Source organism: Gossypium hirsutum, chromosome A13, assembly GCF_007990345.1.
Source record: "Gossypium hirsutum isolate 1008001.06 chromosome A13, Gossypium_hirsutum_v2.1, whole genome shotgun sequence".
Classification (NCBI taxonomy): Eukaryota; Viridiplantae; Streptophyta; class Magnoliopsida; order Malvales; family Malvaceae; genus Gossypium; species Gossypium hirsutum.
Genome location: NC_053436.1, coordinates 109,481,686 through 109,542,633, shown reverse-complemented (window position 1 = coordinate 109,542,633; position 60,948 = coordinate 109,481,686). Strand labels below are relative to the sequence as shown.

The following is a 60,948-nucleotide window of genomic DNA, read 5'->3' as shown; positions in this document are numbered from 1 at the left end:
ATTTAACACTTTAATATATAGAATAATAAATTATTATTTTGTATCTGATATTGTGAGGTCCATAGTTAGAAAGAATTGGAGTATGATGGGATTGCAGGGAAGAAAATAAAGAGAGAAAGTAAGTACAAAGGGGAGAGTCATGTGAGGGCATTTATAGTGGGGATTTAGTGTTGGTTTTGTAGGATAGTGGCACATGGGATGAGAGAAGAGTCCCTTCTTTAGGTATAAGGTGCACAAAAGGCAAATTTGTAACATGTGAGACCATGTGCTCATTATCAAGTGTCAACAGACCCCCTCCCCCACACTCTCCTCCCCCTTTCAAATTATTTTATTTCACATGAATCTTTGGTGTTTTTATGTGTTTATTAGTGTAAACATCGTGTGCAGCATTTTAAAAAGAGAGTTTGAGTTTGAATATTAGAGCGGTATTGTTGAGAAAGTCGGACAGTAAGATTTTTAAAATTAAATTAATTGTTGAGCCGATTGGGCCATTGGTTTATTAGTCTAATTAATCCGATCGATATGTCAGCTTCTTAAATAAATCATTAAATTTTTTTAAAAATACTAAAAAGATAAAAAAAAATCAATCCAACCAGTTTTTGTCTAGTTCAACCAATTCATATTGATTCTTGAATCAATTGATCTAATGACTTTCTTCGAATTGATACCCCGATAAATTCTCAATTTAATCCAATTCAAACATCATTATCGAGGTGACAATTAAGCCAAAATCTTCCCAAAATTTTGTTTTGGAAATTCTCATTAGACCATTATTTTTTTTTAAACTTTAATTTTGGTCTAAAGTAGATTCTCAAGCCTTTCAAAATTTTAATTACACTTCACAATTTTTCTAAATTCACATTAAATCCTGCAAATATTTTAAAATTTTTAGTTAGACTTTTAAAAAAAGAAGAAAAAAAAAACTTTCTATCCTTCTCTTCTTATTACTACAATAGTAAATGAATTTGGCCACAAATAAATTTATTAATGTTTTAAGAACTGGATCGGTAATTGAACCAAAACGAAAATTAATTTTTGGTTCAAATTGTTAGTTAAAAGAGGTTCAAATTTTAAAAATTATAAATATAAAAATATAAAATTTTCAAAAAAATAATTAAGAAAAATCAGAAAAATAAAGGGAAAAAAATAAATACAAGTAAATGATAATAGAAACACAAACATTCATTTTACAAATTATAAAGTTAAAATTAAACATTTTAAACTAATTTAAATCCAATTCAATCGGTTTTTTACCGGTTGGACTGAATTGAACCACCAAACTATTTTATCTAATTCCGACAATCATATTATTAATATTTGATATGCCGATAAATTATAATATTAATGCAATAGAATCCTCATTAATTATACCTTCAGCTTCCGCAATCAACTCCTTAGTTTTGGCCCCTCTATTTTACGACCACTCAAATTATTAGTGGGGCTGATGAGTCCTTTTGTCAAAGTAGGTTTGGTAAGAGCATTCAACCTTTTTTTGGTTAATATACTTGAAAGATCCCTGTATTATAAAAAACGGACTAAATTATTAACTCTATTAAACAGTAAATGATAACTTTATTCCGATTTAATCTTATTTTATTTTTTTAATAATGAAGAGACTAAATTGATGAGGTCCCTATAATAGAGGGACCTCTCAGATACATTCACCTTTTATTTTTCTTTTATATGTATGTGTAGTGTGGACTCACTTCAACTCAAGTAAGAGAATCTAGTCATGGATTTCGATTTTCCATTATATTGATATAATTGATAATATTTATTACGTTCACAATCACGATAAATGAAATATCCACCTTTTGTTTATATATATATATATATAAACCCTATACCTACATGCTTAAGCTGTACATGCTAGTTTTCTGCAAACAGGTAAACAAAAAACAAAAAAACTATACAAATTAAATTCCTTGATAGATTTGATTCTCATAAGAAGCATTATTTAACTTATTTTTAATTTAATGTTTATAGGTTGGGATGGAAAGCTACGAACGGAAACGTACTTATCCTATGAAATCCAGTAAAGTAATCCATTCAACCACTTTTACAACGAAATACGTAAGCTACTTGGTTCCAGCTCTAACAAACATCGGCAGTTTACTAGCATCGTACGACGTCGATGAAGAAACGAAGAAGATGGTTAGGTATGAAGTGGACATGGCATTGGCTTTATCGGCCAAAGGGTTCGCTTGGAGCCGTGCCTTGAAGCACAAGCTTCGACTGAACTACAATGATGATGATCGTGTAGGAGATGGTCACGGTGAGCCCGTAACGAAGAAACCGAAAACCGAACACGAAGAGGAAGAGAGGATGATGTGTTTGAGGAAGCTTATACCAGGAGGGAAAGAGATGATGGCTGATGATGAAATGTTGTTGAGTGAATTGGGAAGCTATGTTTCTTGTCTTGAATTACAGGTGAATATTCTTAGATCCATGCTTCAAAATAATTAATTTTTTTTTTAATTTTGGAAGTTAATTTCTATTGAGGCATGCAATATTCAATGTGTGGAAATGGCCGGCCACATATATTGGCTCATTTTGTTTCCTACGTTAAATTTTGTTATTAGTACCTATACTATGTCTATAGGTTGTTAATTTAGTACTTGTGCTCTAGTTTGGTCAAATTTTAGTCCGTGTATTTTTTGAATTTTGAAGTTTAAGTCTTCCCCCAAACAATATCAGTTAAAATCATTTAGTTAAATTTTGTTTTTAGTCTCTATACTATGTGCAAATTGCAAATTTAGTCCATGTACTTTAAGTTAGCCAGTGTACTTTTTGAATTTGAGTTTAAATCTTGACCTAAAAGGTAATAGTTAAATTTGCTCTGTCAAATTCTATTATTAATCTTGTACTATTCGTAAGTTGTGGATTTAATTTTTATTCTCTAATATTTTTTGTTAGTAGTCCCTATACTATGGCTAGGTTGTTATTTTAGTCTTTATGCTCTAATTTGGTCAATTTTAGTCTATGTAATTTTTTTAAATATTGAAGTTTAAGTCTTGACCCAAACGGCAATAATTAAATTCGGCTGGTTAAATTTTGTTATTAGACTATATACTATATGTAGGTTGTGAATTTAATCATTGTATTCTAATTTGATTTATTTTAGTTTGTGTATTTTTTGAATTCTGGAGTTTAAGTCTTAACCCAAACGGTAATAGTTTAATTTATTCAGTCAAATTTTGTTATTAGACTCGTGTTGTGCATATATTGTGGAGCTAGTCTCGATCCTCTAATTCTAGTCTCTATAATTCTTGAAATTTGAAATTCCAGTTCTAACTCAAATAGTAATAATTAAATCCAATAACAAAATTAAGTGACTTTTTTTGTGAGTATGTAGAAATAGTAAAGCTAGCATGACATTATAAAATTTCGGAAATAGTAAATTTTAACAACTATTATTTGAATTATTAAATGAAATTTTGAAATTCAAAAAGTTTAGTCTAAAAATAACTCAATTAGAATCATAGATTAAAGAATGGTACAATAACTAATTGCACTTATATTACCACCAAACTATTAATAAGGTCATTTAATTACTAACAGAATAACGACCGGAATAATCCATATTAGAATTGATTAACTGAATTAAAACCACATATGGTGAGACTCGAAAATTCACACATATAATTGAATATGATAGATCTCGAACCTAAATATTCTAGACTTAAGATCTTCACCTTTACCAATAGTAATAAAGCCTTATTTGCGGGAAGCCGATATTCTCTTATTTATTAAGTTCTATTTATATATATATAAATTATGAAGATACTAAGAAACAAATGTTTGGTTGAATGAACACTTAAAGGAAGCATCATATCCGACAAGTCTATTGCTGGAAAAGTACTTGTTAGCTCTTAGTGACCAAACAAAATACCAATGAAATTTATATATATATATATAAAAGCCAGAGATATTAGACCTTGATCGAGTCTAATCTGTCCTTTTCTATGCAGCCAATTCTTTCAATGGTCTTTTCTTGTCTTTTAGCAACTATTGAAACTCGTTGATCGAATTTTTAAATTTTTTTTTAACAATATAGTAATTTAAATAAAAATTTGATAACTTAAATAAAAATTTTTGAATAATTAATAACTAATTTATAACTTCTAAGTTAATTAAAGTTTTGAATCAAATTTGCCTTGCAACCAATATGTTATATTCAAGAGCGAAGTCAGATCAATTTGGTAAGAAGGCCGGATAAAATTTTAATTTTGGATAATCTATATCTTTATAAGTTTTAAATAATTAAATTAAATTTTTATAATTTTAGGGAGTAAAATACAATTTTATCTTTACTATAAAATTTTTAAAAAATTTCAAGAGCTTAAATAGTAATTTTATATTTTAAGAAGGCCGGCCCTGCCAACCCCCTAAATTCCCCCTAGTTATATTGAAGATAACAAGGTTCACGACGGGAAAGTACACCACACCAAGAAATTGAGCTTTTATGTCTTCTATTCATATTTCCAATAGTCTATTAAAAATGTAAATCCCCCTACATTTACTTCATCCCATTGTCAAACCATACCGAGTACTCACTTATAGGCGTCGCACGGTATGATCAAATCTACAACCCGATATCGTTATTTATACAGTTCTGGGTCTTGTATTCCGATGGCATCTGTCTATCTTTACTTTCGGATGTAACCATTTGTATGAAATGCTTCACACTACTCACCTTATAAGTGGTATAAGGAAGTACTCAGCATAAAAGAGCTGCAAGAAAGCAAGCAAATTTATAGTTATTTAAGATGAAGAACAAAATTTTCAAGCATGGGTATGTTTAGTTCACGTATCGTATTTAAACAGCTAATATGAGAATAAAGAATCGTATCCATATTTAAACAGCTAATACAAGGAAAAAGAATACGAGACACAATATGCACACACAAATAATCCTCCCAAGGAGCAATATTTCCTAAAGCACAAGCATGGGGAAAGATACCCAAATTGTTCTATTAAAAAGAGTTAACATTTACTTTATAAAAAATGTCTTGAATCTTTTTTTCAGTTGCAATTCAATTCCAAACGAAAGATTTCATTTACAGAATTATAAAAACTTTAAAGATATTAACTCTGTTAAACAATAAATGATCTTTTTAACAATAAATGTTGAATCTATTTCAATTTGGTCTTATGATTCTTTTTAATAGTACAAGAATTAAATTGATCAATTTAATAGTAGAGGGACCTCTCAAGTACATTCACTGATAAACTACATCAACTCAATCAATGAAATTACACAAAAACCAAGATAATTTTTTAAAAAAATAACATGAAGATTATAATTTTCACTTGGAAAAACCAAACCTTGGATTCCATTATATGAAATCCAATACCTTGTATTTAATAAGGTTAGTCCATATATGCCACACAAATATAATATTTAAGCACAAAATTCTTGTTTGAAGTGAAGTTAGAAATTGTGAAGATATTAGCATAATATTTTAGAAACAAAATAATAATTTCATAAGGCCAAGATAGAAGATTACCTTCCAAATAAACATATAACATGATGTTATTGCAGCTTTGCTCTTCAAGTCGACGGATTTGGCACGGATCCATAAAATCGAAGCTAAGACGGAATGACCCAAAACCTAACCCCGGTTGAAGGAGAAGCGATCATATATCAGTCATTGCTCAAATACTACTTATTCAATTAATTAGACACAAGTAATCATCTATCAAACGGCTTATCCAACATCGTTTGCCATGAATAACATATATACCGACAATAAAACAATCAAAGATTCTCGATAAAATAATGATCTTTTCCGACATCTTTTTTTGGTTTTCTTCTGGCATGACGCAATTGTGTATGTCATTCTTTAATATTCACCAAGGTGAAGGAATGGTAAACACAGGGCCTACTTTGGTAAAAAAGTACCATGGAGGCCCTTGTACTAGGAGCCCGATTGCATTTTACTCCCTCTACTAAAAATATACGCAAATTAGTCTCTGTACATTAGATTCAAGAGCAAACTGGTTTTTCTGTTAAAAATTTCATTGTAGTTAACAAAATAACCAAACAGTTATACATGATGTGTTGTGTGTACCTTATGCTGATGTACAAAGACTAGTTTTTAATAGTAGAAATGGATGAAATTTTTAACAAAAAAGACTAATTTGCTCTTTACTCTAATATAAAATTATTTTTTTAATTAAAAAGGCAAAATGCAATTTGACTCCTAGTACAAGGGCCTCCATGGTACTTTTACCGGCCTACTTTCTAGTAAGGGACTCGAAACTGTAAGTGACTCGTAACATTATATGAAACACCCAATTTTTCAAGCTCGGGTAAACATTTACTGCCATATATTTCTTTAAAGAAGAAAAAGGAAGAAAGCAATCTAGAAACATTCGAGTAAAAATATCTTGATTACATACAGTGATAACTTTGCTCCAGGTGTAGGGTGATGTTGCTCCGACCAAAATAGAAATACCGTACGCCATTTCAAGAAGCGAAATACAAGTCCAAAACACCTGTTGAAGTTAAATTAATACGGTTAAAGAATAATAAAAGCGTCAAATGGGAGAGCTCTCGTGTATGAAACGTTTATGCGCTTAAACCAACCTTTTCTTGACCCAGACGTACTGTGTAAGATTTGATTCCAAATATTTTATCTCCTTCAATATCAGGAATGTCCTGCACCATATCCATCACAAACATAGAATGGAAATTACTGCTTTTACCATGAAATATTAAATGAGTTAATGGACTAAAATCAAATGCAAAAAAGAAGATACAGCAGTTCATTAATATACAGAGGGCAACATTTACCTTAAATAGTGCTATAACTACTGAGAAGAAGCTCATGAATGCAGTAGCAAAAATTAGAGGCTTTGAAATGACAGCTGGTCTGCTGAATACATGGGTCTGAAACATCACATGAAAGATTAAATCACTTTAATTGATCAGACCATTAAGAAGAAGCATTGACCTTTAAAATAAGATTTCCGTAGGTGAATCGTGAATAGAGGCAAACATGCTCGTCGTAAACATTTTTGGACGATGAAATGTATGTATAAGTTTTGTACATTTGTTATTGCATTATGCCCCATTGGGCTTCGATTACACGAGGGAATAGAGACAACTTCAATGTTCGACAGTCAAGTCTCAAACTGTAACTGCTGCTATGCCCTTTAGAGACCAATTTCAAGCATATTGAGGACCCTCTTGGAGTTCTCAAACATCAAAATTGGGTAAAAGTACCATGGAGGCGCTTGTACTAAAAGCTGAATTACATATTGTCCACTTCTAAAAAAATGAGCAAATTAATCCTTATACATTAGATCAAAGAGTAAATTGGTCCTTCTGCTAAAAATTGGTTCATGTACGTCAGCATGAGGTACATATAGCACGCCACATGTCATTGATTATTCAGTCAGCCATACTAGTTTTTAAAAGTAAAAGATGAATTATTTTTTTAACAGAAAAAACCAGTTTTCTCTTTGATCTAATGTATAGGGGCGAATTTGCCCATTTTATGAGTAGAGATGACAAAAAGCAATCTGAGACCTAGTGCAGTGGCCTTTCATAGTATTTTTACCTCAAAATCGGGAACTATGCTTTTCACCCATTTTACAATATTGATCAGTTGGACGTTAAATATTGTTTTTGTCACTAATTTGGTGGAACCAATACGAGCTAAGATATGCTTTGGCTATATCAATTTCAATGTACCTATGTATATAATCATGGCATACCTCAATCTAGAGGCCATGACAATAGAGAAGCAGAGATGGTTTTATTGAACTCTAGGGAAAAGTGAGAAAAGAAAGAAACAAAAAAAAGAGAAAAAGAGCAACCTGTATGTGAAGATAAAAAGCAAGTTGAACAATCACTGCTCTGACAGCTAGGATGCACATTGCTGCAACCAATGCAAACCGTTTCCATCGTAATAGTGGCAACTGAAATTACAGAAAGTTTTACTGTATCATTAAAAAAACTGTTAAATATCATAAAGTCAGACCGTTGTGATAATTTTTGTATATTACTACAGCATTTTTATAGGGTTTAGCCAAGAAGTTAGGAACTATGCTTGTATTATGTTTATTGATGCAATGTATTTCTTATTCCCCTAGTTCAAGGAAACTAAGAATAGGCATCAACATGGATCAATTCTTTACAAAGAAGGGAATCTGGCACAGAGGAATAGTGACCTATGTAGAGCAAGAACTTCTCACCTATTCCTTCTCCATCCCTATTATGAATCTAAAATTGTTTGACAAAGCATTGTACTCATAACAGAAGTACGCCTTATCTAGCAATCATGAGAAGAACGTTGTGCGGCTCCTTGCAAAAGAATTTGAACCAAAGAGGTGCAAGAAGAAACTATACACTTGCTGCCATAATGTATGATAGTATTTTTGCTTAATGTACATATGTGATGGAAAACCCAAAGTCCAACTCACATTGATTGAATATGCAGTCCCAAGCACAAAACTGACAAAAAGTGCCCAAAACAATGGCCACGAACCAATAATCCATCCAAGCCAAAAGCTCTGAAAGTAAAAAATATAACGAGCTCGTAGTTATGAATCCAGATTGGTCAGCTTAAACATTAAAAAGAAATAGCTCAGGATGATCTGACAAAATATATATTCGCCACAATACAAGAAGAAAGTTTTGCATAGAATAGATTACGAATACCATGATGGAAAATGATGTGACAATCATGATGCCGGTAAGTGCTGAATACTCTCCCGATGCCAATGGAAGATAAGGCTTGTTAACCTGCAAAGAAACATATCCGAGGTTAGAAAATTCATGTGCTCATCCACTCTAACATGATCCAAGTAAACTGAGTGCATAAATCTCTTGTTAACAAACCAGGATGCACGAAAGAGCAAGGAATAAGAAGGGCATCGAGACTATTTGATTAGTCAAATATTGTCACAAGCACATTCAAATAAAGCAAGACATAGACCAGATTATTTCATTTTTATTTAAATACAAGAACTTGTACCGACCATATTTTCATATCAAGCTACCTTGTCAATCTCAACGTCTGACAACTGATTTAGACCAACGATATAAATATTCATGAAAAGAGCAGCAACTACAGCCTGAAAAGATATAATAGACATGTAAGCATTGTAACTACTGATAAGTTCATAAAAATTATACAGATGTTCAGCATGATCACCTCTAATACCCCAGTAAAGAACAGGGGAGAAATATCCGATAACTTCTCGACAGCAAGGAGAGAAACAGAAATGATGCTGAGTGCCTACCGGGACAAATGCAAATGAGTTTACTTTTTAGACAAATCCACATAAAATTTCTACGTAACTACAACCAAACCAAAAAACTTAACTGTGCCTATAACGGTATGGGCCGTGAAAACCTGTAAAAAGCATCCAATGCATTTTTAGCAGAATTCCATGGGGTATTGGGGTAAGCTTTGGGTTCTGATTCAAGCGGATGACCAGAAGTGGCATTCACTAGAAACTTTGTATTACTTTTCTGGAAGACTGTAGATGTTTCCAGAATACCTCTCGCACAATGCTGAATCCTTTGAGTATAAAAGTTTCCAATGAGGTTATATGACTTGTTTGTTGGCACTTGCACTCGTATAGCAGAACCTATAGTTGAGGGATCGTAATAATATTAAATAACATACATTTACATCAGTTGTAAGGCATACAGAAGTATGAAGAAAAAATTTTAAACACAATAAACAGAAATGAAGTTCAAATTGAACCTTATCTAACACAAACTAAAATAACAAATACATATGAAATATTACCAACAGGTTATACATATTCTCTAATAGACCAATAACATGAAAATAATGGACAAAAAGCTTGTACTGAGGAACAAATTTTATGCAATAATTAATGAATTATATACCAAACTCCAGCTAAAATATTCAACTTCCTTGTTATCAACTGATGGTGTTTGACTTCAATTGTATTTATTTTTTAATAAATCTAAGTAAAACCTTCCCCAAATTCACCATATACACAATCTAAAATCCATAATCATTTGGGGTTCAGATTTTTATTTTTTTTAAAAAGGGAAAAAGAAAAAGAAATACCTTTGACTCTTTGCTTTTGATTCTGCCTTTTAGCAACATCTAAAAGAAACAAATACTAGTACTTAACAAATAGCCAAAATAATAAGTACCCAAAATAGAAAAAAAATGCAAAATGCAAGTAATAACAATAAAAATAAAAAAGGATAAACCCAAATTATGAAATCAATCAAAACTGTTAAAAACTATCACAAATATACCTCTCAATTGAAGCACAGCACTCAAGTGGATATGAGTTGAACCAGCAAAATTCATTACTTTCAAGAAAATAGTTGAAGAAGTAGTTCATTTAAACATTAATTAACAATTCGTACATTAGCAATTCAAAGCCTTTAATTTCTCATTTTTATGTCAAAATAAAAATGTACTGAAACATGTGAATGATTATAAAAAGACAAAAACAAAGCAGGGAGGAAAAAAGCAAATAATACTTGGAAAATGCACAGCCTTCAAGTCTTTACTCCTCCAGCTACTCTTTCCTAGTTTATGTTCATTCCATGAATCAAATAAAAAAGGTCAGCCAAGAAAGAACATGAAATGAAAAAAAATTGATATGAAAGATTAATTAGCTAAAAAAGAGAGAGAAACCAGAGATGAACAAAGAAAGTCCTCCAGTAGAGGACCCAAGAAGTAAAGCATCCATTGGAAATGTTGAGAACCCTCCCTAAAAGGCTAAAACCGCTTTCTAAAAACCAAATAAGTATATATTTTTTTAAAATGGGTGTTTTAGAAACGAAAAGATTGAGCAAAAAAAAATGCAAAAAAGGTGGGAAATAGGGGAAAAAATGGGGTTTTTTATTTTGGGAGAGATTTTCAGCTGCAATGAAATAAATGGAGAGAAAGAGACAGATAAAATGGTAGCGTGGCTACTCCCAACTCTTCTTTATATTCACAAACAGAAAGCTACAGTTTATGTTGAACCCTCCTTGCATGTATTTGACAGTATCTCTCATATATCTGACACCAATTACACGCGTGTTCTAAATAAAAAATAGGGTAAATTACTATCAAGGTCATTAGAGTATTTGTAAGTTTATATTTTAGTCACTTAATTTCAAAAAGTTACAAAATAGTCATTGAATTATTCGAAAATTTTCATTTAAGTCGTTGAACTATTCAAAAATCTTTATTTAAGTCTTTGGGTTGTGGAGTTTTGTTTCAAAAAAGTCTAGTTAGCAAACTCCAAGTGACGATTAGATAATTAATATGGCGGATCAATACCCATCAACTAGTAGAATAACATACATTAGATCCAAGTTAATCTAACAGTCAATATTTATGATTGAAGAATAAAGTTGTTTAGATTTTTGTTCATATATTCGGGACGTTCAAAATTTTTTTACAAAAAAAAAACTGAACTATAAAAAAGGAGGAGAATGATGATTGTTGCGGGTAGTGCGAACATATAAGGTAATACAAGAGTGATTTTCATAACACAGTGACTTAAATAAAAACTTTCGAATAATTTAATGATCATTTTGTAACTTTTTGAAATTAATTAACTAAAAATAAACTTAGTAATAGTTTTCTGACCTAAGATGTAAGTTTACCCATAAAATATTTGTCCAAAAAAACTAAAAATATAACATGTTATAAATAATAATACAAAACAATATAAATAAACTAATATTTTTAAGACACAGGCTTTGTTTTTTAAGGTAGTAATGTTTTTGGAACAAGGTCAGTGGTTGAATTAGTAACGGTTAATTTTGGGCTCGGTTTTAATTAAATAAAATATTATAAATTTGTAAAAATTTTAAAAATTATAAAATTTGATTCAATTGTCAGTTTAACTTAGTTTGTGTTATAGTATGAGATTATATATGTGATTAATGTGATTAGTTAGGTAGTTAGGCAATTATCAAGATGGTAAAATTGTTAACAATAGTGAGGAGTTCTCAAGTGTATATAATCGTGTATATGGGCACAGTTCAAGATAAGCAAAGATTAATATCATTCTTTGAACAAATCTTTCTATTCTCTGTGACCTCTCTTCAAGTGTTATTAGTTTACTAGGTTTCTATCATGGTATCAATCGCAAGGTGAGTCTTGGGCATGGCCACCATGCATTCCGCTGAGTCTGGTTCTGTTGAGCCGAATGGATCGGTGTTTCTTGGTGATCGTGTGGTCACGTCGTTTCCTCGGCACGAGGTGGTGAAGCTTGATGCTGACTCGTTCCTTCAGTGGCAGCAGCAGATTCGTCTCATTCTTCGTGGTTACGGATTCCTCAGTTTTCTTGATGGTACGTTGACGGCTCCTCCGAGGTTCGTTCAATCCTCCGATGGTACTCTGGTCACCAATCCATCTGCATCAATCTTTGATCAACAGGATAGTCTTCTTACCTCGTGGTTGTTGTCCACAATAAGTTTCTCTTTTTTGTATTCTTTCACGGAAGTTTAGACTACCGGTGATGTCTGGCTCATGGTGAATAGCCTGTTCGCGGCCGATACTACTGCGAAGCATAAGTAGTTAGGCAGTTATCAAGATGGTAAAATTGTTAACAATAGTGAGGAGTTCTCAAGTGTATATAATCGTGTATATCGGCACGGTTCAAGATAAGCAAAGATTAATATCATTCTTTGAACAAATCTTTCTATTCTTTGTGATCTCTCTTCAAGTGTTATTAGTTTATTAGGTTTCTATCAGTTTGTGAAACAAACAGTTTTTTCTATTGCTCCAAATTTGTGTACCGACTGATTCTCAATCTAATCGGCCAATCATGTCCTATTTCAAATATCTTGAAAAAAAAACTCAGGTAGATATTTTATAGGAGTGGAAAGTTCTATAAAAACAAAACACATTGTACAAGCTTATGCACAAATGCCAGGTCTACGAAATACTCTCAAAAAGAGGAGAAGGACAAACTAACAATAACCGCAACAATGGAAGAATTCAAAAACAAATTAAAGATACATCTCATCGATCAAATGGCTAAAAATTACATCATAGCCCCCTCATCATCAAACCAACTTGAAGATGAATTCCGATCAATAAAGAATCACCTCCAAGAGCCTAAAAAAATCACTGCATTAGTGATGCACAAAGGGTCTAGCCTCATATGGTGTATCCCTCTCCATATCAAACACCATTACTGTGGTTGATTATGATAAGACCCTTTGAAATTTGTTGCCAATAAATTTATCAAATCCCTTAACTTCGTAAATCCCATATGTGTGTATATATACATATATATATATATATAGAGAGAGAGAGAGAGTAGATCATGACTAGGAAGTAAGAAATAAAATCACTATTGCTAAAGAAATTATTGTTGAAAAAGCTACAATCAACAACTAGCCCGAAGGTCGGTACAAACAAACCTAAGATTTGGTTTGAGAAAGTTGAGCGTCTAGGACTTTTTTCCTAGAAAAAAAAGTTATATTAAAATAATTTTAACAAATATAAATTCAGTTTAAAAATTATTAACACACGTTTTTTAATGAAATAATATTATGATAGTATTTGAATTTGCGACACATAATACTTAAATCTTCAACTTAATCATTTCAACTAAACTTTTATTTAATTTTAATATAATTTTTTTATAAATTCGAGTGTGATAAAATCTAGTATATTATTATTTAAGTAATTTATTTTATGAAATGAGAAAATTGTTAAATATAATAATAAATAAAATATACAAAGTGAATAATACAAATATGCGGGCCATACATCTACCTGGATTGATTGTTCACCCTCAAAAGAGAAAAAAATATAATATCTGGCTATCTACCTCTCACTCTGTTTTTTAGGTAAACTCCAAATATATATATATAAATTTACATTTTAATCACTCAATTTTAATAGTCATTGAACTATTCGAAAAGTTTTTATTTAAACCATTAAACTATTCAGAAATTTTTATTTAAGTTATTGTGTTGTTACATTTTATATATATATATAAAGCTCGACTAGCAAGCACCAAATAGAATAACATACTTTAGATCAAAATTGGTTTGATGATTCATGTCGGAGATCAAAGAAAAAAGTTGTTTAGATTTGGTTCGCAGATCGTGATCTTCAAATCTATTTCACGAATAAAAAAATTGAATTGTAGAAGAGGAAGGAGAAAGAGAAGTTCTGATTGCCGCAAACAATGTGAACAGAAAAAGGCCATAAAATAACAATTTTAACAACTTAATGACTTAAATGAAAATTAGAATAATTCAGTGGCTATTTTATAACCTTTTGAAGTTAAGTGACTAAAACATAAATTTATTAATGATTTAGTGACCTTGGTGCAGTATAATCTTTAAAAGTTTTTTCCCACTAAATTTTCCTTTCTGTTTTGGTGGGTAAATCTATATATTCCTTTTTCGCTTCTCCTTCATCACTGAAAGTAAGTTAGCACGTGAGTGGTTTTTTTATATTATTTTACTCTACATTACCATATTATATATTTTATACTATGCTTTCCAACTCAAATTATTAAAATATTTTTATATACAAAGCAAAGCAAGTTATATTATTAGAATATTTTTATCTTTTTATATAATTTTTTTATATAAAATCAATAAATTTCACACTGTGAAATTTAAATTTATACAATATTTTCAAGTTTTATTTGAGATTTATAGGAATAAATTTTAAAAATATACATAAATTTTTGTCTAATTGTAATTTTATACGTGAATTTTGATTTTGTGTAATTTTATACATGAACTTTTGATTTGATCAAATTCTCACATATTATTGATATAGTATCATTTTATGTTTATGTAATGCATACACATATAATTATATTTATCTAATATGAAATAAATTGATATATTTATTTATTTAAATATGCATGATTGAATCAAAATTAAAGTTTCATGTATACAATTGAACCATAATTAAAATATCATGTGTATAATTACACCAAATCAAAATTCATGTATAATTTTAAGATTTATCTCGAGATTTATATACACTTTTATTTATTAGTTATATATTTTTTTCACTCATCGTGGATATGATATAATCTAATATAAAATAATTTTTCATGCTGATAAATTATTATTATTATTACTATGTGTTGCAACTATTAATAAAAAATGTTATTAATGTTGAAACTGTGTAAAATGTTTAAATAGATTAGTTACATAATTTATACTTAAACTTAATTAACAAGAAATAAAATAATATGGTATATTTATAGACTTCAATTTCAGACTTCTGTAAGGGTCATAAATCATGAGGACTTATACTATAATTAAAAAAAAAAACTAGAAAACCATCTAAGAAAATTACAAAAACACAGGGACTTATAAAACAAATTAACCCAGTTGTTTACTGTATTAGCTTGCAAAGCAGCTTTCCTTACATTCAAATTGTAGTTTAATTTTATTAATTATTACCATTTTCAGGTTTTGTTTTAATTCTGATTTTAAGTTTTTTTTGGCAAAATAAATAAAGTTGTAGTGATAAGAAATATCAACTCAATGATGGGTATTGCCAATAATGGAGGGTTGCCAACACCACCTAGTTTTCTTTAAGCATAAAGGGTCAACTAGCCATCTCTATTGTACTTGACTATTGTTTTGTTTTAATATTTATAGATGTGAGATGTAATTATTTTCTAATCTTATATATTATTTAAATTTTAATTTGATTGGTATCGATATTATTGTCAGTATAGGAGAATATGAGTTCGAGTGCCCTGAAGCACTATGCTCCTATTTAAAGGTTAGGGGGGGCTATAGGTAGCTCTAGACATTATATTAATATATATATGATAAAAACTTATAATAAGATTAGTGTTTCAAAAAAGAAGAAGTAATATATTATTTGGTTCTTGAGTTTGATTTCAATACTCAATTTGATACTTTAATTTGTGTAATTATACACATGAAACTTTAATTTTGATTCAATTATACACGTTTTAAAAAATAAATACATCAATTTATTTTTATATTGAATAAATATAATTATTTATGTATGCGAATATATAAACATAAAATAATGTTACATCAATAATTGTGTACTTAATAATTTGTGAGAATTGAATCAAATAAAAATTTTATGTATAAAATTATGCAAAATCAAAGTTTATACATATAATTGCGTATTGAATTAAAATTCTTATATAGTTTTAAAATATATATCTAAAATTTTAAAAATTTATTTTTTAAAAAAATTATTAAAAAACTCCAATAAATTACATTTTGATTATGATATTATTATTTGTGTAAAAATAATAATAATTAAGTGTAAATGAAGTTAAAAAAGGGTTGGGAAGAAAGATGCTGATGCGGATGTTGACTTTGATTTTTGATTTTTGATTTTTGATTTTTGATTTTTGATTTTGATTTTGATTTTGAATAAAACCCATGTTTATCCTTTCAAAGTTGTAATTTTCAAAACTTTGCTACCAATCACAATTAAAAATGTCCTTTGTAGAAACATAGATTGGCTAATCAAATAATACAAATCTTTGAATAATCTCTCATCAAAGAGGATTTCTTTTCTTTCTTTCTTTCTTTTTTGGAAAACGACAATGCAAAATTATTAGATAGTGTGGAGTTATGTTTCACATTTTCAAATTAAATAGTGTGTGACGTTGTAATAAAAAAGTACTTTTTTATCTCGACGACATATTTTTCAAGTTTATCGATTTTCTTCTCTTATTTAAACTTTGTTTTTAATTTCTCACTTGTACTTTGATTTACTTAGGGATATTCTAGTTATACATGCTACGAATTTAAGCTTACAAATAAGCCTTAGTTGCTCTAGGTTTTATGTAACAGAAATATTGAGATTGAGAAAATTTTGTTCTTTGTTTTGAAGGGTTTTTTATTTCAGGTTTTCCTTTGATTATCTTCATCTTTTGTACTCTCATTTTATTATAGTGAAATCTTCTTTTACCCGTGATTTTTTTATCATCTTTTGAGGAGTTTTTCCATATAAATTTTGCATGTTCGATCTTGTTGATTTTACTTTATTTACTTGTTCGTTGCATACAAGGTTATTTCCCTACAAATATATTATTGGTTGTAGAGTTTTTTAACTCCATAAACGGGATTAGAAATGGCAAAATTTTAATCACTTGATGGATTTTGAATCGGTTCATTTTTGTGTTTGAGATGTGGATGCAATATGGGACAGTTTTAATAGTACAAATGGATGAATTTTTTAACACAAAAGATAAATTTGCTCTTTGATTAACGTAAAATAATTAATTTATTTATTTTTTAAATATAAAAAGATAAAATGTAACCGTACTCCTATTAAATAAATCTCTATAGTACTTTTACCATTGTCATGCCTTTGCAATAAACACAGACAGCTGTAAACATCTAATTTTTTACTAAGGCCTTTCAATCTAGTTCTGGAGTGATTGTTTTAACGAAGTTAAAAGGCCCAATTTGAGTCCAAATCTAGTGTTGAACCATTTGGGTCACTATGTGTGGCTAAATACTCAAATTCTGTTGGGTTTGGGCTTAAATCATAAAAAACCCAAAATTGCTTCTTCATCTACATTTATTTCGTTAAGTTAGTTTGTTTAATTTTTTAATTATTTAATTTAATGTTTGTATACAAGTTTTAATTCAAATTTTTAGTTAAAATAAAATAAATGTAAATTCCTCACAACAAATTCGCTTCTTAATATTCAAAATTTTTTTATCGAGCTGCAATTAGACTTTTTACGGGTTGAATCATTCATTTAAGCGTAAAAGTTCATTCAAAATTTAAGAGGGTGTCAACAAAAATATTAAACTCAAAAATTAGATTTGGGCAAAAAAGTTAAACCCATTTACAATATGGGTTGAGCTCAACTCAAACATTCAAAGCCTGAGTTAACTCGACTCAGCTAATTTTCTATGTTTATAATATATAAAAATTAAATCTATTGTAATATAATATTATGATGTAAAAAAATTTAAAAATGCTTAAAATACCTATATATAAAATTATTAAATATTAAACCAAAACTAATATAAATATTTTCAAAAAAAATAAAAAGAAAATAATATAGATAGGCCTAAAATAGTCTTGGGTTAGCCATTTACAAATGTGAACAAACTTGGACAAAATTTCAGGCCAATATTTTCGGCCGGGTTGCAATTGACCAAGCATAAAGCTTATCAATATCATATGTAAGCATGATCTGACACGTAAATATCTCTAGTTGCAACCATATCAACCAACTGTTTTGGAGCTGGTTGCTCCTCCCAAATTATTAAATCGACTATTTAAATCATTTAAAACTTTATGAAATTACTAGTAAAATGATAAAATTACACTTTAACCCTTCAAAAATTTATCATTCTATCTCTAATTCCCCTAAACCAATTTTTTGGACTTCACTATGCTACTGTGGGTATGATTCAATTTTTTTTATTATGTATTTGTAACTTTTTGCAAAATTATTATCCATAATTTATATCAATAAAACACGAAATATAATAATTGTATTAAGCAAAACTAAATTAGTTTTGTAAGTATACATTTTCATACATTATATTTTAAACTATTTATAGATTTTGTTAAAATACAACTTCAGATAATAAAAAAAAACATAAATTTTCAGTTTTTATAAAACAACATACGCATATGATAACATCGTCACCTAGACCTCGAAACACGAACAAGGAACGACGCAAAATTCAATGGACCACAACCGTAATGTCGGTTAAACGATGAGTCCCTTGACAGAGTATTTGATGATCCGAAAGAGAACGAAGAAGAAGACGAGCTCGATACACACGGTGAACCCACGAATTCCCCGTCGTCATCCGAACTACACGTCTCGTAATTTGAGTACTTATCTGATTGATGATCATCAATCTTCTTCTTGTTGTCATTCTTTTTGCCGTGTTTCCAAAACTTGAACACTTTCAGTTTCGAACCCTTATTTTCTTCTACGACATCAATACGCGGTTTAGGTAAACCAAGGCTAAGTAATGCCGGAGGTGGACTAATAGGAGGGAGAACATCTTCCTTCTGCGGTTCTTTCGGTGTCCCAGGTTGCATTTCCCAATTAAAAGGTATACCTTCGGAACTTCGATAATAATAAATCCGAGAAGAACAACCAACCGAAGAATCTCTTGAGATGATTCGATGGAAGAACATTTGGTCATCTTGAATCAAAGATACCCCTCTATTATGAGCATAATCCATTTTTTCTTCTTCTTCTTCAATGTAAGTTGATGATTGTTGAACAAGTTGATGAGCTAGAAATGATAGATTATGGACGAATATATATAGAAGGCATTAAGATCCTAAATTAACGGTATATGTGGAAAATGATAGAGAAGAGAGGCACATGGTCCTATATTGTCTTAGTTGACTAAGCATGTGTTTATTTTTTTAATTATGATTAATAATAAAATTTGTGTAATCAATAGTCGAGGGTTCGATCTTCATACTGAGTATGGAGTAATTTTAAAATTCGTGGCCAGCATCTATCTCTTTAATGGGTTTATAAAATGCAGAGAAGTAATTACTAGGCTCGCTCTAATAAATATATTAAGAAACAAATAATAATAATAATAATAATAATAAAACTTGTGTTTTTAGTGATTAATAATAATATACTTTTTGAGGAAAGATTAAAAAGGAGAAGGATAATTTCTTTGTCCCTAAGATTGTAATAATTTTAGGGCGGTTTGAAGAGCATGTGCAGTAACCAATGCCTTAAGACACCACCTAACTTTTCTTTCTATTTACTCTTATAATTTGGTCCTTTCTTACTAATTTTCCATCTTAGGTTATTTTGTTGGATTTCTAGAGAAATCACAACGTCGTACGATTTTTTTATTTTTATTTTCTAGGTTAAAATATGGGATAAAGTTGTTATATTCTTCGTAAATTTAGAATTTAGTCAAGGGAGTTTTATTTTTTGAAATTTAGTTTATTATTATTATTTAGATTTCGATTTTAGGTTCAATTGTTAATAATGTTGAAATTATTTTATTAAATTCATGTTTATTATAACGTTATCTTTTCTTGATATATGGTTATTGGGTAAGCTTTTTTTTTAAATTTCAAAATATTACGTTAACAAATTTAACAAAAAAAAATATTAGCGATGTTAATAATTGGACCTGAATTTAAAATTTTGAAAAATAGAATTAATTTCCAAGTTTTATTGTTTAATCCTTTAGGAAACTGTAAAATTCTACATTACTATAGTAGTAAAAATACATTTTAACTCTATCAAAATTTTACAATTTAAAGCTAACATTCACAAAAACAGAAGATTTTTTACTTTACCCTTGCACCTGTTGTAATTATAAATAAAACATTTTTATAACAATCTTCGAACTGATCTGATATGACTATCATATCGATTTAAAATAGTGTATATATTAACATTTAGGGTAAACTACGCTTAAGGTTAGTAAACTATTAGTAAATTTATGTTTGGTCATTCAACTTCAAAAAATTACAAAATAGTCACTGAACTATTTGAAAGTTTTTATTTAAATTATTTGGTTGTTAAAGTTTTTTTAAAAGTCTATCTAGTGAGTTCCAAGCGACGATTTGACGATTGATATGGTGGATTAGTACCCCTCGATAAGTAGAAGAACATACCTTAGATCAGAGAAGAAAGTTGTTTGAATTTTAGTTCACAAATTAATGACATTCAAAATTGTTTCATGAAAAAAAATTGAACTACAGAATAGAAGGGGAAGGAAAGTTTTCAATTGGTACAGACGGTATGAACAGAGAAAGCCATACAACAACGATTTTAACAACCCAATAACGTAAATAAAACTTTCAAATAATTCATTGACCAGAACATAAATTTACTAATAATTTAATAACTTTCAACGTGATTTACCCTAATATTTATTATCACCAATATGCCACGATAGCATAAACTTCAATTTTGGTCCTTCTTAACTTTGTCTCAAAATGAAGGTTAAAGTCACCCTTAGACTTGGACCAAAACGGGAACAAGAAGGCCGGGTAGCCGGAGCAAATCGAGGCCTTTCTCACGGCTAAGGAACTACCATTTTTAGGGTAATAAATTGAGATTGATTCAATGTATATTATATACATCTAAGTTTGAACCCCCCAAAAAATAATACATATAAGAATTTATGTATGTATTTGACTTTCAAACCTTTTATTCTGGCATACATGTGAAGTTGACTACACCAAAGAGGTCTACTTTTATTATGCTAATGGGAAAGGTGAAGATGGTTGTTAACCAAATCATTGAAATATAAATTATTTCTTTTTTATCTTTGGGGTTTAGATTTTAAAATAAGAATTTATTTATTTTTATATCAAGTATTATTGGAACTAAAAGTGTTGCACTTTTTGTGGAATTCATATAATGATTGATTTAATTGGTGTTTTTATTCTTGAGTCGAATTAAGATGAGTTTGGAAATCTTTTTTAATTAATATTTGGGTTGAATCGAATTTCAATGCTCGAATCAATTAAATAGAATTAATTCCAATCAATAAATTTTAGACATAGAATTGAGTTGTTGTTTTGATTGAACAGAGAATTACAAATGGCTTGACAATAAATCTCAGGTCGAAATTGATTAATGTGAATTTTTTTTTCACATTTAAAGGAGTAAGTTCTAGCTTAGAAGTGTTTATGGGCTGAGCTGGGTTCGAGACCAAGCTTATGTATGATTTTAATACATTATATATTTGCTCAAAACTGACTTGTCCCGAAAAGTTGGATCTAAATTTTTATTAAACTCATTTTGACGAATGACTAACCCAATCCTATTTTAATCACACCCATATTATTCTTACAATATATACCTAATATTTAATAATTCAGTTATTTTATTAAAATTTTAAATACATGCAACTTTAATTTTTTTTAATGTTTATATAATGATATAAAGTATATAATATATAAAAACATAAAAAAAATGTATAGACTATTCTTGAACATAGAATATTGAAACTTAAATCTAACCCGTATTTTAAATGAGTCTAATTTCTTTTTACCCAAATCCATTTTTCAAACATCATCACAACTTTTTTTTAACAGGTAACTTTACAGATTTGTAACTTACTTTAAAATTCCCAATTTCTTGGGTTTTTAGCCTGGGTTGATTAGGGCATGGAGCCAATGGGGGGCACTTGGTTTAGGGTATAAGAACAAAACCAGTACGTAAGGAGAAAGAAAATAAACTTTTAACATTTTGGGAACTTGATGGAGATGAAAATCTAACCGTCCATTATTCTTTTTTTATAATAATGATCTACTAATTGCTTTAACTCCATTTGACTTAAAATTTAAGGCTGTTTGCTGCTACTACTCGCTTCTTCGTACGTAACCAAAACCCTAAACATTCTTCATGCTTCGTCCGTACCCCAACAAGTATATTATAATTAAAAAATAAGAATGAATCAATGAAAATTGGAATATAAGTGACAAATCTTAACTTATAGTAGTTGCTCCTTATTTGATGAAAATACAATTTTATAACATAATTTAAAAGTGCTCAATCGATTGAATCATAACCCGATTAATATGAATATTATTGTCAATTTAAGATATGAATTTGATTGCGTAGAAATACATTATTCTCTTATTTATGAATTGAGAAAAAATTATAAATAATTCTGAACATTATATAAGAAAAAAATATATAATCAAAACATATATAATAAGATTATTCAAGAAAAATTGTTACATCAATTTTTATTTCTGGATAGTCTCGGAAGAAAGTTGAATCAAATGATTGGATTTACGTAAAAATGCATTTGTTTTATGTCCGTCAGTCACTACGATTAAAGCATACATCAGTTGCGTGATAACTGTACAGGAATATGAACTTGGAATGGGACCATTTGAACTTATGTATCAATTATTAAAGTTTTTTTTTTAAAAGATTAATATTTTTATTCAAATTCTTTTAAATATTGAGCCATATGAGCTAAAATAAGCTTCGAAACCACTTGACACTGCGAGTGCCATAAAAAGGAATGAAGCGACTGGATCCAAGATTCCATCCCATTGGGTGAAGCAATGGCCTAATGCATGCTTTTCTAAAGATGTTAAAATCCGAACTAACCCGATGGATTCCAATTTGAAACCACTTGACACTGCAAGTGTCATGGAAAGGAATGGAACAACTGGATCCAAGATTCCACCCCACTAGGCGAAGCAATAGATTAAATATATGCCTTTCTAAATATGGCAAAACCTGAACTGCTCGATGGATACTAACCTGCTCCGAATGATGAGGTGGGGTGGATTTTTCTTTGGATTGTGGAAAATATCTCCGTGGCCACATAGCTTACAGCCTTTTTGTACAATAAATACCTGGAACGACTTTGGTCACACACTTAATGCATTAGAAAAAAAAATCGGTCAACAAGGCAAGAGAGGGGAAGGGACCCCTTAATAGAAACTCAAATAATCAAGTACACAAACCAAAGGTAAAAAAGAAAGTATATAACTAAGGGAATTGAAAAGAAACAGCTTACTGTACAGGAAACTGTACAAGAAGAGATTCCCCATGGTGTCACTAGTTTTTCTCTGGCATTCATGGAGTTCTAGCAACTTCCGAAACCAGTCGGAAATGAGAGCCTTTCCACTTAAAAATGAAAAATAGACTTCATAGCTATTCTTCTTCTTCTTCTAGCTCAACTATCTGTGCCCGTCTCTCAGCAGCTTTCTTTCGGATAAAGAATCCCCATCTCATTGCGGCCTTAATCTTCAACCAGCCTACAACAGCTTTGCCAGGACGTGAACGGTCTTCGTCTACAAAGTTTGGCATTGGGGATGGTATGTAATTTGGGAACCCGTACCCACTGTCTTCTGTCATATTAATGGAAGCATTACCTCCCATATTGAAAAGGCGGAGAAGGTGCTGCATTTCTTCATTCTCGAGCATTTCATTACTTCTTACGCGGATCTCTTCCTCTGATAAAAAGTCCTCGACTCCCTTATCGTGGTTGTTCGTCCAATCGTTGAAAGGATTAAGATTTGATGGCTGCATTGAAGAACCAATATTTTGAAATCCTATGATAGATGATTGTGGAGGACCAAGAGCCAGCCCAACAACATTGGTATCGTTTTTTGAGCTTTGTGGTTGCTGAGAATTGTCAATTAGCTGGTCTTGTGGCACAAATTGCGTGTTGCCAAATTGATTATGAGAATTTGGATTCATAATCTGGGACTGCCCTGAATATCCGGTCGACTGATTATCGTTATACCCTGAGAAAAGGGAAAAAGGTGGTTATAAACCTGAACGCTGTACCAAGACATTAAGATATCAAACAATAATAGAATGAGACATTTCCAACTAAAACGAAAGCAACTTTCGTTTCATCAGAAAGGCCACAATTATAATTAGGTATATATTTCCTTCAGTGTGTTCGAGAAACAAATTGTATCAGATGCTCAAACAAAAGGCATAATTTCCAACACCGAGGTACATCACTATTTGGTGTTAAGCAACACATTACCACATCTTGTTTACAGAAAGGCATTATCGACCGGATCTCTATAACTAGCCAAATTTCACTATATAATAATTGTTATCTAGAAGAAAGTCATTTTGATATCAAAGAATTCCTTCCTTCAAACAATTTCAATGACAGCATGATGTTGAAGTATCTATCTATAATTATATTTTAAAACAATAGACAAAGGTCAAACCACCAATTTACGATCTCAGCTAGCACCATGTTGCTGATCCTTGAGCTACAAGTGTTCAGTGTTGCTACGTATCTAGGTGTCTAACTCAATAATTGCCCTAATATAAGAAATAGTGTACAACACAAAACGGTCCAACGATATTTGTTATCAGAAATGGTACATTCTACATTTACTTCAAAATCAAATATTACTGAGTTATATGGATTTTACGAGTTTGAATATGAGTGTAAGTTTGGGTTAAACAAAGCTATACATGACTTAAATGAAAACTCCTTAAAGCTACATATTTACAGTAGTCTGCAAACTTACCTCCAACTTGTAGGCCTGAGTGAACTTGCTCAGTAGGAACTGGAACTGGCACCCGTGGTAACTGCATCTGATGATCGACAGCACTTGTGTAATCTAGTTCACCTATCTGAAGTTCATCCCGGGCACTTGACCACCTATTTTGCTTGAAGTTCAACAGTGACTTGCCATCATACTCTATGACTTGATTCCAATTGTCATAGGCTTTCTTTACCAGTGAATCTACATAAACCTGCAGAAATTTTGTTTCTATTGTTAAATAAATGAAACTATTTTACTAAAATAGAAAAAGAAAATAAAAATAAAGCTGACCCCAACCTTCAGCAGTTGGGAACAAGCCACAACTCAATCAAGGCCTACCTATTGGGTGAAAAAAGCAAAGTACTACATTTGGAAGAAAATCAAAGCAACTCCATGGCATCTGATAAATTTAAATTTAAGATCAAGCAGTGAAGTTCACAATGACTCTATTTATCGATTTAAAGAAATTTAGTTGAATCTGAACCATATATGATAATTCATGCAGCAGGCACTGCTTAATTAAACTGCCACTTCCACCATAGAGCAGAACCAGAAAATAGAAGGTTATTATCCAAAATGACAAACCAGAAACAAGGAGAAAGTCTCAGATCAGCCTCCTCATACTCTGAAACCTGCAGGCCAGCAGCATCAAAATCAAGCTGCCCCAGCCTGAAGTTAGAAACTGCCAGTAAGTAACGAATTTTCAGAGACAGAATGATACTGTCCTGCACTCAGAAAACTTTACTCATTCCTTCCAGCTACCAACATTTTCTAAATTGTTTTATTTTACTTGGTGCCACAGAATAATATCTATTACCCACAAAAATACAACACTAATTTTTTTACTTATTCATTTCTTTAGTTCCTACTTTTAATTGATCTGAACAAATCTGCAGTACAATAGTAGAGAAAATTTGACATTTATCTATTGGTTACTCATCATCTCAAACTGATATGCAGTTAAGTAAACCTACATAGAACAGCCTAACCAAATCCCTTTCAGCATGATTTGTCATTTTATATTAGATCAATGCACATCTGACCTATTCTGTAGGCTCCCTTAGATGTATAAATTATTATCCAAGGCATCCTAATCTATCAAACCATAAAAGCATCCACATAATCCACAGTTTTGTCATCTTTCTTTCTTCTTGGTTCATTTGGGTTATAAGTCCTAGGCTGGCCTTCCTTCCAGCCAGCCAGCCAGTACCCCTCTACTTAGACCAAATAAAAATAAAATACACCACCTCTAAACGAAGCAGATGATCATTATTATATATAATACAACCTGAAATGGGAAAAGATTGTTTATTAGCACATAAGACGAAGTTAAATTGCAAAGAACAGTCCTATATTATGTTACTTGGATTTGGGTATGCATGTTGGGATACAGCTATGCATGGACACATGTATGTTCATTTGTTCTAAGATTTTCCATGTATTTGTGGGGTCCTTGTAAGGTTTATCCCCATACCCTTACCTGAATACAAGTCAGACACCGATGAGATGAATCAATATGCTCAAAAAATTATATTATATATCAACTATATATAGTTCATATGAAATTGGGCTAAAATATATGAAGCACTGCAAAAAGAAATATCTTCGAAGGCATAGATAACATTGCTTCTACTGCATCCCACATAGTAACCTTCGAAGAGCAAAGAAGTGTAGTAGATGTTGCAGTTCATTAGAAACTGAAAACAGTGTATATCAGACCCACCTTCTGACTATCAGATAGAGAATCAGCAGGAAAATACTGTTCCCCAGAAATAAGGCCATTCAACTCATAGATATTATTGAAAACAACACCACTGTTCCTTAAATCATCAGTATAGTAAACATAAAGCTTCCCACTCAGCACACAAGTCTTTGCATGATCTAATAGAGCTTCCCACATCTTATTTGACATGCCACTTCCCAGAATCTACAAACATGCAGAAATAGAAATATCAGAAATCAACTATAAAGCAATAGCCTTTTCATTTCAGAACCAAAATCCAAACTCACATTTCGTAGCTTTTGTTGATCCCTGACAACAAGCCGCAAAAAGTCTTCAACAGTGAATATTCCTTCAGCGCTAAGCCTCTTGTGAAATGACCCATCTTTCCCAATCTTTTCCAATCTCCATACTTCATCATTCAGTGAAGGTGGGTAGTGCTTCTTATACACTGTCAAGCAAGTAAAAATTTTTCAAAAAAATCCACAAATGAAATAGATATAGTAAAAAGTATGAACTCACATTCCCCTCTGTGATCCTTGACAGTAAAAGCCTCTGTCTTAGCTTCCCGTACACGTATACCCTCACAGTATCCAGAAACAACCTTCAAGCCAAGCCTGAATTTCCTGCTTCTTATCCAACTTGAATTGTCAGTAAAAGTGAGGTCTCCTAGTGTTCCAACCCCCTCTTTCAGGGTCACTTGCAAGTCACCCGTCAGCAGTGGTCTTTTTCCAGGACGCTCTTTTACCAAATGGCTATCAAATTCCTCCTGTGTCCAATCTTCATCATCCTCATTGGTAAAATCACCTTCAAGCACCACAACATCTAGCTTCATAGAGGCTTCAGGTCCGGTTGTTACAACATGCCCAGTGTTGGAGTCAACTAGAACAATATGGATAGCAGCACCCTGCTCCCCTTCTACCTTTCCTCCTGTGTAAAGAGGGAGAGACAACCTGGACCTGAAGCGGAGCTGTAAGCTCCCTCCGCCTGGACCTTCAAGACATTTTGGAGAAGACCTGAAAACCAAAAATATTAGAATATTCTCCACATGAAAAAAGTAAAAGATGTTGCCTAGAGAACATATAACCTTAATGCTAAAGAAGAGCTGGTTCTTTGTAAAGAAAAAACAACAAAGGAAAACAAACTACACACAATTCCACTAGATGACCAACCTTATTCAAGAAAGTCTAATACCTATCAACCAGCCAAAAACCTAATAAAAGTTATTGTAAAACCAAGCATATTGTATGACTTTCATCAAGCACGCATTCTTGCATTAATAATGCTTAAGTTCATCTAAAATTAAGCAATTTCTTAACCAATGCAACCCTACAAAGCAAAAACAAGAAAAGAATTAAGCCAAAGAACACTTAAAGATCTTTCAGAATTTCATCCCAGCCCTTTAATTTTTATGCACAATGTTCTTTAAATATTGGCTACTTGATCAGCCAAGACCAAACACAAACTATTAGCATTGATAGACACCCTTGTCACTACTCATAGTAATAAAATAGCAGTCTGTTTAAGTCATGTAAGGTGTGATTATTCCCTATTTGATTCCATGCTGTTAAGCATTGCAATCCCATTGGCAATTGGGAAGGGGGGGGGGAGCACAAGCTGATTTGAGGTTACCACAAATCCCAAGCCAAAACTGATAGGGATGTAACACCACCTATCATGCATCATTGTCCATGTCTTATAATTAACAGATTTTCTTTTCTTTCTTTGTTTAAAAAAACCAGAGATTACAAACATAAAATTCAACTATGCAACCATATATGCTCAGACATTAATTATTTACCTTCCATTAAGCCTAGGGGGGGCTAATTTTGCCAAAGCTCTTTCCACCTCTTCACTTACCTGCAAAACATCGATTGCAGACATAATACGAGACATGAGGAAAAGAACATAATCCAAAGGGGAGAATAACAGAATACACAACAGATTTGCTTTAAATTGCACTAAAATAGAGATTCTAAATTGATCTCATATATGCAATACAAAAAAAGCTCATTTTGGCGTCATCCAACAAAATTTTTGCAAAAACTTTGAGCATATATGTTACATGGATGCAGAACAGATGTGCACCACAGATACCCATTTCCATGAGTGTCTAGGATGCAAAAAACCTAGAAAAACAAAATCACCCTCCAAAGATGGGCATGGGGCACCTGAGCGTTAACAAGTGATCACTTTGAAAAAATAAAGGTCAAAGTTAAAATATTTTTTACATCAATTAACCTTTTAAGAGAACCCTGGAGAAGGAAGAACCAATAACATCCTAAAAGGCATGGTCATAGTTAAAGATGGTGCCAAACGTAATACAAGATCATCTAAAAGATCTAATCATGAATCTATCTCACAACATAATTAATCTAGGATTATGAGTCTAACTAAAAATATATTGAAGAATCATGCAATTTTGTGACAGTGCCAACAGATGACCAATCGCACCAAATTCTAATCATATGACCTACCGCCAAACCTAACAAGATAACAGTGAGGTGAGAGTTGGAATACTCCAAAAACAAAATGAAAGGAGGAAAGTCTTATATGTAGCACGTAGCGTCTACGAGAAAACATATGAACAAGTTACACACGACAATCAGCATTCTTCATTCAAATCACAGAAATGTACAGGATTTACTCCAGTCTCATAAGAAATCGAAACCTTCAATAATGATGATGTCCATACATTTTAAGAAAAATTTGGTTGTGTAGTGTACACAAACAGGTAACCAGGTGTAAAAGCACAGTAGATGCATGTCTAAGTGTAAACATATATCTGCAATACATGCAAGGCTCTATTTCAGAAGTAAAACTCCAATCAGCAGAAGAACAATGCTTCCCAATAACATCGCCATACAATTTAACAGTCTTTAAATTTGCATATAAGACAATTGCACTATTCAAACCTATACCAAAAGAATAAAAAGAAAGAAGATTCATTGATGGCACGTAGACCTTAATAAAACCTCCACAACAAGAGAATTGATTGCAAGGAGTAGGAAATAGGTCTTACAACTCTACGAAGGATGGGTTCCAAAGATGAACAAAGTTTCTGCAAGCTGTCCACCTTAAGAGCTTCAACAATCACACTGCATAACATATACACGTAAATTTTTGAGAAAAAAAAACACTAGGCCAACCATATAGAAAGAGAAGACCCCCATCATTTCTTAACCATAATATTAAGATTTTAAACTCCTCCATTGTGTCAACAGAATCAAAATCCTTACGCGTTGAAAATTTCACTAAGCAGAATACAAAAAATATATATTTTTTTTGCTTTCGCCAGTTGACTGAAAACGAACAAACATATAACTAAAATTAACATACAAGTTTTACAAAAGAATTCAAAGTCATACAATTATTGAAAAACAATTTTTACTTTTAGTTATCCAGAAATACTATTGTCTTTCATATCCAACCGCACTTTTTGCCTTCCTTCTTTTTCCTTCTTTGATGAACAAAAAATATAAAAGTCAACAACTAGGATAACACACAACACAAATCCAAGCAAGCGAAGGAAAGCGTGCCGATAATACCTAGCTAAAGCAGGACGTTTTGGCTCCGGCTGCTGGTCTTCATCTCCTTCCAAACTCCGTTTCCCTCTAACCATACTATTAGTCCTCGTCATATACCGCGTTTGCCTTTGCATTCTCTAAGTATCAGATCTGCAATCATAACAAAATCAAAATCACCGATTCAAATGAAAACTTCTAATTCACTAATCAAAAATAAAAATCATTATCTAATCTTCCTTTTTAAACAGAGAAAAAGAATGATAAAATAAACTGAAAGAATTTAAAAAAAAAACAAAAAAATTTCGGTTCTTACTCTTAAACGAACAATTAATAAACAGAGATTTTTTTTTTTTTAAAAAGGAAAGAAAAATCTGAGAGAAAATCCTTTTGCAGTGAGTGATTGTGTATTTGTGCTTTTTTTTGCCTTTTAGTATCTTAGCAGACAAAAAGTGATGAGGAGAATAATCTTGTATACCAAGATTCAGGGTAATGCGATGACGGTTAACGTAAAACTGAGGGCGGGCGAGTGAGGGATTTGGTGAAAGGAAGTTTTAGGGTGGATACTGATGCAGGGGATTTTTGCTAGTGGATTGGAATTTGGATGTTTGTCGGATGATGAGTCAACCACGTCAGTTTTTAGATATCCAATAGTCATTGTAGCGGGAGTAAGTGGTTTTGGTAGGACACATGTCATTTTCTGAGCCGTCCAAATTGTAAGATTTGCAAGCGACGTTACAGGCTTACAGAGTCACCTTACCACTCTATAAATATATTTTTGTTCCTTAAAACCACAAAAAGAACAATGCTCAAAAGAATATATTCCCAATTGAATTTTTTTTTTGTTTTTTTAGTGTTGAATCTGTTAATAATTCAAACTACCATTAATTAAATTAATCAATTCTTTTAAATCTTTAATGGTTAACTAAATTAAACCTTCTTAGTTAATTCAATCAGTTAATCAAATTAACTAAAATTTTTATATATTTTTTTATTTTTTTTGTTAAAACAAATATAAAACATATAAAAATTAACTGGCCAATTAATTTATACTTCTAAAAAATTAACTGAACCAACCGATCCCCAACCGAATAAATATATTATAATATTATTTATTAAATTCAATTGATTCAATTAACCAACCAATTTTGAACTGAATTAATCGTTAATCTAACTTTTAAAAAATTATTAATCAACCCCCAACCGAATTAATTCAGCTTTATCCGAAATTTACACACCCCTATTTGATAGTCAATTTTGACAAAAAATAAAAGATTGGTGTTTATTTATATTAGATTTAATTAAGTTTGAATTTGAGTTAAAAAAATTAAATTGAATTATGTGGTAACACATTTATAAATTTACATTTTTGAAAATATTTTTGGCTGACATCCAACTCTATGATATTTTTTTTTTGGTGAAAAACAAAAAATGAATAGCTAATTAGTTACATCCAACACACTTGAGAAAAGAGCTTTAAACTGGTGCAAATCTAAAAAATTCGAAACCCTAAGAGGAGTATCAAAAAATTACAGATCAATTCTAAAAGATAGCCCTTCTTTTGCCATGTAATCGTCAGCTTCATTTTGTTCTCTGAGAATATAGCGCAAAACCTATTAGTTCACCTGAAATAGCATACTCTAAATTCGCCTAATTAAAGTAGAGTTCAAAGTGGCAAAGTTACTTCCTTGAATAGCTCGAATTACATATATGAACTCTTTATCATCCCTAAAATTAAATTAACTTTATTCACTTAATTTTAAAAAATTATAAATTAATCATTAAACTATTAAATTTTTTTATTTAAGTCATTAAATTATTTAAAATTTTTTATTCAAGTCATTAAGATGTTTTTTTTTTTAAAATCCAAGTAATAAACTCCTAGTGACAATTCAATGATTAATACAATAAATCAATACCATCAACAAGTAAAACATAATTTAGATTCAAGTCAATATGATGATCAATATCGAAAATTGAAAAACAAAACTATTGAAATTTTGATTCGTAAATTTATGAAGTTTAAAACTATTTTACAAGAAAATTAAACTGTAGAAAGAAAAGGAAAAAAATAACTTTTAATAAATGCAAGCAGACAAATAAAAAATACTATGCAACAACAATTTTAAAAACTTAAGCAACTTAAATGAAAACTTTAAATAATTAGTGATCATTTTGTAATTTTTTTAAGTTAAACTACCAAAACGCCCTTGGATTTACCCAAAGATATATGTCATCCACTAACTTCGTAAAAAGTTTTTATTGACAATGAAAAGATTTGACACTTACATTAAAATGTACGAATACGAAGGCTCAAATGGGACCATTAATGGGATAAATATCATCATATCAAAATATTAATAACATCAACAGAATGTGTCAGACCAAATTCATCTAACCCAAAATGGCTTTTTTCCAAATTAGAGAAAAAGTTCACTTGGTAATCATAAATTCATAATAAGAAAGGCCTACATAGAGCAAAGGAAAAAAAGAGAGAAAAGTAGGATACCAGTTAAATGATATTCATCTTTGTTTTGACTAGGGTGAACTCTTCAAGCTTTGTGTAAAGTTTGAGGAGTTGTAGAGTGCACATTTTTGGGGATGTGCAAGGACCACACATGACATAGATGACATTTCCTAAGGGTCGGGTGTAGATACAATCCTCCCGGAGCATCTGAACCAGAGACCTTGCATATAGAGATGCATACCTGTTATAAAAAAAAAAAGGATCAGCACGCCATAGATCAAGGAACTTTGAGACTTGCCAATCGAACTCAAGTAGGTCCGAAGGCTCAGCATACCACTCAATCATCAATGTCATAAATTTGAGTTTTCCAGGATGGTCTTCATTTACTAGGGAAAAAAATCTTTTGGACTATTGTTGGTCACTAATTGCACGTTTCATTTATTTCTTATACTGCTATTGCAGTACTGTCACGTGTACATGATGGATTAAGGTATTGCCTTTCATAGAAAACAGTTCTGCATTCAAAAGGTTTGAAGCATTTGACAGAAAAAATTACCAGTCTTAAAGAAATAGAAGGTAGACAAGTAGGATGGTGGTTCCAGAGAACTATATGACAGAGAAAGAAGTAAATATACCCTGCGTCAGACTCATCTGCTTGTAGTTCTAACGCAAAAAGAGTTCCTAATGTGACCACCCTTGAGATAGAAGGATGTGATGAGAATTGTTGCACAAGTTCTGCATCCCATAACTGCAGGAATTGAAGTGTGAGAGCATATAATTAGGAAACAGCAATGTGTCTGTGTATTTTCATGACAGGCAGTTGGAATAAAATCGTTGCTATAAACTTTAATTTTTTAAGAAAATTTGATTTCAGTTTAACCGGATTGATTTATCCAAGACTGGATCCTTCTTGTTTCTTTGGGGAAAAAACCAAAAGAAAGATGTCATTTAAAAGCCTTATAAAATCAATAGAGTAAAAGACAGCTAATATGAACTGCCAACCAGAAGAGGATAGCATAACATTCTACCCTGTTGGAAAGTTTTACACCTCAAGTTCTCGTCTTAGAATAGAGAAAGGTATGGAAACTAAAATTGTAAAAAGGGAAAAGTAGAAGTTTAACATACCTCCCTAAGCAACATTTTCTGAGATTTTTCAGATGTGATGTTAAGGTTTGTATTTGGATCTTTGAACCATTTAATAGATTTGGCAGCTGCTGTGCACCCCATTGCATGTGCAGAATATGAATGTCCGTGCAAAAGAGCTTTAAGCTGAAAGCAGCAAACCACATATATGTAAGTAATTTATTTATTTTTTAAAATGCAAATAAATAGATGGATTATGGATAAATGCAGGTGCCTTGAAATACAACTAGTGTTTCTCCCACAAGAAACAATCTGAATCCGCAAAGTACAAAAATTCCAAACAATAGTTCTAAAGACAATGAATAACAATATAACACCTTTGAATCTCCGGTGAATGAATCAAATATAGCATCGGTTGCCATTGTGGCAGCTAATGGGATGATCCCTCCAGTCATTAGCTTTGCAAAGCAAGCTATATCTGGTACACAACCAAGCAGTTCTGCTGCAGACTGCCACGAAATAAAGATTAGAGAACTTCCAATAAATCTCAGCAAAATAATTTTCCAATGAAAAAGAACTGACAAATCCTATTAAAAGCAACAAACCTCTACTCCTAAACGCCAGAAACCTGTAAAAACCTCATCAAAGATTACTGGAATTCTACAGTGCCGACACTCATTGACAAGCATCCGCTGGAAAAGTGGATCAACCATGTGCATTCCTCCAGCACCTTGGATAACTATAAAATAATCCATCCACCAGATGAGGTTAAACATCACATAAACAATTTAGCAATTCTCTTAGGAGCAATCCAGAAGTCGATACAAGCAAGTGGAAGTGTAGCAAGAAGCTTTCAAGTAAAAAGAAAGGAACAGGGGTTTGCAGAATAAGGTTAGCCACAATCATCTATTAGAAACATCCAAGCCAGTCAAAAACAACATTTCTGATCTGGATCACTTCCTAGAATCGGTGAAATTTATTTGAGACTACGTGACAGTATACAGAACAGACAGTTACTATAGTTCAAAACAGTAGTTGTATAGATAAAAATGGAACTTTAATTCCAAACTCATGAGAAAATAAAACCTAGTCATGCAAAAAGTAATACTGTCAAATAATAAAATTAAAGAAATTTAGTTCTTACTTGGTTCCATAATTAAGGCTCCTATTTGCTTATTAGTCTCAGATAATGTTGAATACTGAGATAATTGCTGAGAAACATACAATGAGTACAAGCCAGCAAGATTTGATTCGTCCCTGCTCTTAAGAAATATTTCATCACGAGACCTGAAGGCTGCCACAACCACAAATATATGAGAAAATAATACCTTAGAAATTATGATGATGATAAACACTTCCCACCCCCACCTTTTTTTTTAAGGTAAGGGAAATGGGTGTGAGGGACCAAGTTAACTTACTAGTATCTTCTGGTTTCAGAGTTGCAGAATGAAACACTTCAGGAAGTGAAACAGTCCATTTGCCATTATGCATAAACACAGTTGGAGGGTCTAGAAAAAGCCCTCTTCCTGTATACCTGTTGAATTCAGAATATTACTTCTTTAGCTGCATTAGTTTGCAAGTGTTATATTGACTTAATTCTATGCAGTAGTTCACAAGTGTTATATCACTGGTCTCAAAGTTTAGAGGATCTATTGTAACCATTTTAAAGAAATTGCTAAAATCAATAAACTGAATTTTGGGAGATACATAAGGAATGTTTGTAAATATGCAATATTCACTTTTTGAGTGCATCTAGTTCAAATCTATTCCCGTGTGGTTCACTGCCTTCTTGCAGTGTCAGCAAATGTGCAATATTGACATTCTGAATGCAAAGTCTCAAAAACTAAAATGGCCATATAGGTTTCAACAGAAAAATGGTCCAAGCATGAACAGGTACTAGAAGTCTGGAACTTCAATTCAAGTTCAGGGAGTCAGACATGCATGCATACACAGAAATTAAATGGACATTTTCTGCCTGGTCTTTGCCGCAAACTTAAAAGATTAAAATAGATCATATCTTTCCACCCTTAAGTATTATTATTAGCCAACTCTCTGTCAGAGAGAGTATGGAAATGGGAGTAGCTTTTTCACTAGTTAGAGATTAAAACAGACAGTGACTCTCACCAATTAATCTCATCTTATTCTTAGCTAAAGTAATAAAATGTAATTCTGAAAAACATACTTTAATCCACACATCATAGGGAACAAGGAATATCCTAAATGTGACTTTGCAGTCATGTAATCCTATGATAAGATAAATTCCCCTGCATCACCCATCAAAATACAATACTTCAATAAATTCCCTTGCACCATTTGTCAAAATACAATACATCAAATCCACACAATCTAAGGAAGAATTAAAGATTCAGACAACGGAAGTAATCTTCTTAAAGAATAATGCATTCATGAATGAATAATCCATACCATGGCTGCTGCAAAAATCCAGTAAAAGACGATGGAGCCTGTGCTTCCATTGCACCTAAAGTATCACCATGATAAGATCCCTTAAGAGCTAGGACCTGAAATAAAGAGGCCATTTTGGTTACTATTTCTGCAACAAGAAAAAATAATGTAACTCTTGTACATTTTACGTGTAAAGAACATGTGATTTGATGGAAAAACCTTGATGTTACTAGTCTCACTCAAGATAAGATCCTAAATATAGAACAAAAATATAGTTGACTCACATAACTGACTCCATGTAGTGGAAAAGCTGTGTTTTACATATAACTACAGAATGCAGCTATTGCCAAAAGAATTACCATCAAGCTACATGAAGCACTTTGAAAAGATTAAGAGCTGTCCAAACATTTTTTTAGCCCTTGCTTGCAAAAGTTTCAGCATCACATGCAAGAATGCATTGAAAATACAGCTGTGGTGAAGAACAATATAGCCACTGTTTTTTCCAAATGATTGCTAAACATAAACAGGCACTTATAACATAACCCCAGATTCTTCTTGTTGTTCAGTTGCTTCTGCAATTGAGTTTATCAATTGACAATGCACTCATGAATGCATAGATACCCACATATGGACAGACATATGAATGTAGGCAAAATGTACATGGCACATGCATGCAATGCATACAACAGATACAAACCATATTGACAGATCCAGACGCATAAACTCGTGCATGGGCACATATTGTGTGCACATTCATGCAAAAATGCAGTACTTAAGAGTTCAAAAACAAAAAAGGAACACAACCACAATGAATACTCCCGTTTTATAACAAACAAATTCACCTCCCATTGTGCTTAGAATCAGCCAAATAATCCTTTTCAACTAGAGAATTCCCATTCTAATATTTTAAATTTTTTAATTTAGACAAGGGCATTTTACATTGTCTATCATGAACCTCAAACTTTTTAAAAATATATAAGCATTAATAGAAGGCCCTACAAGCAGCAAACCAAGAGAAATAAAAAATATACGATAGGGAAGAGAAGGGGAGAATGTTCAAGACATGAACTAAAATATATTCAGAGGGATAAAAATATTATTTCACTCTGCATGTTACAAGCTATTTTAACATTAGCTATTGGAAAAATGAATGAAATATGTAGTTAAGGCACCAAAAGATAGAAAAGGCCCACCATTAGTTCGGTACAACTTTCTGTTGGGTTATTCTTCAATAACTCTGGTAAAATTCCATGATCAGAAGAAAACTTTCGAAATGCCATCTTCAGAGCAATTTCAATTGCTGTAGAACCATTATCTGAAAAGTACACCCGAGTGGCCCAACCTACACAAAAGAATCCTAACTCCTAATAATTTATTGCAATTAAATTAAAAAAACTAGTATTCAAACATAATAAAAGAGATATAAATCATCCATGGACCATATTCTCATTCCTTTATCAAACCGAAGAAAAGAATTTAACAAAAATGAGCTCTTTACAAAAGGATCAATATTGACAGCCATCATCAGCTTTTTCCTTTATGTTATTGTTTTCATTTTTCCAAGAAAAGAATGTGGAAAGTGACAGTCAATGTTCTCAGATGAACCAAGAATCAATGAGACGAGAATCAAAGCTAATATATATCTAAAGAGAAACAGAATACGTACCTTTCCCCACACCATCAAGCAAAAGCTCTGCACATTCTAAAGCTGGCTCATAAACATTCTCAGGGAACATTACATGCCCAAATCGTGCAGCAGCATAACCCATGTCTCTTGCAAGTTCAGTCTGAAACCACCTAAATGAATTACCGCATTAAAAAAAATTCAGACAACTGACAGCTGCAAAGTAGGTAAAGTAAATTATACCTCATGGCAATGCGAAAGAGTCAAGCTATGTTACTCAAGCTCAGGTGTTAGTGTTGGATACAAGAATGTGTCTAGTACGAGTTGTTCAACTTTTCTAAGTTTTTCCATGTATTTGGAGGATCCTTGAACAGTCATATCTCCATATCAGCAAAAACATGCTGATAATGAACTTTAAGAATTAAATATGGATATGTCAACATGAGTTTTTCAGTATTCATACATAATGCCTACTTTTGAGCATTCTGTATCTTGAGATGAATATGTGGTGGAAAAGTTTCAATTTATAGGCTGGATCAAAACTAACACTATATCTGCAAAGAGCTGTCAACTGCAACGTAGATATAGAAGTGGGAAAACAATCTCAGCAATTGAAAATTATAAACAGTGATACCACTTTTTTTTCTTATCAATCAAACAAAACTGTTAAATCTTAACATGTAATTCAACTATCCACCAAGTGCCTAAAACTTCCCAATTATAGCTTTCAAGTAGTATAATTTGATGCTCAGCTCCTTGTATCTCCCATTTTGTCCATTGCCATAATAAATAGTTCCACAAACCTATTTAAGGGTGCCCCTGGATGTCAAAATCCCAATATCAATTTGCAACTAAACTACAAAGCAGATTAAGCCACTAGTAAGAGAGTAAGAAACTTTGTTCCATAGTCCTGTCCAAAAGACAGATAATTGCATTGAGTTCTCTATGTCAAAATCTTTAAGCATTTTAGAAGTATGTCCTGTCCAAAAGAACAGCCCAACCGCCCCCGCCCCCCCTGACAACCTGAAAAGGGCATAAAAAGAAACTCTCTATTCCAATATAAAGTTTGTTAGGCCCAGGTTCAGCAACATGCTATGTAGCTACAAACCATGTGTTAGGCCAGCGTTTGAAACCATTTGCAATTGGCTAGACTAAGTAGACAAACAAATAAAAAAAGATCAGACCATCAGAGAAAAAGAGAGAGGAGCAGAAAGAGAGTAGAAAACATAAAGATGACCTGTAAAGTTGCATCAGGTCCTTGAGTCCACCAACTAGCACAGGCATCAAATTGTTGAGTTATGTACTCTTTGTTCTGAACCTGTAATTTAATGTAGAAATAAAGACAGCTAATTAATTTTTACATCAAAACCTGACAACTAACATTTAGAACGAAAGACAAAAAGAACTTGGTATGCAATATTGTAAAAGTAGAGTATAAAACAGAAGATAGAAGTGAGCTAGGCTATTGTTCATCTTATATTATTTGAAATACACAAACCTTGTACACTGAAAAGTTTTCACCACAGCGTGAATCAATGACTGTAACAGTAGAAGGTGGTACAAGTTTGTGCTGAGTAAATGGCCACCAGAAAACATCTCCAGCTTTTCTCGGCATTTCATTAAGTCTCCGCATTCTTTCTAAATAAGCTTCCAGCATTATGTCTTTCAAAGAATTAAATACATTGCAAGATTCATCAAACCATTCCATTAGATCATTTGATGGATCTTGTGGAATGGGTGGCAGTACAAACACAGGCACTCTGGAAAGAATAAAATAATAAGTTAATAACCCATTATATAGCATGGCCAAGGGTGATATTGCCCCAAAAGCTTCTACTGAGGACAAACAGAAAAAGTAAAGGATCGAGACCCCAATGAAAACAAAAAAAGATGGTTAAAAAAACTTACCTACCTACTACGCAAATATGACTTTAATGGTATTTCATTTATAAGGCCGTGATCTTCAATAACAATAGCAACAACATCATAACCTCTTAGTTTCAAACTCTCATAAGCTGAAATAGTTCCAGATATACCACCCAACCGGCCATCTCCAACAAGAACACCAGGAAAGCGCAAGGGCCTGGTTACACATTTAATAAAAAGGGCATCAGGATAGATTATATAAGCAAAAAAAGTTAGCATTTACAGACATCAACCAAAATATATGATCTTAGTTTCCAACAAAACATAAAAACTATGATTTGCTAAACTTTCAGCGATGATTCTTAAGTTCACAATAAAATACAAACTGCCAACGGTAATTTTGAAAATGACAAAACATTCTAAAAGACATTAAAGGTCTAATTATGAATTCCATGCCTTTCCTTTACAAAAATTGAGAAATTAGTCCCTCTACTTCTATTTGTCAGAATTGGATCCTCGTACTTCACTAAAATTGAAAAGTTAGTCTAATTGGGTAAACACTATTAAACCTTGTCATTAAATGGCAAACCTGAAAATCAACAATTCTGAAATTTATATGCAAGAAATTAGTAAAATTTTAGCAATTCAATAATTTATATGCGATAAGTTAGAAAAAACTACCCTTCAACTACATGTGTTGTGTTTATGAATAACTGGCCTAAATTCTTAGTTTTCTTAAAGTACTGACAAATTAAAGTAGAATGACAAACTTCTCAATTTTTATAAAGTAAAGAGATGAAATTCACAATTAAGCCGATATTAAATTAGTTAATTCCAATCAACTAAGAACCAAAAAAGAATAGTTGCATTAGAACACAACACCAACGGAAACAATGCAAGCATAAGAAAAGAATAACCCACATACTAATAAAGACCCCATCAGAGCATAACCCTTAATTTTGTTTAAGGAAACAATTAAATTGACTTAAATAATTGTACATAATCATAGAATAGGAAAATTTCCAATCAGTTGGGAATCCTGAAAGTACCTGAACACAAGATGAAAGCAGGTACTGTTGCTTGTTTCTTTTGTTGTTAGTGTAAAATTTACGATTGACTAAAAAGGAATAAATAACTAAAAAGGAACACGAATTTTAACATGTGAAATCTAGATTATATCACACTCACGCATGTAAGTGGAAGAATATATAAGTTTTAAAATATAAAAGGAAAGAAAAAAAAAGGGTGTTCCTTTCATGTGTGAATATTTTATTTTTAAATTTAATTAAAATATTTAAATTTCATACTAAAATGAAATTTCTATCTTTTTTGTTTATAAATGTACTATAATCTTATCATCCCATTGTCTCTCCATTTTCAGTGCAAAAATAGGCAAACAGGATCAAAGGAAATGAATAAGAAGCATTAGAGAAGAAATAAAACAGTTACCGATAAAGATCACATTGAAGCGTCCCAGAGGGTCCAGGACTGGCAACCCCACCGGCAGTCTCCACCACACAAAACCCATCCAACTTTCCCCTCTCAACACCACCTTCCAACAATCCTTCCTTCAAACGTGTCTCCAACCTCTTAACCAGTTCAGAATCCTCCACCGCTCCGCCTTCCCTTTCTGCAGCAAAATGTGGAGACAATGCGCCCTCCCAAGCATATATCGTCTCCGAAACAAGCTCCGGAGCCACCCTTCCCGCTTCCAAAACCTTCTTTTCCTCATAAAACCCCAATTCACACATCTCCCGCGACTCATTTAAAGAGAATTCATTTGGCTTAAACGATTTGGCAGCTGGGAGGGAAGAGAGGAGAACAGAATGGGAGGAAAAGAGGGGGAGATTGCGGCTGAGAGAAAGAGAAGAGAGTTTTTGAAAGAGGAAGCGGGAATCGGAGTCGGAGGGGAAGCCGGTTTGGAGAGGTTTGAGGTAAAGAAATTTTTTGGAGGAGGAGGAGGGGGATAGGAGGAAGGAGGAGGAAAGGCCGGTGGAAACTAGGGTTTTTCCGAGGGAGGTGTTGGAGGACCAGATTATGTAGGTTGGGTGGGAAAGTGGGATGGTGAGAGTGGAAAAGGACTGGAATTGATGGTGGTGGTGGTGGAGGAGAAGGAGACGGAGGCGGAAGAGACGGTGGTGGTGATGACGGCGGAGGAGCATGGTGGGAAAGAGTGGAAGGGAAGGTGCAGTAAGCAAGTGAAATTTTTGAAAAACGGAGGGGGAAGAACAGTGCGCGTTCCAGCTGAGTGGGGATAAAAATATTAAATTCGTAAAATTAATTTAAATAAAATTTCCAATTTTTCAATATTTTTTTTGGGTGAGAAAATTTTTCAAATTTGGCTCTATTTTCTAATGTTAAAATATGTTATAAGTCCCTTTACTTTTTATAAATTTAGAATTTAGTCTCAATATTTTTATTTTTAAGAATTTAGTTTTTTTACTTTTTAATTTTTAAAATTTAGATCGAACTATTAACACTGTTAAAATTATTTTGTTAAATTTAATTTCATTACAATTTCATTTTTAGTTACATGGCTGCTAAGCAAGGACGAAGCCAGAAATTCTTTTTAAGGATCGAAATAATTTATATTCTTAAGGATATTTTTTTCATTTTACTTTTATTAATAAAACCGACATAAAACTTTGCATATATTAGATAGAATAATATCTTTCATGTCTCATATTCACAACATGTCATTAACATTTGTACTAAGATAATGTTTACCAAGTATTAAATGAGTGTGTATATACCCATGCATAATCTTTAGGACATAACATTAAGAACACAACTGATCACAGTGCTTTTAAATGATTCTAACGTGGTTGTAGTGCTGAGGTGAAAATAGAGGAGAAACTTGTTCTCGTGGAAGATAAAGAAACAAATCATGTAGTATAGATGTTGTTATAGAAGTGGTGTTTTTTATTTTCGCGTGCATTTTTATTATTAATCTATGACGGGCTAAATAAGTAATTATAAATATACGTGACACAAAATAATATTATCGGGCAAGATTATCGATTGTGGTAAGAGACTCATCGCAGTATTTTGCATGGGAATTACAATGTACATTTTGATTTGAAATGTAAATATTTGTTGGTAAAAATGAGAGATCCACACCACCCTTTAAGCTATGTATGTTGTCTTATAATTTTTCAATTTGGGTTAAATTGAATTATTAATTTCTTGAAGGGGCTAAAAATGAATTTATTTCGTTTAATTAAAGAAATAAAAGGGATTAAATTGAGTTATTTAATTTATAAGCAAGCTCGAAAAAGTTTATACCTTTCAACTAAGGGAGACCAAATTAATCCCTACTGTGAACATCTCATTACGTTAAAAAACACCATCATGGTTTTTCATGGACATTAACAAGACCGTAAGAGGCCAAGGGCCTCAAAAAAATTTTGGAAATTTTCTTTTTTTTTCCTTGAAATTTGTTAAAAATTTTTAATTTGGTCCCTAAAATTTTTGAAAATTTTCATTGACTTTTAATTTTTTGAAAATCTTAATTAGCCTCTTCTTTTCTTTTTCATTTTTTTTTTGAAATTCTCATTAATCTCTCACGTTTTTTAAAAATTTTAATTAAAACCCCAATGTTTTGAAAACATCTCATTAAACTTCTAAATTTTTTGAAATTTTTAGTTAGGCACCTTAAAGTCTAGTCCCAAGATCCGCCACTGTTAAAACTATTGATATTTTGAATGAAATCAAGTTTTTTCTTTTAAAACATTTTGCAATCTAGTATTGCATAGAGACTCTACAAAGCAATGAGTGAAATAAGCTCGTTCGAGGGCTCAAAACCTAATCATTAAGAATACAACTAGATCTAACATATTTAGCAATCCAATCCGTTACCTTGTTTCCTTCTATTACAACAAAAGAAAAAAAAACAAGAGGATGAGTTTTCAACGGAATAACTATTTGAAGACTCATATGATAAAGCTAATTTAACATGGTCGATAACATTCCGACAATCAGATTCAATAATAATTTTGATCCACCCTTTTTCTTTTGTGTGTAAATAAGCATGGGGGAAGAGGAATTGTCACAGAGCTCTCAATTGATCCAATATCAACAACCTCAACCTCAACCTAACCATCAATCCCCTTTCCACAACGATTTCGAAAGACACCTCCTATGCCAAATTCATCGAACAGTTGGAGGCATCATAGTTTCCTTCAACAAATTAGGGAGGAGGAGGAGTCCATTTTACAATACAACATTCTACTATTAACATTCTCACCGAGTTTTAAACAAGATTGTATAGTGAATTGGAATCACAAAAAGTATCATGTCAGTCTCCAGAAACAAAGTCAGGAGTATGATATTAGGGGCACCAAAATAAAAATTTAAAAGTTTGAGGGGGCAAATGTTAAAAAAAAGCTTAAATATACTTAAATTAAATAATTCGTAACTACAATGAACTAAAATTATCATTTTACCCCGTAGCTAAGGAAGGGCCAAAGTCACTACCTACTGCTAACTATGTCTACCAAACTCCGACAAAGTTAATCACAAATTTATTATATATATATATGAATATCATTTTATAAAAAAAAATGTTTGTATGAATCAATGAAAATAAAAACTCGACTTTATCTTAAAATATTAATTTGTAATATTTCATAGAAGAATTTCAACCCTCAAATTAAAAAAAAAGAAAAAAACAAAATTAGAAGGGTATCTAGATTAGTTGATAATTTGTACTCTATGTGTCCCCACATTCACTCACCAAGGTTATTGTTGTGATATACACCAACTAAATAATTAAAAAAAATTATATAATTTTTTCTCTAAACTTGATAATTAAGTTTATATTAGTATTTTTTTTTTCATTTTAGCACTTAAACTTGATAATTAAGTCAATTTTGAAGTCTGAACTTAAAAAATATAAAAATTTGACGTCTATACATGTAGTACTTCGAAATTGTACCATATTATCACTTGAAAATTAAATTTTTCATATAAAATTCAAGGTGATGATGTGATACAATATCAGAGTATCATATTCAGAGTTTTAATAACAAGACAAATAATTGAACGAGTTAGATCAATGATTCATGATTCAACCAGTTCGACCGTTAAACTAACAATAGTAAAATAAATTACTAAAAATTCATAAAAATTAAAATTATATATTAAACTAGTTCAATTTATTCAATTATGAATTTTTTTACTTTTACTTTTACTAATTTCAAGTAATTTACCCAAAATCAAAAGGGAATAGATGTTCAAAGATTTTATTGACTGTATATGAATTGGGATATTTAATGGGAGCTATGGAGGGGAAAGTCAAATAGTGTGACTTCATCATCTCCAACCCCCCATTGCCTTTCCCTTATGCAACTCCTTACTTTGCTTCTATTATCCTTTTCTCATACACCTAACACATGGAAAACAATAAAAGTACCTTTTGGTTTTCAAGTCAAAGTTTTCATGTGCCATTCACTTCTCAATTTTTGTTAGGCTTATTATATTGTTGACATAATATAATTTTTGTGAGTTTATTTTCTTTCTATTTTAATTTTTTAATTTGAAAATTAAATTTATTTTAGTCCTTCAATTTGGATTATATTAAGGTTTAATGATGTGACCAATGTTACTATAATAAGATAGGATAAAAAGAATTAAGAATCGATTGATTTAACAGTCCGAAAAAAATGAAGCCAATTTACTCGAAAACTGCTTGAAATTGGTAAAAATAAAAAAATTAGGACAAAAATCGATTGATGAACCGGTTTAATAATTTTTTAAAAGATTTTTTTATGAAATTTTAATTATTTATTCAATTATTATTGGTTCGACGGTCGAACTGGTTGAATCGAGAACCAATGTCTGATTTGTTCAACCATCGATTCAATTATTAAAACACTGAATGTGATACTCTGAGATTATATCACACCATCACTTGGAAATTAGTATAATTTTTTTTACTTTTTCAAGTGATAGATGTGGCACAATCTTAAAATGCCAAAATGCACAAAAAAGTACAAATAGCAAAGCGGACGTGGTGCAAAGTTCATGGGCCAAAAATTTTATTAGCCCCATGTTATTTGGTCCCCAAGTTTGACACTTTCTTTTTTCTAATGTGACATTTATATTATTTTTAGTCTAATGTGGTACATGTATTTAGCAAACGTTATATATTTTGGTACCCAAACGTAACAATGTTGACCTTTTAGTATTTAATTGGGTATTGATTTGATATGATTAAAGTTAATTGCTACTATTATTAAGTTTGAATTCTTATTATTTTGTTAATAAAATAAATTTAGTGTTAACTGTGATTTTATTTAATTTTGTGTTTAATTTGTTACATACAATATGACAACTTTGATTTTTGGAGGGTTTTAGGGTTGATTTGATGAAATTTAATTGATAATATTATTATTTAATTATGAATTTACACCACATCAACTATAAAACCCAAAATAAACACTAAGAAGTTAACTTTATGTACAAAATGTATGAATTTTGCAAAATACATGTACCACATTAAACAAAAAATAATACAAGTACTATATTCGAAAAAAAATGTCAAACTTAGGTACCGAATATGTATTAAGCCAATTTTTTCTATTTGATATTTAAAAATTAATTAAAAAGTATTTTTTATTATATAGGTTTGAAATAGGTTTTATTCATTTAAAATTAAAAACCCTCCCTTTTTAACTTTTTTTTATTTTACAAAATATTTTCAGTGAAAAATAATATATTTTTTGTTTTTAAAATTTTATATTATTTTTAAAATTTTCAACCAAACATTATTTCTTTAATATTTTTTTATATTTTACGAAAACGAAAATAAACTTTTTTTATTTCGAGATTTTTATTTTATTTTATTTTATGAATCTGGTGAACAAGAAAAAAAGAAAAGTAGAAAGGAGCCTAGTTTTCTAGTTACATGGTGACTATTCAAACAAGCGTGATGCAATGTTAGAGGCATTTTCCATTGAAATTTAACCATACATCATCTCCATAAGTCATTAACCATAGAAGAAACTAACAGAAATATACAAGAAAGGGGAATGATTTTGTCTTGAAACTCGGTCAGTCTTCCATTTGACTCCATTTTGTGGAATTTTTCTTTTCTCAAGGAAATAACAAAATTCCACAACTATATTCAATCATATTTGTTTTTCTTTTAAGGAGGTGTTTTGGTATTTGTTAGTTACATTACGTCCCGATTAAATGTAAAGTTGAATTGAATAAGATTTAAGTAAAATTTTATTAATTTTATTCATAATACTCAAACTCAAAACTTTACTTAAAAAATATTAAATTTCTTGTTACGGAAATCGATAAACCTCTATAACAAAAAGCAATAAGACTTGATAGTTTTTGGTAACTTGAAGGAGGGATAAAGATAGGGGACCAATTATTTGAACTCAACAACTCCACTCCAACAAGACATTGTTTTCTCTCTTATTTTATCAGAAAAAAGTGCATTAACCTAAAGAATGATTCGATCATTACCTTAGGTATGAAACAACTTTAAAACTTACGGCCCCTTAATGTTCCTAAAGAACATGGAAGATCAGTTATCAAATTTGTTCCTGTGGATACATTCCTAAAGAATAATGTTTTATGCTACAAGTTCCTGCACTATTTCATCTTTAAATTTTAGCTTCTTTACTTTTACTTTAAGAACTTTAATTTTTTATTTTTCGAATTTAAAAATAATAATAATGTTAATAACGTTAATTTTAGTTTCCAATATAAGAGGATGTGGGTTCGAGTGCACTGAAGCGTATTATCCTCCTATTTATGAATTGGGGAAGGACTATGAATAATTCCAGACATCGTACAAAAAAATAAAAATATAATCAAAATTTATAACGAGATAATTAACGGTACATTGTGGTGTAATATATTATGGTGTAGATATGAAAGTCAACAAATTGCATGCATGATTGTCAACTTAGCTGACAATTATAATTTAACGATGCCTCTGACTTATTTATGTTTTGTTCTTAATCTTTGGGAATTAAATTCAATCTTATCTTAATCTTTGGGGTATTAAAATAACAAATAAAATTCGAATCTAAAAATGACAGGTGGCTTTAAAATATCAATCATTAAAAATAAATTAATGATTAAAATACACATACTTTGTTTGAACTAAGGCATTTGTCCTTTAATATCATGCCTAATATTCAGCTTAGCACTAGCTAACCCTCTCCTTTTTCAAACATACAAGACAAAAAAATAAAATAATTACCATTACATTTATTATTTTTCAACCCTTTAACCTCCATTAAATTTAAATATTATCCTTATATTAGAGAGACACAAAATTGTAATTAAATTCTACTAGACATTCTTAAATTCATCTCCAAATGTTTTGATTTGGGACTAATTTAGAATCAAAGTTATAATTTGAAGATTTATGGTGTAATTAACTCTATTTTTTTTAAGGTTTTTCTTTAAAGGGGAAATTAGCTTGCATCGTCCGCATCTTGGATTTGAATGTGAGGCGTTTGCATATTTTCATGAACTCGCACGAAGTGAGTTCACACTAAAAAATAGGTGTTAATATTAGAATATGGTACATGTTGACATGCATAGGGACCTACTTATGACGTCACATAATCTGGGAACCATATCGTATAAATAGAAAAATTAAAAAATCTTAGTCAATTATTTGTTGATTAAGAATTTAGAATAATTTTGATTTTGATAGTTTCCCCTTGTTATTTTCATTTAGTTAAGATTCTAAAAACACTTTTATTTCTTCTCATTCCTTCATAAATATATTAATCAAAGGAAATAAGGTCAACAATGAGTTGTTCTACTTGCTTCTATAGGAAAAAGAAAAGGAGTAGGACATAAAATATCACTAAATACGAATAAAAAAAATTATAAATCGCTACATCTAGCATAAATCAGAGGCGAATCTAAAGGGAAAGTAGGAATCTTGGTCCCCTTCAAATGAAAATTTATCATATAAATTCCTATTAAACGACTAAATTTAAAATTAATTTATCATAAAATTCCACTTTGACTCTTAAAATGAAGAAAACTAAATTAATATATTATAAAATTACGTTTTGATCTCTCGAAAGTTTATTATTCAATTTCGGTCCTCTAAAAAATTTTTTTTGATTCACCCCTAATTGTGACTATTTGTTTCTTATCAGTTTAGCCAAACGTTGACCAATAAAACATGTGGAATTAATTTGGATTCAAGTTAATTGGATATTCGAATCAACATTTACAAATTTAATCCATGATTATTGGAATTGGATCGAATTGATTAAATCGATAATCGTATATTAACCCACTTGAAACCAGTTAAATTAGTTTTATAAAATTTATAATTTATTTAATTAAAATCGAATCAATGATCTAATTGATTCAATTATTCATCTGATTTTTAAAACCATTTTCTTCTAGATTTTCATTGTACAATTCAATGGTAGTAACCTACTTAGTTGTTTTTCTATGACCATATGATTATGATGTGCAATTTATACTTGTTTTTTTTACTATAATTGAAATTTTGACAACAATAAGAGAAAAAAAGCATTACCATGACATGGTCAGTAGGGTCACTTAGTACAAGTAGGTCAAATATAGAGCCATTTTTACTTCATTTTAGTTACAAAAATACTTTCTACCTAATATGTAACTGGTTTTTCTTAATAGCATATTAAGGGTGAAGATGAGGGGATAGAGTTTAAAAAATTCGAGTAAAACGATAACTAAAAAGGGTTCATATCAGCTTTCCGACGTTTATTGAATGGTAATTAACGGGAGAGCGACTAAAATATTTAGTTTTAAAAAGTTGAGTAATTAATCGAAAAAAATAAATAATTAAGTGGCCAAAATAAAATCAAAGCATATTTGGATGACTATTTTTGTAGTTTGTCTTTCTTTTTAATTTAGGTAAATTTTGTTTACGGTTAGTAGAATAAAAAATTTCGCATGTAGGTTTGGGAGGGTAATATGTGTTATTTTTAAAAATTTTAAGGGTTAATATTTGATACATTGTAAGTAAAAAAAAATTATTCTACGAGGAAGAATAAAAGGTTCAAATAATATTATGTATCTTTTTTTAAAATATTTAATATTTTATTTTTTTAAAAAGGGTATCTGTCGCCCTCTGCTCTTAATTTTACAGTGACCTATATATTAAGGGTTCAATATAACTTTTAGTTCTAGAATTTTACAATTAGATTCACTTTGATATTCGAATTCGACAATTATACTCATTTTGATCTTTGAATTTAGAAAATGTAAAAAATCGATAATGTGACACTCTAGAACTAGACCAACAAAAATAAACCTAATTACAAAGTTTAAAAACTAAAAAAAAAATCAACCTTATATAATATTAAAAAAATAACAACATCCTAAATCAAAATCAACTTAATTATCAAATTCATAAATATTATTGGTTTCAAAATATCCTCAAATAGTCATTGGCCGAGAAAAGAAAAGAAAAAGTAGCCATTGAAGAAATTAGGGATGAGCAAAACTAGATTCGATTTGAAAAAATCGAAAAAAATGAATTTCGAGCTATTCGAGTCAACTCAAATAAGTAATTCAAGTTTTGAGTTCGAGTCAAATTAAATTTTACAATTCGAATAATTCGAATAACAGATTGGTGTAAATACTCCTTTAGTCCTTGACAATTTTCAAAATGAGTAAACTGGACTCTTTGAACAAAAAATACAAAAAAAATCAAAATATATATTTATAAAAATTCCAAAATTTATATTTAGAAAAATATATAAAAATTCTAAAAATAATAATTTTGGGACCTAAATAAATTAACTAATGATTCAAGTTTATTGTTTTTTATTATTTTATTTTAAATTTTTTTTAAAATTTATGTGCTTTAACATTAAATTAATTATACTGTAACAAGATTTTAATTTGACATGTTTAATTTTTTAATTTAACTCGAACAATTTTACTCAATCTAAAAAAATATCAAATCGAATTGGAATAATAAAATATAACTCGTCAACTCAATTAACATATATTTTTTACTCAATTTGATCCAACTCTGAAATGTAGTTTTCCAACGTACATATCTTAATCAAGGTATGAATTCATAATATACCATCTGATCACATATTCTATCAGTACTATAGTGTCATTCCAAGAAACTTCCTCTGTGAAAATTATATACCATTAAATTTAACATATTTAATTACCAGTCAAACCTGTGTTTGCATTGTTTCAAAAAAGAAAAGAAAAAAAAGTTGTATTTGCATTAATTTATTCTCCATTATATACAATAATACTCTAAGCATATATATAATTTCATAGAGTCTAATTAATTAAGTTTTAAGCCTAGATTAATAATAGAACTAATGCATCGATTAAATCTTAGTTCGATTGGCATGGGTATTATACATAGGAGAACATAGGTTCGAGTGGGCTGAAGTGTATTATCCTCCTATTTATAGGTTAGAAAGGAATTATGGATAGTTCTAAGTATTGTGTAAAAAAAAATAGATATAATCAAAACTTATAATGAAATTATTTAAAAATAATAGAACAAAACAAAGATAAAAATGACAAACTTGAAAAGATAAGGTGTGTGTGTGTTTTTTTTTTCATATCAAGTCCTTGTACCTGTACACATTTGGTCCAATTCCCTAATATTAAATTAAACTAAAGGAGATTAATTTAAAATGCAAAAGAAGAAGAAAAGTTGTGGTATACTTTGTCTAGTTCTTATGCATAGATTAATCATATAGTTAATCAAACTAATCCAAAAAGTAAGATAAAAATATTGTTGGTTGAGATGGTAGTAATCTCGTCTTTTTTAACATTGAAAATACAAGTTCAAATCTTTAAAAACATGCTTGTAATGAGGGCTTTATTTGAAATGGATCTTTAATTTGTAAAATCTTATATTCTTGGTAGTAATAAAAGATTTTGAGAACGTGACTACTAAGTTTGGATTTCAAACATTCTCATGAGTTAATAATTTCTCGTTTTCGATAGCGTCATGATTTTGAAACATGAGAGGTAATCCTCAATACAACCTCTTCCTTAAGTAATCTGAAAGTCCATCTAGAATCTTAATTTTTAGACATTTTTACCCTTTTGTTTTATTATTTTATTAAATTTAACTCTTTATGTAAATAAAATATAAATATATTCAACACCACATATTTACTTATTAATAAATATTGTAATAAAAGCTACCAAAATTATTATATGATGTTGTGAAAATTGAGACTAAAAATATTAAAAAGAATAGTTAAGAGAAACAAATTCTATTAAAAATATAATTGAATAAAATGTATATATATATAAATAATCGTAAATTCCGTCAGTTAAACACTCAAAACTTTATCTTTCAACTAATTGAACCAAACAGAATAACGTAACATATTCGATAATGTGTTAAGTAAATCTTACTTTGTAATAATCATACTTGAATTTGTAATAATAAAATGGTAGAGAAGAAAGAGAAGAATAGGGTTGACTAATGAAGGTAAGGTGTTGGACTTTTTGTCCACATAGATACCTTCGTCAGTGGACGTCACCCCACTACTAATTCATACCTATAAATCAAGGTCTTTCATTTACCCAAGTTTCCCAGCATCTAACCAGCTTTTCCGCTTTGGCTAATTTTGAAGAAAGAGATGGGTCGGGCACCTTGCTGTGACAAAGCCAATGTGAAGAAAGGACCATGGTCACCCGAAGAGGATGCTAAGCTCAAGGCTTATATAGAGAAGCATGGCACTCGTGGTGGCAATTGGATTGCTCTTCCCCACAAAATTGGTATAACCCTATATATAAACCTTAAGTAATATATATATATGTTTGTATAAGATATAGTTGATGAAGTTGGCCTTGTGAACAGGTTTGAAGAGATGTGGGAAGAGTTGCAGGCTGAGATGGCTGAATTATTTGAGACCAAACATTAAACATGGTGGTTTCTCTGAAGAAGAAGACAACATCATCTGCAACCTCTATTTGAGTATTGGAAGCAGGTATCTTGGATTTTTTTTTTAAATTACATTAAGTCTGAATTAAATTTAGAATTAGACTTTAATTGAAGCGAAATTTTTCTAATTTTTTTTTACTTCAACCTAACAAGCGAGGATTGTCTTTTTATTTTATGCTTTAGTATTTTACAAAAATTATAATAATAAAATAACATTTAGTGCTTGAATTTTATAATTTTTTTCTCAATTCAAGTATTCAACTTCTTTGAGTATACATTAGTTTTGAATTCCGTTAAATTGTGATAATGTGTAAAATCGTCATATTTTTTAAAATAATTCATCAAATTTTAATTTTTTTAGTGGGTGTCATTTTTAAATTGTGTCACGTTATTTTTTGAAAATTTTAAAAAATTTATGTGAAAATTTTAAAAATTTAAGTGATGACGTAACAAAATCTTAAAAGTGTCACGTTATCATATTTTAACAGAAGAGTCAAATCGAGAAAATTTATTAAATTCTAAAACTAATATAAAAAACTAAATAAAAAACGATAATAAAAAATTATGTTTAAGAGACTAAAAATTACATTTATCTCAAAATTATCTCCAAGACCCCAAAACTCTAAGCGTCAAATATATATGTATACATGTTTCATAGGATTTTGACCAATTGATAATGTGCTTTGTTTTGTCTTAGGTGGTCCATAATTGCAGCACAGCTACCTGGAAGAACAGACAATGATATAAAAAACTACTGGAACACCAAACTGAAGAAGAAACTACTTGGGAGGCACAAACAATCCGACATCAATACCAAGTTGTCGGACCATAGTAATAATAATAATAATCAGTTCACACAGGGTTTAACAAACTCAGCTATGGAACGTTTACAACTCCATCTTCAACTTCAAGCTCTTCAAAATCCAATCTTCTCCTTCTACAACAATCCAGCTCTATGGCCTAATATTCTTCCATTGCAACAAAAAGTAACCATCCAAGGTGCCTCTAATGGCAGTACCCCTAACATTGTTATGGAATCTGCTGCAGCTGCTACAACACCCTTAACCGGAGATACTTTGGTGGACTCGAAACCGGTGGCAATGGGACCACTGGTTTCGAGTTTCCGGCAGGGTGAGGTGGTGGATGAGTTTGTTGTTGTAGAAGATGGTGGTCAAATGGCTGAAGTTGATGGGTTTGATGGTTTAAAGGACAACATGGTTTGGTGGTCTAATGGGTTTGATGCAAAAGTAGGGTCTTCTAACTGTTGGGGTTCGGCTTCTTCTGTTGTTCAGTTCAATGAAATGTTCAAAGATTATGAATTGGGGTTTAATATGTAGGAAAAGTACAAAAGAAGGAGAAAAACAAGTTTGGGGGATTGGTAGGTAAGGGGTTTAAGCTTTATTTGGGCATGGAAAGTGGACATCTAAGGTTGGATTTCAGACTGAGATGATGTAAATTTTTGTGAATAATAATCTTTTCATCGTATTTATTTGTTCTTCTTTTATACAATATTTAAATAGGAGGATAATGCGTTTCAACGCGTTTAAACCCACGTCCTCCTACATTGGCAATAATGTCCATATCAATTAAGCTAAGACCAGGGATAGCCAGGGGGCTGGCATGGTCCCTACCTAAAATGTAAAATTACATTTTAAGCCCTTGAAATTTTTTAAAAATTTTAAATTAGTAAAGGTAAAATTACATTTTGGCCTCCCTTAAAATTATAAAAATTCGATTTAATCCTTTACAAATTATAAAAATATAAACTATAAAAAATTAAAATTTCATCCGGCCTCCCTAAAAAAAATTTTTGGCTTCGCCCCTGGCTAAGACTCAATTGACTTGTGAATAACAATCTTAATTTCCTTCTAACCATATAACTTTGGAATCACTTTATATATGATATATCTTTTCTCGAGTTTTGTAGCTATTCATCTTTAAAGTTTGAATTTGAATTCACGTAAATGACATTATTATTTTAATCCCTTAAAGTCTTTAAAATTATAAGTTAATTTAATAATAAAAATAGATTTTGACTTTCAAAGATGAAAAATTAATCCATTTTAAAATAGCAAACATATACAAAGATAAAATTATACTTTAACCCTTTTAAAATTTTAAAATTTAATTTTGACCCTTCAAAGATAAACTTATAACTTCATCTTTAATGTAATGCGCATTACCACTACAACCAATACTTGTTGGTAAAATAAATAATTTCTTAAAATATAATTAGTATTGGTCAATGGGTCTCCTACATGTAGATTTCTTAGGCAAAGCCAAGGGAATCCATTATGTGTATCATATTGTTATTTTCATATATTACTCACTACAAATTTAGTTAATGAATTAACAATTGTCATTTGCCTCAAGATTGAACTTTCAAAATCCGCAACTTAGAATGATTCGATTGAAAACTTTGTACTAAATCTATAATTGTACATACAATACGGGTCTAATAATTAAATTTAAACAAATAAATTTAACAGCTACTGTTTAGGTCAAGACTTAAATTTTAAAATCCGAAAAGTATAAGAACTAAAAGTGACCAATTCGAAAAGTAAAGAGACTAAAATTGATCGGGTTAAAGTATAGGGACTAAATTCATAACTTTTTTAAAGTATAAAGAAAAATAGCAAAATAAAATTGTGATAGCCACTTCTTTGGTGCTCCCACAACATTCACATTTGGATTCTATAAGATCATTCAACAATATTATATGTTGACAAAAACTTGCAATTTTTTCATTAATTCATATTTTTAAATCTAGAATAATTATCTTTGGTGTAGGTTTTCTTCTTGCGTACATTGGGTAAAATATCTAATTAGTCACTGAACTTTTTGTATGTTTCTATTTTGATCACAGAACTATGAAAATTTTAAATTTGAACACTAAACTATTTGAATTCATTGTTTGTAGTCATTGTGCCGTCATGTCTAAAACAGCTAGATGACGTGGCCATTATAAACTACACTAATAATCGCTTAACTATGAGGTGTTTTTTATTTTGGTCACCTAACTATAATTTTTTTTTACTTAGTCGCTAAATTTTTGAAATTAGTTTTTTGGTCACCTTGCCGTTACGTTGATAACGGAAGTTTGACGTGATATTTCTTTATTGGTCTAATATTTATATGAACTATAAATTTAGTCCTAATTCTTTAACAAAAATCAACAAATTTGGTCCTAAACATCCTTATTAGTAATTTGCAGTAGAAGGTTTTTAATAATTTTTTATTTCATATTAGTAAGATTTAAGTTTTTTGATACCGGAGAATCAGTGTTTTAAAGTAAAAAATACATATAAAAAAATTCCAAGGACTTATGGTCTATTTGGCGCCAAAAACTAAAAGCTTTTGAGTTTTTTAGTGTCGGAGAAGCACCGTTTAATCTAGATTGTTAAAAAGTTTTACTAACAACTTATGATTTTTCTAGATAGGAAGCCGGAGACCTTTGAGTTTATAGCACCAACTAAGAGCATAAAAGATTAGGCAGAGAGAAAAAAAAAACTAATAATTAGGATTACATTGACAAAATCTAAAAATGTTGAGAGCTAAATTTATTGGTTTTAGAATTAAGACTAAATTGATAAAATGTATAAATGTCAAAAGGGCTAAATTTATTATTAGACAAATAAAAAAATCACGTCAAACTTTCGTTACCAGCTTAATCTAATTTAAAATACTTCAGTAACTAAATAAAAAAAAATATAATTGGGTGACCAAACCAAAAACACTCTCATAATTGAGTGACCATTCATGCAGTTTATAATAATCACGTTATCTAGCCATTTCAAACTTAATGGCATAGTGGCTAAAAAACGAGTTCAAATAATTTAGTGATTAAATTAATAATTGTTGTAGGCCAATTTTAGCCCAAATACAACCCAATTACCCAAACCCCTTAAAACCCAATACAAAAGAGCCCAATATCTAACCCGTACCCAAATGGCCCACTACAACCCAATCCAATCTAATATCCACCCCAATTTCATCAGCCCATCATCATCAAACCCAATCTAAACTAACAGCCCACCTAAACTAACTCACTAACCCTAGCCCACCATCACTAAACATTTTCCAACAAAGAAAAAACCCTAGCCCCTCTTCAGCCGCATGCTAGGCATGCCTCTGCCCGAGACTTGGCACTGCCGATACCGTCTGACACTCCCACCACCAGCACCGACCATGCCCTGCAAAAACAACAAACAAGCAAAGCAGAAGCAAGAATAGCAAAAATAATAATAAAGTATGTAACAAAATAGGCTATAAAAGTCGAATAGAAAACTGAAATGAGGGTTCCTTTCCCTTTCTTCCTTTATTCTTTGTAAACATCGAAAGGAATTTATAGACTTCAATAAACAGACAATAGCGGTTGTTCAAACAAACGAGGAGTAAACGAAAAGGTTGCATTTTTTTCTCTTTATTTCTTTCGATTTTTGCATACATATATATACACATTTCTTTATTTTTTATTTGATATAAACATAAAATATAGTACAAAAAAAAGAATACAAAAAAAATAAAAAAGTAGAATTTTTAGGCTATTTATAGCCCACCAAAACGACACCGTTTTGGCGCTCAAACTTAGACTAAAAAACGACGTCGTTTTACTTGGCCTGACCCGATTCAACCCAAACCCGCTTCAGGATCCGCGTGTTTTTAACTCAATGGGATATTTGTGCAATCGGTCCTTCCGCATTTTTTGTTGTTTAAATCATGTTTATATTTATTTATAAATCGGCCCTAAGATTTAAACTGATTTGCGATCTAATCCCTGTTAATGCGCTGCATTTTGATAGAGCGGAAATATTGCTGTTTCAATCCCCCCATGTTTCATGCGCGTTGCAATTCGGTCCCGTGGCTTATTTTATTTCAAATTTCGCCCTAAAAATTTTGTTTTGAGATCGATTTAGTCCTTTTTGTTAGATTACGGTTTTATTTTCAAATTATTTGTTTTTCATTTTCTGTTAATTATTATTATTAATTATAATCTTTATATTCTTGTTATATTTACTATATTTAATATATGTAGTGGTGTATATTGTATTATGTACATATATGCGTATGTGTTTTATATATATTTATGGAATATTATTATTAGTTATTTTTAATATGTGTATTATGTAAATATTTTAATATTGTATTCTATATATTATTTCACATAATATTAAAAACACGTGTTCTCAATATAATCATGTACATTTAAGTGTATACCTATATATTTGGGAAGCACTGTCAATAGTTTTTTTATTATCTTTTTAATATGTATATATTATGTATGTATTTTAATGTTAGTAGTATATACTTTTATTATTTCACGTACATATTTTTTCTATTATCTTATTTATTATTGTTGTTAATCTTAATACATGTTTTTATATATATATATGTGCATATATCTCTAGTATATATAAGTATACATTTATGTAATATTTCAATAGGTTTTATTCCCAATATGTATGTATCATATAAATATTTGAGTGTTATACTATACATATATTTTCAATGTGTATATTTTTTATTGTATTTTTATACGTCATATATATATTTTTCAAGCTATATTACATTTTACATATTATCATATAAATATATACATATATTTTTTTAAACTACCTTATGCACATTATTTTTAATTTTACATTATGTATCTATTTCTCATGTTATTAGTTGAACATATATTTTTATGTTATCTTATATACATATTATTATTTTATATTATTATTACTAAGTATATTTTGTATTCGTTCATGATTTGTCTTTAATTTTATTTCTTTTGCAAATGTCATTGTTATTGTTATTCGAATGTTCTAGTATCCCATGCTAATATTTTTCATTCATAATGTCATTATTTGCATCATTGATTTATTTTAAATTCTTACTTTAGGAATATTTTTTCTTATGTTTTAATTAATTTCAAAAATAAGGTAACGTATCGATTTGACATTAAGTCATCGAATTTCATCGCTATGTTGGGTGAAACTCCATTGACTAGTGTTAAAACGGTATGTCCTTCTGAAAACCTGAAAAAACTAAAATTTATTGTCTTTTCAATCAGATCACGACTAAACATTACATTGAACTCGTATTTTTGAAAATCTAGACAACACATGTTTATGGGATACCAATTTTTGGGCGTCGTGAGGGTGCTAATACCTTCCTCGCGCGTAACCGACTCCCGAACCCTAAATTTTCTCTGGATTTTAACGTAGACCTAAACTCAGCCTTTTATTTGTTTTAATAGGAGATCTAATAGGTGTCCGATCACACCTAGGAAAAAAGATCGGTGGCGACTCCATGTTTATTTCAAAAATCAAACGTCAAATTTTAAACTTTTTTTTCAATAAATCGCCACAATTAGCGACCAACCGAGAGTAAAATTTTTACGTCGCTACAATAATTACAAACACACAAAAAAGTTCAGTGACTAATTAAGTAATTTACCATTATATATAAAGCATCCAACCCTTTAAATGACAAAATTTTGAAGCAACTTGCACCTTTTGTTTTGCTGCTATAAATATAGAAAATAGCAAAGGAAGAAATTGTTTGGACCTATATGCATCATACAATGTATTTTGTATTTTTTTTAATTAAATTTCAGTCAAATTTATCACAATATTATAAACTAAAAGCATCTAAATCTGGGTTTTAGTGCACTAGATTTCCACAATTTAATTTTAAATTCATTTTTTTAAATGGAAAATAAAAAAACATTGACCAATTTATAAACAGTCCAAATATTTTGATTATTTTATTTTTTATTTTTTAATAATTTTATTATAAATTCTAATTGTATCCATTAATATCTGGAATTGTTCATAGTTTCTCTTCAAAACTCATGAATAGAACAATAATGCGCTTTAATACATTTGTACCCACGCCTTCTTACATTGATAACAAAGCATATACCAATTGAACTAAGAGGTAATCGAAATGCACTTTGTGGCAATAATGCATAACAGTACAAGTCAATCTCTCCTCTTTATGATAACATTGCACCCCATGAATTTGTTGCTCTATTAACAGCTTTCTTTGCCTGCAAATAGACAAAAAAAAATTTAATATTACATATATATATGTAAATATATATCATAATATATATAGGGATACAGTAATATTTAATATTTAATTTTCGCAATTTTTTCCAATTAGATTCTTGAATTATTTTTTAGTTCATATTAATTTCTAAGCTTAACAATTTTTCTCAATTTTGATCTATATTAGGACATGACATTATAAGATTATACCATGTCATTATCATAACTTTTTAAGTGATGACGTGATACAATATCAGAGTATTACGTTATCATTCGGATCAAAACTGAAAAAATTTGACAAATCCCTATATTAATATGGACCCAAAAAAATTCAATGACTAAATATTACTTTATCCCATAAATATATATATATATACACACACATGATTTATCTAGCTAGCAAAAGTGAGCTTTACTTACTTCTTCCTCCCATTTAATGTTTAGAGTTACTATGGCTAAACATATTGCTTGCACAAAAAGTGCCACTATTAGACCTGTCCAAAGTCCCTGCAAACAGTAATCAAAACATTATTAAAATTATTATTAAGGGTAAAATAAATATGAAAGATATCTCGATTATATTAAAAAGAATTTCAAAAAATCATTGAAAGCAACTCAACTATTACCTCCCCTCCAAGATGGTAAACAAAAGCTAGTACAACTGAACAAGGGGTACCAATAAGATGTTATGCACCCAGATTAATCCATGCCCCAATTTTTTGCCATCCACATCCCCTAGCAACCCCTGCAATATATTTTTTTTATTCGTGTACTTCTTTATTTATAGGTAATGTTGCGGAAGCGACGATAATATTAATAACAATATTATCAGAAATATTTAGATAATTATTATGCCAACAATTATACTAAGAAAATTCCCAGTTAAATTGGAGGGGTCACAATGGTCCCGCTTAAAACCCAACAACTAGACAGAACTCACTTAGATATTTATAGCAATAATAACTAAATAAATATAACCAACATAAAGCTATTAAATAAAAGCAAACAAATAAGAAATAAAATACCAGAGTTTTAACGAGGTTCGGCCAATTTAGCTTACGTCCTCGGACACTACCAAATTAATATTTCCTCTAGAAATATTACAAAGGAGAAGATTTTGGGATAATACAACCAAAGGGGGAGGGGTTCTATATATAACAAACCAAACCCCCTCCATTTCTATCTTTTCCTAATGTGGGATATTGCCAATATTCAACAAATCTCCACCTTGGCGATATTCCACATCTTCGAACATCTTCTCATAACACAAACTTCAATAGTGTCTTCAATTTTGCAACCAATCGCCTTCTTCCCTTTTGGTAGTTGTGCCAGCTTCCACATCTTGT

General features: G+C 30.6%; 4 protein-coding genes and 2 pseudogenes across 6 annotated transcripts; 2 read left to right on the top strand and 4 right to left on the bottom strand.

Annotated features, from left to right (window-relative positions):
- Nucleotides 1–1,666: 1,666 nt before the first annotated feature.
- On the top strand, nt 1,667–2,732 carry LOC107944181 (transcription factor bHLH146). The gene is made up of 2 exons (XM_016878010.2): nt 1,667–1,887; nt 1,987–2,732. Exons 1-2 carry the CDS (start codon nt 1,852–1,854, stop codon nt 2,464–2,466), a joined length of 516 nt encoding a protein of 171 aa, XP_016733499.2. The 5' UTR covers nt 1,667–1,851; the 3' UTR covers nt 2,467–2,732.
- Nucleotides 2,733–4,455: 1,723 nt separating this feature from the next.
- LOC121212638 (homogentisate phytyltransferase 1, chloroplastic-like) lies at nt 4,456–10,973 on the bottom strand (annotated as a pseudogene).
- A 12,363-nt stretch (nt 10,974–23,336) lies between these two features.
- On the bottom strand, nt 23,337–30,706 carry LOC121212637 (calmodulin-binding protein 60 C). 2 transcript variants are annotated; one of them, XM_041085807.1, is made up of 9 exons: nt 30,517–30,706; nt 30,225–30,353; nt 29,699–29,774; nt 28,478–28,536; nt 27,199–27,692; nt 26,967–27,127; nt 26,680–26,883; nt 24,939–25,167; nt 23,337–24,185 (listed from the first exon to the last, which is right to left on the bottom strand). In XM_041085807.1, the coding sequence occupies exons 2-9, from the start codon at nt 30,335–30,337 to the stop codon at nt 23,590–23,592; spliced, it is 1,932 nt and encodes a 643-aa protein (XP_040941741.1). In that variant the 5' UTR covers nt 30,338–30,353; nt 30,517–30,706; the 3' UTR covers nt 23,337–23,589. The 2 variants fall into 2 exon arrangements, with proteins under 2 accessions (XP_040941741.1, XP_040941740.1); XM_041085806.1 differs by having other exon boundaries at nt 30,679–30,697.
- An 865-nt stretch (nt 30,707–31,571) lies between these two features.
- Nucleotides 31,572–41,894, bottom strand: LOC121212636 (bifunctional dethiobiotin synthetase/7,8-diamino-pelargonic acid aminotransferase, mitochondrial). Of its 2 annotated transcripts, XM_041085805.1 has the most exons (15): nt 41,093–41,894; nt 39,690–39,860; nt 39,276–39,537; nt 39,015–39,095; nt 37,820–37,940; nt 37,347–37,495; nt 36,175–36,269; nt 35,169–35,284; nt 34,895–35,044; nt 34,356–34,489; nt 34,128–34,259; nt 33,793–33,936; nt 33,303–33,415; nt 32,710–32,908; nt 31,572–31,793 (listed from the first exon to the last, which is right to left on the bottom strand). In XM_041085805.1, the coding sequence occupies exons 1-14, from the start codon at nt 41,803–41,805 to the stop codon at nt 32,713–32,715; spliced, it is 2,577 nt and encodes an 858-aa protein (XP_040941739.1). In that variant the 5' UTR covers nt 41,806–41,894; the 3' UTR covers nt 31,572–31,793; nt 32,710–32,712. The 2 variants fall into 2 exon arrangements, with proteins under 2 accessions (XP_040941739.1, XP_040941738.1); XM_041085804.1 differs by lacking the exon at nt 31,572–31,793 and having other exon boundaries at nt 32,519–32,908.
- A 10,324-nt stretch (nt 41,895–52,218) lies between these two features.
- LOC121212635 (transcription factor MYB36) lies at nt 52,219–54,039 on the top strand. The gene is made up of 3 exons (XM_041085803.1): nt 52,219–52,396; nt 52,479–52,608; nt 53,260–54,039. The coding sequence occupies exons 1-3, from the start codon at nt 52,258–52,260 to the stop codon at nt 53,897–53,899; spliced, it is 909 nt and encodes a 302-aa protein (XP_040941737.1). The 5' UTR covers nt 52,219–52,257; the 3' UTR covers nt 53,900–54,039.
- Nucleotides 54,040–59,290: 5,251 nt separating this feature from the next.
- The window catches only part of LOC121212634 (protein DETOXIFICATION 16-like), a 7,621-nt pseudogene continuing 5,963 nt past the window's right edge, over nt 59,291–60,948 (bottom strand).

Bases quoted from the DNA above. Each gene is read 5' to 3' on its own strand.
- LOC107944181 (XM_016878010.2), top strand. From the start codon at position 1,852: ATGCTTAAGCTGTACATGCTAGTTTTCTGCAAACAG. The intron at 1,888-1,986 runs GTAAACAAAAAA...TAATGTTTATAG, and splicing joins TGCTAGTTTTCTGCAAACAG to GTTGGGATGGAAAGCTACGA.
- LOC121212637 (XM_041085807.1), bottom strand. From the start codon at position 30,337: ATGCAAAGGCAAACGCGGTATATGACGAGGACTAATAGTATGGTTAGA. The intron at 28,537-29,698 runs GTAAGACCTATT...GATGTTTTGCAG, and splicing joins AACCCATCCTTCGTAGAGTT to GTAAGTGAAGAGGTGGAAAG. The intron at 25,168-26,679 runs GTGGGTCTGATA...AAATTTCTGCAG, and splicing joins CTCTATCTGATAGTCAGAAG to GTTTATGTAGATTCACTGGT.
- LOC121212636 (XM_041085805.1), bottom strand. From the start codon at position 41,805: ATGCTCCTCCGCCGTCATCACCACCACCGTCTCTTCCGCCTCCGTCTC. The intron at 39,538-39,689 runs GTAGGTAAGTTT...TATTCTTTCCAG, and splicing joins AAGTCATATTTGCGTAGTAG to AGTGCCTGTGTTTGTACTGC. The intron at 35,045-35,168 runs GTAAGTTAACTT...TGGTTGTGGCAG, and splicing joins TCTGAAACCAGAAGATACTA to CCTTCAGGTCTCGTGATGAA.
- LOC121212635 (XM_041085803.1), top strand. From the start codon at position 52,258: ATGGGTCGGGCACCTTGCTGTGACAAAGCCAATGTGAAGAAAGGACCA. The intron at 52,397-52,478 runs GTATAACCCTAT...CCTTGTGAACAG, and splicing joins TGCTCTTCCCCACAAAATTG to GTTTGAAGAGATGTGGGAAG. The intron at 52,609-53,259 runs GTATCTTGGATT...GTTTTGTCTTAG, and splicing joins TATTTGAGTATTGGAAGCAG to GTGGTCCATAATTGCAGCAC.